The sequence below is a fragment of the Rutidosis leptorrhynchoides genome, chromosome 1, assembly GCF_046630445.1.
Source record: "Rutidosis leptorrhynchoides isolate AG116_Rl617_1_P2 chromosome 1, CSIRO_AGI_Rlap_v1, whole genome shotgun sequence".
In the NCBI taxonomy this organism is placed as follows: domain Eukaryota; kingdom Viridiplantae; phylum Streptophyta; class Magnoliopsida; order Asterales; family Asteraceae; genus Rutidosis; species Rutidosis leptorrhynchoides.
In genome coordinates, this window is record NC_092333.1 from 405,765,409 (window position 1) to 405,837,497 (window position 72,089).

Here is a 72,089-nt window from a genome sequence, read left to right on the forward strand (position 1 = left end):
TTTAGCTTAGGCAAGATTATTACATTGCTAGTAATCTTGTCTATGGATGGTTTAGCTTAGACACTTTGGGTGTCTATGTGTATATGTAAGATTGAAATGTGGTTAAAGTAGCTTAGGCATAAGAGTATGCCTATGGTTAGCTTAGACATAATTACTAGGGTTGGCCTAGTAAGTTATGTCTATGGTAAGTGATTAGTCGGATCCGAAAGTAAGTAAGCAACCGTTAGGTTGAAAGACAAGTAATGTGATTGTTATGCCCAATGTACTATGTTATATTATTCGCCTATAACTCACTAAGTGTAAAAGCTTACCCCCGTGTTGTTTATGTTTTTAGGAACAAAAGGTCATCGAGAAGGCAAGGAACCCGTTTGAGGCTAGAGGAGCATTGGCATTAGAGTAAGTGGTAATGCAAGTCTCTTTTTGAATCAAGCTCTATTGGTACCGCTTATCAACGCCGAGTCTTTTGTAATTGTCATTTATGTTGTCGTTAAGCTTTTAGGACCAAATGATGAATTTGAAATGCGAGAACACGTTTTCATGGTTAAAATGATCTTTGTGATGTTCAATGGTGTAAGAAACTGATTTACTAAGTTTGATTATATATTATGATGATATAATGTGTTTGGAGTTGTGAAATTGGTCAAATTTGCAGTTTTGTAATTGTGTTGCAGATTAGTCTTAGTTCACGAGCAACGTCTGACAAATGGTGCCACGCCGCGGCATTGGTCTTGTTTTGGTAACAAAATGACGGTTATGAAGTGTCAGAATTCCTTTTATGTGTCGCGCCGCAACAAAAGGAGCCGCGCCGCGGCATTTGCCTTGTCTGGGCAGACACTTAACTTAAAAAAAAAAAAAAAAATTCTATCGTTTAAATGGCGTTATATATATATATATATATATATATATATATATATATATATATATATATATATATATATATATATATATATATATATATATATATATAGTAGTAGTATTATTATTAAAGGGGGTTTTTACCGTTTAATGACCGGTTTGTCGATTTTATGTCTTAAATCACAATTAAAACCTAATGTAAAATATTAAATATTAAAATAACTTAATTTAAAGCGTAAAGTAAATGACGATAAATAAAAGATAAATAAAAGTACGATAATTAAAAGTGCAATAATTTGAATTACAAAAAATAAAATGACGATAAATAAAAGTGCGATGAGATATAAAATAAAGGAATTATGCTTATTTAAACTTCCGTAATCATGATGTTCGACGTGTTGATTTTAATTTATTACCATGGGTTAATTGTCCTTTGTCCTGGATTATTCGATATGTCCATCTAGTTTTTGTCCATAACAGTCCATCGGTCATAAATATAAAGTGCGAGTGTCCTCGTCAAATTACCCTTATACCCGAAGTCAAATATTCCAACTAATTGGGGACTTAAACTGTAACAAGGTTTTAATACATTGTTAATGATTACACCAGGTTATCGACTGTGTGCAATCCAAAGTTTTAATACTTTATTAACCATTACACCAAGTCTCATTGTATGTAATCCACCCCTGTTTTAATGAGTCCATTGACTATTAATCCATCCCCTTGTCCGGTCAAATGAACATTTATTAGTACTTATAAATATCCCGCCCATCGTGTCCGATCGAGTGTATGTGGTTATTTATAGATACGTCAAATTGTAAATCTCTATATTAACGAACTATCATTCAGTTTAACAAATATAAAGCCCATTAATAGCCCATAGTCCAATTTCCACAAGTGTCGGTCTTTTGTCCAAACCCCAATTATGGTCCAAAGCCCAATAACCCAGTCTTTATAGTTAGTCCAACATCACGATTATTTCGGCTCAAATAAACATAATAATAACTTAGCTACGAGACATTAATTTAAAAAGGTTGAACATAACTTACAATGAGTATTAATTGCGTAGTGTTACACGGACAGAATTTCGACTTACAAACTTAAAACAGTCGCCACTATAACCTTATTATTATTAACTTAATATTAAAATTATAATTAATATATAAATATAAATATATATTGAGAGAATGAGAGAGATCAGTGAATGAAGGTGTGTTTAAAACGTCGAGCAAACTGCCCTTTTATATCACTTATCCATCTCCTGGGTACCATGCGATCGCATGGTTTTTGTTCTTCCAGGCCATGCGATCGCATGGCCAGCTGGATCCAGATATTTTCGTTTAGCAAAACGTGGGCTGCTGGTTTATTTTATTATATAATATAATATATATAATTATATATATATATATATATATTATATTATATTCTTGTGCAAAGTTGACTTGTAATTTCAGGTCCGTTGAGTCGCGCGTTGATAGTTGGTTCAGGTCCCGGTTTCGGATTTTCGAACGTCCTTTCGTACGATTTAATATCTTGTACTTTGTGTTTCACGGCTTGTACTCTTGTAATTTCTAGACGTTTCTCATCAATAATTTGAACCACTTGGATTGTACTTTGTACTTTTTAGCTTTTTGGTCGTTTGCGTCTTTAAATCGTCGAATATATCTTTTGTCTTCACCTTTTATTATTTAAACGAATATCACTTGTAAATAGAACAATTGCAACTAAAAGCTTGTCTTTCTTGAAGGATAATGCTATGAAATATATGATTGTTTTTAGCATTATCAAATATTCCCACACTTTAACGTTCCTTGTCCTCAAGCAATATAGAACTTGAATATAACTTTACTAGAATCACTTCTTTATTCTTCACACTTTGTACATCAGTGATTTTAATACGGCGGTATGAACAACGATAGTAACGATGTGGTTTACAGTCCCACATGACTATAAAAATTTAGATCCTTTAGGAAATCGGATCTTTATGAAAACATTTGATCTTTTGAAAATTCATTCTAGCTTTTACCCTAGATAAGTTTTCCGAAATAACACTTCACCGGTGTTCGCAAATTGTTTTTGTGGGTTTTGTGGGTTTCAGATTTGAAAATTTTAGCTCAAAACTTGTGGTTTTGTGTCACCCACTTGCTAACCTTGTATTAGGAAAGTAACACGTCCAGTATACTTGCTCCGTATATTGCCTTTCGGTAAACTACCGTCCGGTTGTAAGGGAAAGCGTTGAACAATCAACTGTTAAGGCAATGTCTAATGACATGCTTTTGATTATGGTCTACATCGTGTCGGATGCAATTACTATCCTTTGTAGGAGCAATAGTAAAGATCACCCTATAGTTTTTCGGTTTGGCACAAGGTCCTATCTTCAACCATGCTATGCAACCACCGTTCTTACGGTTGACACCCGATTTGGGTCAGGTGACCTAATGAATTTCGGTGAATTCTTAGAATTTTACATTCAATGATAATGAACGCATTGAAAATAGGTTTTTAGAAAACAAATCGGTTTGTAATTTGATCAAAATATTTTCTCGTTCAAGCTTGAGTTTAGATATCATCGAATTCCATGAGTTTTAATTCTCAATCTTTAAGGTCAATCTCAAGGATTGAGTAATATCAGGCTTAAAAGCTGATTTTTGATCTTTAAGGAGATTATCCTTTCTGGGGATCTGATTCATTAGTCTTATAAGCTAATTTTCACAGTGCCCCCCCATTGTACGAGACAGATCCTCTCATGGATAGGATAAGTCTGACCACTTGGCGACCCTGTTTGATGCCGAGGTCCGTGGATTTCCAGCTGATTTTCGAGAAAACTTTTCAAGGTTTTTCATAGACTCTACAACTGGTCTGGATGACAACTTCCTGACCTAAATCAAGAAGCGCGTGTCTTTTTCTCGGAAGACGTTACTTCCTTTTAAATCAAGTGGCACATTTCTTTCAAATATATTATAAGAAATCGGGTAAAACTGATTAAAATCGCCCAAAACAAAAGTACCTTCAATTATTTGTACAAAAATATGTGATATATGATTTAAATAACTTGGTAAATTTTTCCCACACTTGGCTTTTATATTTCTTTCTTTACCTTTTTATTCTCTTCTATTCCATTTTAAATGAATTCAAGCGTTTTGGGTTGTTTCTCAATTTATGTTCTTTTTGAGGTAACAATAATTTCGGTGTTAATACCTAGTTTTATCGTTCATAAATATGTATAAACATGATTTTGAGTTCCTTTAGTTGAGATTTTTTTTAAAAATTTTACTAGAAGTGGGTAGTCAGTATATAAGACTAGGGCTGTTCTTTATTATCAGAGAGCACTAGATTCTAATACAACTACTTCGTTACTAGTAAAGTTTAACGGTGGCTATTAAACCAAGTGTATAAGTCAATTTTTTTAAACCGAAAGAATTTAATCCCTTCCCACACTTAAGATCTTGCAATGCCCTCATTTGCAAGAAATCAGTAACACTTTAAATTATTGAGGGTGATTAGCGTAGAAAAATGATTAAATTTTACCAAAGTTTCCAAACATATTGTTGTTTGTTTGAATTATAAATGGTGCACATCATTTGTTCATTCCTGCAGTTGTTATTTCGCATATATTTTGCATCTTGTCGTCAAAATTAGTTGATTTTGCTGAACTTAATGCCAGTCTTTGAAAATGCGCTGTTTTACCCTGTTTTGTACATGAGATAAAATACATACAATACAAATATAAACATGCATGGTATTTTGAAATGGGACTTAATATCCCACTTTCAAATTACAAAAATGAAATATTAGTACAAAATAATAAAAATGTTAAACATTACATAAAAGTATCAAAATGTTAAATATTTAACATAAATAGATAAAAATAATAAAAGATAAGAAATCACCAATGGAACACTATTGATTTGGATAGGGATTCCAGTTCATATCATCGCTCGGGTTCTATGGTTGGCGATAGGTGTCCTGGTAGGCTTGATTGGGGTCGTACAGGTCAAAGGGTGGTCGCATGTCGGGCTGATGTGGTGGTTAAAAAGCAGGCCGAGTCGGGATGTAGTTATGTGGTACCTGATATGATAGCTGATTCATGATTTGGTGCTGATGAACTTGCCAGCTATCGTGTTGGCGTCGCCTGGAGTGCTCATACTCATCCGCGGCTCTCCACTGCTCATACTGATGATGCCTAGCCTGGTTATTCATTTCCACCTCATCTATATGCTGGAAGACATCAGTATAACTATCCCTAATGACATCCCTAATGTCATCTGCTTCCTCAATCTCCTCATCAGAACCCCTCTCTACCTGTGGATGGGTGCCCTGATATGGTATTGGCATATTGTGCCTCCGTTTTAGTACCTTTGCACCTTGATAAACCTGCAAGCCTATGCTCTCGGCTTGTTCCTCAATCTCTACCATCGGACCCCCATGCTCTTTATCTACACCTAAGTACTCTCTATTGAGAGTAACAAAAATACCTCCCCCTATAATACTTCCTGCTTGCATACCCTCAACAACTTTAGACAAATAGTGGCCTACACAATAAGGAATGTTAACAAAGCTCCCCGGGTCTCGAATACACTTAAGGTAAAATAAATTGTTTAGGGTCATTTTTTCCTTGTTTCTACCCCGTTGTGTAATCGAGTTCGCTAAGAATCTATGTATTATCCGGAGCTCTGCTCTATCAATATCTAAGTAGGAGTGTCTTCCACCCCGCATAAATTTCCTAAATCTTGACATACGCCTCCATATGGCATTAGCGTCAAAATTCCTATCTAAACTTTCACCTTCAGTAATTAAACTATTACAATCAGGTGTAATAATCTCAGCGGGGGTGTAGATTAATAGAGCTCTAGCCATGTCCAACATGGACATGCTGTACATTGTACCTCCTAAAAGAAATCTAATTAAACTTTTATCTCCTATCATAGTAACTTCATTATTTAACTCTATAGTGCTAAGCAATTCAACACACCATTCTCTATATATAGTTCTACGTGTAGTAAATAAGCAGATCCAATCGTTAAATGCAGAGTTACCATACCTCTGAACTAGTAAATCCCTAACCGGTTCGGCTAGGTTAACCGCTTCCAAAGGCTCCCAATCGATTACCCGAGGCATTTCAATATTTTTGTGGTAAAGAATGTGCATGTTCTTTTGAAATTCGGGTATTCTGTCCAACAACGATCGAATCTTAGGTTGGTATGTATCTTTTGGTCATCGATAAGTGGGTGCATAATCCTCGGGTGAGGCTGAAACTGACGATAATGAACGTAAAACGGTGGTTCCGGCTTATAATATAGCAGGTGTTGATCATAGTGTTGTTGTTGTTCAGGTTGTGGTTCCGGTTGTGGTTCCGGTTGTGATTCTTGATCAGGTTCTTGTTCAGGTTCTTGTTCATGTTGTCTAGACGATGATGCACCGTCCGTATCTGTATTTCTCTGCAAAACACATTAAACATAAAATTTGTGCATCCAAATATGCATTAGTGTTAGCAAAATAACAAATTAAAACAATTACAATAACATGTTTAATCCATATTAAACTTATACTCATTTTCATATTTTTATCAATTCTACAATTTTTCAAATAAGCATATATGAAAAGGTATATAAAGTTCAGAAGTATTCAACTCAAATAACATGTTAAAATAACCATCACTAGCAATTAAACAAGTTTCAAATGGCATTTATATCAAAATAATCAAGTTCATGAATTTTAGACGTAAAAAGTCCACTTTGATGCTCAAAAATCATGTTTATGATCAAAGTTTGGATCATTTAGCTACCTAAACATGTTACACTAATTCATAACAAAAATTGACCATAACCTGTTTATATCAAAAAGCCCCAAATTGCTCAAGAACACAAACCCTAGATTTCTAAAAATTTTGAAGTTTAAGGCTTCAAATCATGTTAAATAGCATCAATCTAGGTTATATAAGCATAATATACTAACAATTTAACTCTAATTGCGCTAGAAATCATCAAAATTAAATTAGGACAATTAATTATAATTATCACAAAATTTAGGAAATTTAAGAGTTTAGGGGTGAAATTTTTACCTTTTTGCTCCCCCATCTGAAGAAAGGCATGATTGGAACGGATTATAGCAAGAATTTTTGAGAGATTTGATGAAAAATTGATGATTTTAGAGGTGTTTTTGGGTGTTTGCTCGTGAATATGTGTGTGTAAAAGTGGGGAACAGAGAGCAGCTCGTGCCCTTTTTGATTCTGAACTGTCCAGGGTGCCCATGCGATCGCATGGGTTCCCAGTGCAAACCTCATGCGATCGCATGGGGTGTAGTTTTTTTTTTTTTTATATAAAACCTTTCACTTATAAAACAATTAATTAATTAATTTAAAATTTTGTTTCTTTTTAGATTGAGGTCGTTTCGGTACGTTTACCTAGTTCGTCCCTCTACAAAATTTTAAAATTTGTCATTTTGAAGCATTGTTTTAAAAGAAAATATTTTTGAGTTTTTTTTAATGTTTTTAGCATACTTTAAATCAATAAGATTATAATAATGATAACAAAATTTCTAGTCCCGCCCTCGGGTAAAGCAATTTCGGTTTAACGACCTAGTCTTCAACTCACGACGAATTTTAGAAATCAATTTTTAACTTAATGAAATAAAGTAAATTTTTGTTTTTAAATTCACACCAAACTTAAATTTAAAATGCATATTAATAAAATTTCATATAAATATTAATAATATTTATATACATTAATTTTACAATCTTACATTTAAAATAATATAGTTATATATTAATTTTAAAAACAAGGTAAAATTAAAAATAAAATTTTTTTTAGTCTTTTATCCCACTTTAATCAATTAAATATTAAAAAAATATACGTCCATCTTTTGGGTAAAGTAATTTCGGCTATTTTACCTAGTTTTACTCCTGACGAATTTTTGAAATATTTTGAATTGATTGATTAAAGATATTTATACCTTATGAATAAACGGTAAATTTCGCAGTGATGCATTAAATTTTTGTATGATATCAATAATTTCGGTTTCGCATACCTAATTTTATTGAATATCAATTTAATACTTTATAGCGAATGATTCAGCGTTTATTATCAAAAGGTTAAAAGCAATAAATAAAAACTGTACATACTTACCTGTGAGAAAGAATTCTCAGAGACCTGCTTTAGTCGACTCATAGGAGAGTCGTTCGATTTGGTTTTCCATTGCTACATAAGCGTAACCTCGATTTTTCAATAATTTTTCTTCTAAACATATGAACGGTCCTTCTCTGCATAAAGTAACGAACTCGGTATTAGAATGTGTTTGATTGTTCAAACATTTCCCTTCGTGTGACCATTTTCCGCATTTATGACATCTTTCAAGGTGTCGTGCTCTTCTTTTTATTGCGGATTTTGATTTTCCTTTACCAAATTGTATCTTATTATGATTCTTCCTGAGTTCTTTCCTTACTTCGTCCATTTTACCTCTTATGAATGATACCAGCTCACTCGGGAAGATGTTATTATTATGTTTAGTAATCATAGCGTGTAGTAGTAGACCATGGTTCAAATTAAAGGAATTCTTCATCTCGTAAAACCTATAAACAAAAAAATTCAGAATGGAGGGAGAAGACTAGTTCTTTAGGGTCTGCTAGGGAAAGACCATTCGGATTCCATTTTTGAGAACTACACGAAAACAGAACATCTAACTCTAACAGAAATATAGGATCTTAAAACATTCGAATCTTCCCACACTTAGTTAGTTGTGGTGTCGAAATTGTGATTAACTTCATCTTCAATTTCCATTGGACTATCTATGTAATGTTTAACTCTGTGACCATTAACTTTAAATTCAATCCCGTTTGAATTTATTAACTCTATTATTCCGTATGGGAAAACTCTTTTGACTATGAATGGTCCAGACCATCTTGATTTCAATTTTCCAGGAAATAGCTTGAATCGTGAATTGAAAAGAAGAACTCTGTCTCCTTCCTTAAATTCTTTTGAACTTCTGATTCTTTTATCATGCCATTTCTTCGTTCTTTCCTTATAGATTAATGAATATTCATATGCATCATGTCTGAATTCTTCTAATTCGTTTAGTTGACTTAATCGTAAACGTCCGGCTTCATGCACATCAAGATTACATGTCTTCAAAGCCCAAAATGCTTTGTGCTCAATTTCTACTGGAAGGTGACATGCTTTTCCGTAAACAAGTTTAAAAGGTGTGGTTCCAATTGGAGTTTTGTAGGCTGTTCTAAAAGCCCAGAGTGCATCCTCCAATTTCATGGTCCATTCCTTCGGATTTGATCCTACGGTTTTCTCTAGAATACGTTTTAAAGCTCAGTTGGTATTTTCAACTTGTCCACTTGTTTATGGATGATAAGCGGTTGAGATCTTATGAGTTACTCCATATCTTTTAAGAACTTTCTCAAGTTGATTATTACAGAAATGAGTACCCCGATCACTTATTAATGCTTTCGATGTTTCGAACCTTGCAAAAAGACATTTTAAAAAGTTGACTACAACTCGTGCATCGTTAGTTGGGAGAGCTTGTGCTTCTGCCCATTTAGATACATAATCAATGGCAACGAGAATGTAGAGATTATTATGAGATTTTGGAAATGGACCCATAAATTCAATACCCCAAACGTCAAATACTTCACATACTTGGATGACATTTTGTGGCATTTCATCACGTTGACTTATTTTTCCGGCCCTTTGACAAGCATCACAGGATTTACAAAGAAGGTGTGCGGCTTTGAAAATTGTAGGCCAATAGAATCCAGCGTCGTAGACTTTTCTTGCTGTGAGTTGAGGCCCATAATGCCCTCCTGTTGGTCATGTGTGATAATGGTTTAAGATTTGACTAGCTTCATCTCCAAATACGCATCGGCGTATTATTCCATCGGGACAACTTTTGAATAAATGTGGATCTTCTCAAAAATAGTGTTTTATATCACTAAAGAATTTCTTTCGTTTTTGGTACGACAACCCTTTTTCAAGGAATCCACATACTAAGTAATTTGCATAGTCTGCAAACCATGGAATTTCATTATAATCGATCTTCAAGAGATATTCATCAGGAAAGTTATCTTGTATGGCCGATTCATTTAGAACTTCTAATTCAGGGTTTTCAAGGCGAGAAAGATGATCAGCTGCGAGATTTTCTGCTCCCTTTTTGTCTCGGATTTCAATATTGAACTCTTGTAAGAGTAAGATCCAACGGATTAATCGTGGTTTGGCATCTTGTTTTGAAAATAGGTATCTAAGAGCAGAATGATCAGTATAGACCACCGTTTTAGCTAGAACGAGATATGAACGAAATTTGTCAAAAGCAAAGACAATAGTAAGGAGTTCTTTTTCAGTAGTTATGTAATTCGTTTGTGCTCCTTGTAATGTCTTACTAGCGTAATAGATAGGTTGAAAGCGTTTTTCAATTCTTTGACCTAAAACGGCTCTCATTGCAAAATCACTTGCATCGCACATGAGTTTAAATGGTAGATTCCAATTTGGAGTTATCATGATCGGCGCATTAGTGAGTTTTTCTTTAAGAATATTAAAAGATTTGATGCATTCATCCGAAAAGATGAATGGAGCATCTTTTTCTAGGAGTTTATTCATAGGAGTGACAATTTTTGAAAAGTCTTTTATGAAACGTCGGTAAAAACTGGCATGCCCTAGAAAACTCCTAACTCCTCTAACATTGGTGGGATGTGGAAGTTTAGCAATTACATCTACTTTAGCTCTATCCACTTCAATTCCTTTCTTTGAAATTTTATGACCAAGAACGATGCCTTCTTTAACCATGAAATGACATTTCTCCCAATTAAGTACTAGATTTGATTGTTCGCATCTAATAAGCATTCGTTCAAGATTAACTAGACATATTTCAAAAGTATCACCGAAGACTAAAAAGTCATCCATGAAAACTTCCATGCATTCTTCTATCATATCGTGAAAAATCGCCATTATGCACCTTTGAAAGGTTGCAGGGGCGTTGCAAAGTCCAAATGGCATGCATTTGTAAGCAAAAGTATCCGGAGAAACCGTCAAGAAAACAATAGTAACTATTTCCAGCTAACCTTTCCAACATTTGATCAATGAAAGGTAAGGGAAAGTGATCTTTTATGGTGGCGTCATTTAATTTTCTATAATCAATACAGACACGCCATCCTGTTACAGTCCTAGTAGGAATAAGCTCATCTTTTTCATTTGTGATGACAGTCATGCCACCCTTCTTAGGCACACATTGAACTGGGCTTACCCATGGACTATCAAAAATTGGATAAATTAAACCTGCATCGAGCAGTTTAATAATTTCTTTCTTAATAACATCTTGCGTATTAGGATTTAGTCTTCGTTGGCGTTGCACATATGTTTTATGACCTTCTTCCATAAGGATTTTACGTGTGCAATACGAAGGACTTATGTCTTTAATGTCATGAATCTTCCATGCAATAGCTAGTTTATGAGCTTTTAGCACAGAAATGAGTCGAGATTTTTCATTTTCAGTAAGAGAAGACGATATTATTACAGGTAATTCAGATTCACCATGTAAATAAGCATATTCCAAATGGTTTGAAAGTGGCTTTAACTCTAATATCGGTGGTTCTTCTATCGATGATTTTTATCGATATCTGTCTTCCTCTTTCAGCATTTGAAGTTCTTCTGTTGTTGGTTCGTATTCATTAGCCATGAGTGCAGCTAACATTTCAGCTTCATCAATTGCTTCAGTTCCTTCTCGTAAAGAACATTCTCCTGTTCCTTGTAATTCAGAAAATTCTTGTAACAATTCTGCATGTGAATCTATAGTTTGAATATAATAACAGGTATCATCTGCAGATTTCGGTTGTTCCATGGCTCTGTCATCAGAAAAGGTAACACACTCGTCCTCTATACTTAGGGTCAGTTTCTTACCAAACATGTCTATTATTTCTTTAGCCGTGTTTAAGAATGGTCTTCCTAATATAAGAGGAACTCGAGAATCTTCTTCCATGTCCAGAATAACAAAATCTACTGGAAATACTAAAGTACCAACTTTAACTAGCATGTTCTCCATTATCCCTCTAGGATATGTTATTGATCGATCTGCTAGTTATATACTTATTCTTATTGGTTTCAATTCTCCAAGGTCTAGTTTAGCGTATAATGAATACGACATTAAATTTATACTAGCACCTAAGTCTGCCAATGCTTCTATTGAACTAAGACTACCCAGAAAACATGAAATTATGAAACTTCCTGGATCTGATAATTTTTCTGGTAGTTTATTCAACAGCACTGCAGAACAATTAGCATTCATAGTAACAGCCGAAAGTTCTTCCATTTTCCTTCTATTTGTGATTAGATCTTTCTGGAATTTAGCGTATCTTAGCATTCCTGAAATCACATCAATGAAAGGAAGATTGACATTTATTTGTTTAAACATATCCAAGAATTTAGATTGCTCGGCTTCAAGTCTTTCTTTTCTCATTTTACTCGGGTAAGGAAGCGGTGGTTGGTATGGTTTAACATAAGGCTTTTCCTTTACTGTGTTATCTTCATTAACATTTTCAACTACCGGTTCTGATTCTTTCTCTTGCTCAGGCTGTGGTGCATGTGTATTAGGAATAGTGTCATCAAAAATTACAGGTATTTCAGGTGGTTTAAGTGTAATACCACTTCTCGTGGTAATGGCTTTAGGTGTTTCATTTCGGAGGTTAGCATTTGTATCGCTAGGTAGACTCCCCGGTTTTCTTTCACCTATCAACCTTTCTAGGTTACTTACTTCTTATTCCAGATTTTGAATAGAAGCTTGTTGATTTCTAAATGCTTGAGCATTTTGTTCATTAATTTGTTTCTGAGATGTGAAAAATTGCGTTTGAGATTCAACTAGCTTTGACATCATATCTTCTAAATTTGGCTTTTTATCATCGGTTTGTGGTGGTTTATTTGGAAAAATAGGTCTTTGCTGGTTGTAAGTATTATTATATACTTGTTGATTGCTAGGACCTTGTTGGTTGTTGTATGGAACATTTCGATTATAATTCTGATTTTGATTGTAGTTTGGTCTTGGCGGTTGATAATTATTTTGATAATTATTTCCAGGCCTTTGATTCATGTATGAAACATTCTCTCTTTGTTCCATTGTTTGTTCAATACTGAGACAATCTTTTGTCAAATGTGGTCCTCCACACTGCTCACAACTAATTCGTATTGCGTGAATATCTTTAGTCATCTTTTCCATTCGTCTCTCGAAAGCATCTAACTTTGCAAAAATGGAATCAAAGTCATGGCTAGAATCGGCTCTAGCCGCTTTAGATGAACGAGGAATATCTTTTTCCTGATGCCACTCATGTGAGTGGGAGGCTGTGTTATCAATAATTTTGTAAGCTTCAGTTGCGGTTTTCTTCATAATGGAATCACCAGCTACTATGTCGATGTCTTTTCGTGTAGTAATGTCGCATCCTTGGTAGAATATTTGTACTATTTGATAAGTGTCTAAACCATGTTGAGGACATCCTCTCAACAACTTTCCAAATCTTGTCCACACCTCATATAGAGTTTCATTTGGCTTTTGCGTGAACGTAACAATTTCTCCTTGAAGTCTCATGACTTTAGATGCCGGAAAGAATCTTTTAAGAAACTTTTCAACTAAAACATCCCATGTATCAATCGCCACTTCAGGTAACGATTCTAACCAATCTTTGGCTTCTCCCTTTAAAGTCCTGGGAAATAACATGAGACAGATCTGTTCATCCTCAACTTCTCTGATTTTGAATAGAGTACAGATCCTATTAAAGGTACGAAGATGTTTGTTTGGATCTTCCTTTGGCGTACCACTAAATTGACACTGATTAGTTACCATGTGTAGGATTTGTCCTTTGATTTCATAATCTGGCGCATTAATATCTGGTTGAGTAATGGCATGACCTTGGCCAGTGCGTGTAGCTCTCATTCGATCTTCCATACTTAGAGGTTCCTGATTTTCCATGATTGAATTTGTTGAATCTGAATCACTAGAGGATTCTGATTTAATGGTTTCTTCCTCGAAAATCTTTGGTTGAATGATTTGTGATTCAGGAGGAATGATTAGTGGTTCAGGATCTTTGAATTGTCCTTGAATATCCTCCGGGTTCTCAATTGTGAGGTCGGGTTCAAAAAATGAATTATCAAAAATTTGAATTGGAGTACTTGGTCGACTAGATGACGATTCTAAAGAAAAATCAACGGCGACAATATTGGCTAGATGTCTTGATCTAGTTACAGGAGGTGAACGTATGAAAGGTGGTGAACGTTTTGCTCGGTGCATTCACTGAATATCCTATTAGTTATAAAAATAAAAAATTATATAAGTTATCAAATTAATAGACTTTTCTGATTTTGCCCACGTTTCGAATAGCCAATAGATGCAGCAGGTAGCCAGGACCCTTTAAATCGGAAGCCCACAACTCGCCACTAACAAATCCAACTATTACTACGAACCAGAAAATTTTGGATGTCTATCAATTTAACCGCTTAAAATAATTTTTTTTTTCGAAATTTTGAAGAAGATATAGAAAATTCTATGTCCTAAAAACTAGAGCGTAGAAATGAGAAAGAAGAAGAGTGCGTCGAAAAACGTCGAAAAAAATAAAAGGTCAAAAAATAAAAATAAGAAAATAAAGCGTCGAAACTTAGAATTTTAAAAACTTAAGACTAAAAGTTGCGTCTAAAGGTATTAAAGCTTAAAGGAATTCTATATCCAAAACAGTAATAACTTAATTAGCCACTAAAATCTAAAGAAAATGCACTTAAGGAATTTTACGGCAAAGCCTAAGAGTCTAGAAATATAAAATAACTACGGCAAATGTTAAGTTTAAAACTAGTTACGAATGAAAAATATACAAATTACGAATTAAACGTTTAAAATATACAATTTATAAAAAATGATAAAATTACTTATTTTTTATAAAAATATTATTTTTATATTATTATTTTATAAAAGTATTAATTTATAATTAATTAAAACTAAATTAAACTTAAAATTACAAATTAAATAAAACTAATACTAATACTAATTATTATTAAACTATAACCCTAAATCTAATTAATTAATAATAATAATTATTAACACAAACCCTAATCGTACGTCTGAGGTTTCAGATTTGTCACCTCACTCCATGCGATCGCATGGAGTGTAGGTTGTTCTGCCATGAGGTCGCATGGCCCATAATTCCAGATCAGATGTTGGCCTGCTACAGTTGGTGGCCCGAATAGTTTTCTATTTTTTCCTGATTTTTAATTTATAAAAATAAAATAATTTAAATAAAACTTATAAATAAATAAAATAATTTAATTATTAGTTTTTATAACTTTTAACAATAAAAATATAAACTTTTTTTTTAATTTAACTAAACTTTAAAAGTATAGATATATATATTTTTTATTTTTCTTATTTTTATATTTTTGTTTTTAATATTTAAAACTTATGTAAATATATTTTTACAAAAATAGCTTAAAAACTAAAAACAATTTATAGCGTTCTGCTTTCGGCGTTCCCCGGTAGCGGTGCCAAAAATACTTGATGTGTGCGAGGTGTAGTACGAAATAGATTATATTTTACTACGAAATACTATTTAATACAATACAATTTTACACAAGTTATTTATTTATTTATAGAATGGATACACCTAAACGTTGCTATAACACTTATAGGCAGTGTACCTAATCGTAGAGTAGTGTAGTTTTTAGTAAGTCCGGTTCATTCCACAGGGAGTCAGCTAAGTTTAACGCTATATTTATTTTAAACTATACTTGTATATATATATATATATATATATATATATATATATATATATATATATATATATATAGATATATATATATATATATATAAGTAGTAGTATTATTATTATTAAAGGGGGTTTTTACCGTTTAATGACCGGTTTGTCGATTTTATGTCTTAAGTCACAATTAAAACCTAATGGAAAATATTAAATATAAAAATAACTTAATTTAAAGCGTAAAGTAAATGATGATAAATAAAAGATAAATAAAAGTACGATAATTAAAAGTGCAATAATTTGAAGTACGAAAAATAAAATGACGATAAATAAAAGTGCGATGAGATATAAAATAAAGGAATTATGCTTATTTAAACTTCCGTAATCATGATGTTTGACGTGTTGATTTTAATTTATTACCATGGGTTAATTGTCCTTTGTCCTGGATTATTCAATATGTCCATCTGGTTTTTGTCCATAACAGTCCAGCGGTCATAAATATAAAGTACGAGTGTCCTCGTCAAATTACCCTTATACCCGAAGTCAAATATTTCAACTAATTAGGGACTTAAACTGTAACAAGGTTTTAATACATTGTTAATGATTACACCAGGTTATCGACTGTATGTAATCCAAGGTTTTAATACTTTATTAACAATTACACCAAGTGTCCTTGTATGTAATCCACCCCTGTTTTAATGAGTCCATTGACTATTAATCCATCCCCGTGTTCGATCAAATGAACAATTATTAGTACTTATAAATATCCCGCCCATCGTGTCCGATCGAGTGTATGTGGTTATTTATAGATACGTCAAATTGTAAATCTCTATATTAAATTAACGAACTATCATTCAGTTAAACAAATATAAAGCCCATTAATAGCCCATAGTCCAATTTCCACAAGTGTGGGTCTTTTGTCCAAACCCCAATTATGGTCTAAAGCCCAATAACCCGGTCTTTATAGTTAGTCCAACATCACGATTACTTCAGCTTACATAAACATAATAATAACTTAGCTACGAGACATTAATTTAAAAAGGTTGAATATAACTTACAATGAGTATTAATCGTGTAGTATTACATGGACAGAATTTCGACTTACAAACTTAAAACATTCGCCACTATAACCTTATTATTATTAACTTAATATTAATATTATAATTAAAATATAAATATAAATATATATTGAGAGAATGAGAGAGATCAGTCAATGAAGATGTGTTTAAAACGTCGAGCAAACTGCCTTTTTATAGCACTTGGCCATCTCCTGGGTGCCATGCGATCGCATGGTTTTTGTTCTTCCAGGCCATGCGATTGCATGTCCAGCTGGATCCAGATATTTTTGTTTAGCAAAACGTGGGCTGCTGGTTTATTTTATTATATAATATAATATATATAATTATATATTTATTATATTATATTCTTGTGCAAAGTTGATTTGTAATTTCAGGTCCGTTGAATCACGCGTTGATAGTTGGTTCAGGTCCCGGTTCCGGATTTTAGAACGTCCTTTCGTACGATTTAATATCTTGTACTTTGCGTTTCACGGCCTGTACTCTTGTAATTTCTAGATGTTTCTCATCAATAATTTGAACCACTTGGATTGTACTTTGTACTTTTTAGCTTTTTGGTCGTTTGCGTCTTCAAATCGTCGAATCTGTCTTTTGTCTTCACCTTTTATTATTTAAATGAATATCACTTGTAAATAGAACAATTGCAACTAAAAGCTTGTCTTTCTTGAAGGATAATGCTATGAAATATATGATCGTTTTTAGCATTATCAGTTACCTATACCAATTCTTACAATATACACAATATCGACCCACATTGCGTTTGACCAAGTTTGACTTATGCCTCAAAAGCACCAATTAACACATAAACCAATTATTTATGTATTTGATTCGTCGACACATGTTAAAACATCATTTAACACTTAACACAAGTGCTTAAACACTCATTTGACCCAAACTAGTGTCATTAACAAATTCGACCCAATCAACTTAGCCATTTTGACACAAGTCACAAAAGCACCCATAATCACTTAACGACTAGTGATTATGTTTCCAAAACACCATTTAACACATGAATCAAGCATTTACATACTTGATTCATCAAATCATGACTCAAAACTTAGATTGTCAACAAATCAAGGTCAACACCCATATTGACTAACAACATGCTCTTAAGAACATCAAAATCACTAACACACTTCTAATCTAGTGATTTAACACCCAAACCATGATAAATACTTCTAAATTCATCATCTAACCCTAAACCCACCATAATTAGGTCTACACACACTAACCATACTCAAAACCCCCAAATTTCACAATAAGTGGGGTTTCTAACCCTAACTAGCACAAACCCTAAACTCAAACAAGAATCTTAAACAATGAAATTCGGATTCGAGGCTTACCACTACAACCAAAACGTAGCTAGGAATGAGGTGAACAACTTTAACACTTGGGCTTTGTCGAAAATCGAGCTTCTTCTTCACGATTCCAAGCTTTCTCACTCTAGATATGGTTTTCTCTCTCAAGAAGGTTGAGAGTGTTTGAGATGAAGAGGATAAGGTGAAATGAGGATAAGGATGAAAGGGGATCAGTTTTGTGGCCAAAAACCCGGCACCTTGTGAAAAGACCATGTTACTCCTCATTTAAAATAAAAAAAAGCAACTTCCACCAGGTAGTAGTCGCGGCGCGACCCCATAGTGGCGCGGCTCGCCCTCGAGTGTAAATCCGGAACAGCAAGTTCTTCAAAACTAAAAAATCTGAACAAACATCAGTCGCGATGCGCCCATATACCCAGTGGCGCGGCTTAGCTAGCCAATAGATTTATTATTTTAAAGTTCAGGGACTGAGGTTGTCTAATTTTGATTCTGATATAAATTCTGAAAATGCATAAGTATAGGGTAGACTTTTAGTGGTAGTTTCTGATGCATACATTTACTGACACTTTCGAGAACACCATCTGATGCATAAAATTCAGGGTCTTACAAGATTGAATTCAAAGTACATGACGACAGATCAATATCCCCAAATCTCAAGTTCCCTTAACAGCGAATAGCTATTGGAAATACATTAAGGAGTGAAAGTAAAAATCTACTCGGAGAAATTTTCGCAACAAATATAGATGTGTTTGTGTGGCAAGAATCAGATATGACAGGAGTACCAAGAGAGGTAGCGGAGCACAAATTGAATGGTAACTCAAATATACCACCACTATGCCAGAAAACAAGAGGAATGTGTGACGACCCGGAAATTTCCAACCAAATTTAAACTTTAATCTTTACATTATTCTGATATGATAAGCAAAGTTTGTTAAGAATTTTAAACTGTGTTCATACATTTAATTAACCTCGACCAAGTTTTGACGATTCACGAACCAATACATAAATGGATATGATTATATATATATATACATATACATATACATATACATATACATATACATATACATATACATATATATATATATATATATATATATATATATATATATATATATATATATATATATATATATATATATATATATATATATATATATATATATATTATAACTTGAAAATATTAACAAAGTATTAAACGTATAATACTTTACATGAACGTATTTGTTTCAATATATTTATCGACGGAATTAGAAGATAATATCAAATGATTGATTTATCAGATACATTGTATGATTGCGAGTCTCTGTTGAGAGGTCCACTTTGATTTAGAAAACCTTTCTTTTTAACGGTATCCGGAATATTTGGTAAAGTAATTTACATGTAAGAACAAATATGTCAATTGACGAAGGTTAGACAAAAGTTAGTGGGATTCTTGTTCAATGTCCTATATATACGTTAGCTATTTAACTTTCTTATTACTTAATGTGGAAATAAGGTTATGAGATATAAATAACTTAGAAAATAAATATCGACGTTTTATCTTAAAATGATTTCGTACGTTCATTTAACCTTTAAACTTTATCTCCCGCTTCATCAATAATTAGTAATTTAAAAACTCGAAATCTATTATTTTACTTTTCAAAATACGATATAACCATTTCCCTTACTTCAACCTTTTGAAAAAATGATTCCTAAATATATATTAGTTTTAGAAAACAAAAATTAGTATATTTATTTGATTTAGTACTAAAATGTTTTCAATTTAGAAAGAACTTTATTAAAAGGTGTTATAAGATACTTCGTTAATGAATCTTAAAGTACTTAATTAAAACTTTATATTATAAATTACGAATATATATATATATATATATATATATATATATATATATATATATATATATATATAAATATATATATATATATATATTGTGTTTCAAAAACACAAACGTAATATGACATAATATTTTCTATCATTTAAACGATTATAAATGAGTCTTGAAAAATAATTACTTTGAAAAACTAAATATTAAATAAATGTTATAAACTTATATTTTGAGATAAAAATATATATATGTACCTTACAATGTAATGAGATATAATAATAACGTAGTCACAAAACGTTTTGATTTAAAATGATATATTTTGGTGAACAATGAGACATTGAAATATAGAAGCAAATGACCACAACATTCGAATGATTAGGTTACACTGGGAGTGGGTTAGTTATTCATTAACTTAAGTCTATTTATTAATAAAGGTATGTGTCGCGTAACGATTAATAAAAGTTTTCTAAGTGTACGAAAAGCCATTCAAAAAATTGGAACCAAGATATAAGTCGAGTGACAACGTACGAGACTTTGGAACAAAAATTACATTTTTACTATGTACATAAATATAATATAATATATAATTATTTAAATTAAATAAATAAATATAAATTATATATTAGAGTGTCGGCAGCCTCTTGAAAGTGGGATGTGAGCTGGAACTTCCCTTCATGCGGTCGCATGAAATCATTGACGGAACCTCATGCGGTCGCCTGGGGTGTGGTTGGGCAAGAGATGTATAAAGTCGCACGTATCTGTTTTTCTAGTTCACTCTTCCTCTTCTAAATCTCTTGTACTCTCTCTATATTATTTATTTATTATTATTATTATTATTATTATTATTATTATTATTATTATTATTATTATTATTATTATTATTATTATTATTATTAATATTAAGATTATTAATATTAATCTTATTATTATTATTAGTATTATTAGGAGTGATATTATTATGTATTATACATGAAATACTACGATGAGGTTCTGCTCGCATGATTTCAAAATGTGTTTTTCGAGTGGGATAGGGCTAAGGAAATTATGGGTTATAGCTATGGAGGTGATGGGTATGGTTCATGGGTATGCTCGTAAAGTTAATTTAGTGCTTATCATTTTTCGTTACGTCTACGTACTTTTCCTGCAATATTGAATCTCAATATTGATACGTGAGTACTCATAATTTAATTTTTATATATTAATAGTGTATCCCTGACTAGTGCTCGAGTATTTAGGATTATGCATCTTTGTACTTTTGATATTGCCATTAGATAGGTTATGTTGAATCCTGAATTAGTTACATATGTGGTTGAGATAAGGTATAAGATATGCATGTCATTGGAAAGCTAGCGAAAAATTAAGAACTTTTCATTTAGATATCGAATGGTTTCGATGAACGGATTAGAAGTTATAGTCAATTGAATTTTTGTATTATTATTAAAAATGATTATTATTATCGTTGTTATTATCGTCGTTCTACATTTTTTGTATTATTATTAAAAATGATTTTTATTATTATTATTATTAATATTATCATTTTTAATATACGTATAATTATTAAAAGAATTTTTATTGTTGTTATTATTATTATTATTATCATTATTAATATTATCATTATTATTATTATTTTTATTATTATTATCATTAAAATGGTTATTAGTATTATAATTAATGTTATTATAATAATTATTATTATTAGTATTATTATCATTAAAAATTGATATTAGTATTATCTAACTATTATGACTAATATTATTATCATTATTATGAATGCGATATAAAAGACGACTAAAAGATATTAAACAAATCAACTAGGAAATAATGAGTATGAGCATCATGATGAAATTAAAATATTGTAAGATATTGAATTAGATAAAATTATCGTTCTTATTATTTTTATCATTGTATTATTATTAAAAGTATTATTAATATTAAAACTATCATTTTTACTAAACTTATCATTTTTAATAGAAATATCATTGTTATTATAAAATATCATTATTATTATCAGCTTAGTACTATTATTAATAAAAATTATCATTTTAATATCTTTTTTAGTAAATATAAATATAGATATTTTATTAGCAGAATAATAATAACTATTATTACAAAATAATACAACTTCTAATTATTATTGTTATTATCGATATTATTTTATCAAATAAATATGTAATACAAAGATATTTTATTACACGTAATATATTTACATTAATAATACCTATCATTATATTAAATGAACTTTATAAATTTTATTACTTAAGATATATAAAAGTATATTTTTATCATATATAAATTTTAAATATAAATTTTTATTAACAAATGACTTTTATTATTTACTTTCATTGAACCTGTTAAAAATAATAAAAATATATAAAATGACGATATTTATGTTATATGATAATCTTGTATAAATTTTGGAAATCATTTTGAGTCAAATTGATTTTTGTTGACCTTTGCATATTAGTCTCGAGCATTAGGATTGTGGTATACTATGACTTGACCTAAATTGTTAGACAAATATTGACCAACCTATATATATATATATATATATATATATATATATATATATATATATATATATATATATATATATATATATATATATATATATATATATATATATATATAATAAATTTAGGTTCGTGAATCCGAGGCCAACCTTGCACTTGTTCAATGACGTTATATGTATTTTTACTACGAAATACAGTATGGTGAGTTTCATTTGCCTTTTTACCCTTTATATTTTTAGGCTGAGAATACATGCGAAATTTTTATATAAATGTTTTACGAAATAGACACAAGTAATCGAATCTACATTATATGGTTGAATGATCGAATCCGAATATGCCCCTTTTGCTTGGTAGCCTAAGAATTAGGGAACATCGCTAATTTCGAGAATTAGTGCACCCCAAATTGACGCAAATTCTAAAGATAGATCTATTGGGCCCAATAAACCCCATCCGTTGTAGCGGATGCTTTAGTACTTCGAGTTTTTATATCATGTCTGATGAATGTCCCGGAATGATGGGGATATTCTTATATGCATCTTGTTAATTTCGGTTACCAGGTGTTCAATCCATATGAATGATTTTTGTCTCTATGCATGGGACGTATATTTATGAGAAATGGAAATGAAATTTTTATGGTCTATTAAAATGATGGAAATGAATTATTATGATAAACTAATGAACTCACCAACCTTTTGATTGACACTTTAAAGCATGTTTATTCTCAGGTATGAAAGAAATCTTCCGCTGTGCATTTGTTCATTTTAAGGATATTACTTGAAGTCATTCATGGCATATTTCGAAGAACGTTGCATTCGAGTCATTGAGTTCATCAAAGATTATTATTAAGTCAATTTATCATTGGATAGTAGATATTATGAAATGGTATGCATGTCTGTCAATTGTCGATGTAAAGAAAGTTTGTCTTTTAAAAACGAATGCAATGTTTGTAAAATGTATCATATAGAGGTCAAATACCTCGCGATGTAATCAACTATTGTGAATCGTTTATATTGTATATGAACGGGTCCCTTCAGAATGGCTCCAGAAAGACACAAATGTTTAAAAGAAGAAGTATAGAAATTAGTAAAAGTGGGAATAATGAGAAAGGTAAAGTATCAGATATGGGTAGTAATGATGCGCATAGCTGCACATTTATTGCGCAATATCAGAATGGCCCCCTCGTACCCTTTTTATAATCGCGCAGATCATGTCTATGTGCTTACTCATGCACCATCTGGTTATGCCTTTAATAATATGCCCGCAATATTGGTCGCACAGTTTAAACATGGCGCCATGTAAATGGCATGAACAAAGCTAGATATGTACTATAGCGACGCTAAAGTAGAAAGGACACTCGTGGCAGGATGGTACGATCCTGACATTGCATAACGGCTAGAAAAGGACAGCAGGGTATAAAGGTTACAGCACTAAAATAATTTTAGCACTTTTACAGCTTTTTGGAGTAAAAGGACAAAGATAAAATGACGTGGCATTAACATGTCCTTTTGTCCCCCTACGTGGCACTAAGGGACAAAAGCTCCCATGTATAAATAGATGCAACTTGAGCTATCAACACAACAATCGGAGGAATCATCTCCACTTCACCAAGAATCACTCATAATCACATTTATCACTCTAGCTAACCTGCGCGACCAGAATAGCTTTTCCATACACTTTGCAATTTTAGGTAACGTTTGTGCAACATAAATCCTAACATCGCCCTTGAGCTATCAATTCCTGCTAACCCGAATGATGGTGGGTCATGTTTAACCACCCTTTCTGAGATCATCATCTCGTATGAGGGTTATTCACGGTACTCCAGACCAGAGAGTTAAACTCAAGGAACCCTTAAATCCCCCTTTATTGTTGATCTTGCATGAATAGAACCCTTTGGACCATTTTATGCTTGATCAAATGGCACCATTAGTGGGACTCTAAGTTAAAAGATTTTCCTAAAATCTTTTTTCCTTAAAGTTCTTTACCTTCAAACATTTCTTTTTGTGTGTGTATTTCAGTCCCAGGTAATTCAAATCATAGCGCGAGGAAATGACAAGTCAACTGGAGGTTTCAAAGGCAGTTCCAGCGCGACCGCAAGCACCGCGAGTGTCCAAGCCAACAGGTACACAGGCGAGTAGTGGCACGAGTGCACTGCCAACAAGAACTACCCTTCCTCCTTCACCAGAGACTCCGGTACAAGGTTTCAAAACCCTTGAGACTACGCGACCAATACCGTGGGCGACGAATACCACATATGTGGGAACCATTCCCATCTACATTAATGCATATGGGTTGACTGCACATGGTACTAATTCAGAGTTTTCAAGTATCGAATCACGCACACCCACTACGATGGCTAGCGCGATAGAAGCTTTGCAAAAAATGAGTTTTGACACGCAAGAGTTGAACAATCAAAGCACTTAGCTGAGCTGATTGTGTGTGCGTTACAATACATATTTTTACCCTCCAAATTTATATTTGACTTAAACACTACAATTAAGCACACACAACTAACGAGCATTTAAAACCCGGTTATTATAGCACTTTAATGTAAGTATTCTTATCAAGTTCGTCCCAAGGGAACTAGTAATTGTCCTAGGGTTTGTTTGATTGGGGAGGGGGGGGAGGGAGGGGGGGGGGGGGTTAATTGATAATAACTAATTACTAAAACTTGTGCAATTAAACAAACCTAATTTAACAAGTAAACAAGAAGCGAGAAACAAGTAGTAAAGTATGTAGGAATCAAATCAATTAACTAAAAAGTGTTCACTTATCTAATCCTCTCTATGCTTGGCTTGCCCCGCTTTGCCTATTTTGTTATCTCATAAGTTGTTGAACTATTAAATGTTAGAATCACTTCTAAACCTCAATTCAAATGATACTCCAAGAATTCACATAAGCTTTGTATCCTAAGATCGAGCTAAGCATGATTTGGTCATTAAGATTGAGCTTGAGTTAAAATCACTTAAAACTCCCAACTATCAAAATCACTTAAGATAATCGGCACTACTTTGTTGACTAAAGACCAATTGAAAACCAACTTAGATCAAGAACACAATCACTTGTAATTCCCTAACTAGTTGTCTAGATCACCTAAGGTGTTGAAGCACACATTGATTCACTTCTCAAATCACTAAGAGAGCTGCTCAACATATGTAATCAAAGTCAAGCCTAAAACAAACTCATAGCAATGGTTCTTTAGTCAATCTCAACAACACATGATCATGTAATTCATTCAAACAACAATATTCAATTGATTTGGGGCAAACACTAGCATTAGAGATTCATAGATAAGCAAACACAAGAGATTTAGCCAATCATGGCTAAAACCAAACTAATAATAAGCATAGAAATGTAAATCATCATCAAATTCAAGCTATTACAAGTAATCAAAGCAAGTATTAAGATTAAATAATGATTACAACTAAATATTACAAAGTAATTAAAGCAAAGTAAAGATTACAACCCAAATGGTAAAGAAGATGAAGATCTAAGCTAAGTGATGATGAATCTTGAACAATCTCCCTTGAATCCTCCCTTAATCTCCAATGGATGATGAAATTAGGGTTTTGTGAGTGAAATTCGGACCCTAGGTAGCTGCTCCAAAAGATGCATATATGAAAAATGACCTAAACTCGTTCCTTTTATAGTGCTAAAAATCTGGGCTGAAACAATGACAGGAGCGCCGCTTTTGCTTCAGGAGCGACGCTTTGGCTAACTTCAGAAGCGGCGCTTTTGGTGAAGAGCAGCGCTTTTGACTCTGATCAGGAATGGTGCTTTTAGCTTGAAGAACGGCGCTTTTGCTCACTGATAAGAAATGGAGATAAATCATGCATAATAGCGGCGCTTTTAGATCAGGAACGGCACTTTCGATCCTATAGGAGCGGCGCTTTTAAGTAGAAGCGGCGCTTTTGGAGCTGTTCCCTGCACTTGTCATTTTCTAAGCCAATTTTGCCCAAGATTTGGTCAATTTTACACCAAATCAACTCCTTAGCCCAATATTTACTAAATAGCTCAATAACACACTAAATAGGCCCCGAGATAGTCGAAAATCGAGCAAAATGAGGTAGATATCGCGAGATAAACATATATAAATTGAGCGATATCAAACCCCCTACATTTAAACTTTACTTGTCCTCAAGCAAACAATCACAAAACAAGCTTTGGAGGTAGAGAGCGAATAAGTGAACAATGCCAAAGCGTGAAAAAGTTTAGGCTCAAAGCGACACCTTTCATGAATAAGCACTTGATGGCTAGAGTGTTCTCCAAAAACTTGCACTTGCTAGGACCAAGCATAATCATCCTCTTCTTCCACTACACAAAAGACTACTCAAGATCCAATTAATCTCTCCAATATCTTAGTTTCACATCTTCAATCCTCAAACAAAATCATGAACATAATTCAAGCCTAAGTCTACCCGAACCATTCATGCCCCCGGTCAAAGTCAACTTCATCTACGAGGAGGCCATCAACTAACTTCATCTATGTAGGATTCACGGGATAGCCATAAACTCATCAAACAAATCAATCTCAATCTAACATCAACTAACTCAAAAAAGCTCAAAATGTACTCAAAAATGTAAAATGCACCCCGAAAATGAACAAGGGCCATGAAAATCGTACACATCACCACTAGTCATGAAATAATGCATCATGTAGAGAATAGGCTTCCCGAAAAGAATGCTCACCTCATCAAACCGTGTTGGCTATCCCTCTTTCACCTCCATGCACCCAAAACGCCTATTTTCGTCAATTCCAAGAATGATCGTCAATTCCAAATATAAACCGTTAATTCCAAGAATAGGGTTAAGGTGGGTGTGCCAAAGGTAATGGAATGGTTACCCCACCTTTATTGGTTAACCCGGGCTCGGAACAACCGGCACTCATCAAGCTTTCTATCACAACTCTATGGTTTCTCTCATAGTAGGGCGAAAGCATTGACGGAGGTTCGTGGAATTAGGGCCCTACGTGGCTAAATAAGAGAGTCCGACAATTCTAAGTTTTTGAAGCATTAGGAGGAATTTAAACTCCTTTCAAGTGGTTGAACTTGACTTGGGAGACTTTACTCCCAAGTTTGGAACACACGCGACTTGAAAGACTTTACTACCAAGTTGGAAGACTTTACTTCCAAAATGAGACAATGGGAGGGCTTGAGTCTCCCAGAAGTGTCAAAGCTCGAAGCTTTTATTCACTCTTCTACTTCACACATAACAAGCTTTTATGCTTATTTTAAGAAAAGGTAGGAAGTAGGCACTACCTTTCCGTTAGTTGAAAGATCAACAGGGTGCCATAGCTTTTGGCTATGGGTTGTATTGTCTAGCAACACTAGCACGAAGCCATTGCTCTTCATCAAGAAGATAGCACACGTTGAAGCTCGATGGCTCCTCTTCCCTCGGTATGATACATCGGTTGAAACATCGTGAAATGATGAGACAACAAATGTCAATATAAAATGGTGTGGATTAGGAAGTGTCCCACATCAAGTAGTACGACATTCGAGAGACTTGACTCCCTTCAATGGATGGACTCGACTCACCCGGAAGTATTAAAGCATAGAGCTTTAAACACTTGGTTTTGGTGCAAGTTCATTGAAAGACTTTAACTTTCAAGCACAAACTTGATTTTTCTCAACAACAAAAAAAAAAAAAAAAAAAAATTTCATTTAAGCTCAAAATCATATGGAAAGTGGAAGACTTTACTTTCACTTGGTGGAATACAAGCATGAAACAAGGAAAAGACTTTACTTTTCCAAAAAGTTTAAAAAAATTTCAAGTTTTAACCATTTTTAGATGTTTATGATATGAATTAGTGTAATGGTTAAAAAACTTGTTTCAAAAATTAATCGACATTGCAAGCTTCAAACTTTGTAGCATATGTGATATATATACCTGAAAAATTTAAATATGGCCCTAGATTTTAACTCTCTCCCCCTACATTTAGTGTATGCAATGTCCTCATTGCATTAAAGCGATAGAGTAAGTGAAAATGAGGGACATTTTGAAATCAAAAAGTGATTAGGGAAAAGAAAATAAAAAAAGTGAAAATGAGGGACATTTTGAAATCAAAAAGTGATTAGGGAAAAGAAAATAAAAACCGGCCAAGATCAAACGATCTTTGTAGTCACCATTCGAGTAATATGTAGTCACCAAAATCGCTTGTGTAACGACCCGCACTTTTTCGATCGTTCTATACTTATAAGATTAATATTTACATAAATTAAACCTTACCAACATGATAAGCAATCCAAATTGTTGAGACTTATGTTTTCGAAAAGAGTTTTACACAACGTTTGACCGTCTAGTTTGACCGATGATATCACGAACTATACAATATATGATAATTATACGTTTGTGTATATATATGTATATATACATATTTAACATGATCTAAGAATGTTTTAATATCTCATTTTGTATTAATAACAATAAGTTATAAGTATATTTTGAAACTACTAACTTAAGTTTTCAAAACGATAACCATACGTAACGTTATTTGACTTAAATACTTATAACCTATAATGTTTATACATATATCGTATAAGTAATGTATTTAATCACTTTTAAAGGGCTTACATACATAAAATAATATAAGTATATTTACAAAAGATAGCTATATTTGAATCCTCGTTCCGTTTTCTCAAAGATTTCTATACGTATACCTAGGGTATATGTACCCGTATCATACGCAGCTTCTAGATGTATTTACTATTGGTATATACCAATAAAAATCTGCTCCTTAGCAGCCTTAAATGATTAAGAAACATGTGGAACCAACCATTTGTCAAGTAGCATGAATTATTTAGCAAGAAAACAAAGTTAGGTATCTTTTTTTTCCTTTATAACCTAAAAACGTTTTTATGCATGCACACCATTTCTTCACCCCATTTTCTCATACTTACACTTCCATTTCTCTCTCAAAATACTCTTAACTTCATACTTGATCATCTCCAAGCATTTTCCCCATCATTTAGCTTCAAAAACAACACTTAAACCTCATAAGAAAACCTTACAAAAACACTTCAAGAAATCCTTCCAAGAACACCAACTTACTTCCAATCTTTCATCCACTTCCATCACCCTTTTGGTTCTAGGTTCTTACTCCTCTTTTACAGCAACCTTGTCCAAGGAACTTGAGGTAGAATCTATGTTCATAACCTTATTCGATTCATATATATATAGCTATCTTATTTTGTGGTATAAAAGTTTAACAACAAGAACATAGTTTGAAAGTTTTCAAACTTGTTTGCAAACTAAATAGATCCTTCTAACTTAACTTTTAAAATACTTCAAGACCTGTAATATATCTTAAATATATGCTAATTTAACAAGGTATAACTTGGTTTTTCAAAGAACACCTTAAAAACTGAATTTACGACATCGGAGTGCAACCGGGGGCTGTTTTGGGTTGGATAATTAAAAACCATCTTAAACTTTGAATTGGAGGTTTATTTTCTGGAAAAATGATTTTTACTATAAATATGATAACACATAAAAATTTCATGATTTAACTCAAAGTATAAGTATTTTTAGAAAAATAATCATTTAAGGTTGTTTACATGATGGAAAATGATTAACTTCATAAGTTTCACTAAAGTTTGACTTATGACCTGTGATTTCGAATACAAACTAAGGTATTTACAGTTCATAGTCTTAAAGAGGGACTCGATCCAAGGAAGTGGCAAGTTGAATCAACGAAAACGGAGTTGTAACGAAGAAACTATGACCAAAACGAGATCGGATATCTAAGACTAGTTTAGCTACGAAAATAATTGGAGAAAATTAAATAAATCACATCTTTTTAAAATAACATGATATTTTATATATATGTACTCATAATTTAATTTTATATGGTTCAGGATCACCCGTAAACAATACGAGAAGATTAATCATAAGATCCCATGATTGTACGCAACATGTCATTTGACAACACCGGTACTTTATGTACGCAACACGTCATTTGACAACACCGGTACCATGGGTCAAGATTAATCTCGACCAATACATATACGATGGGGTTTTATTTATTTCGTTGGGGGTTTTATTTATTTCATTGCGGGTATATTAAACATCTAAAAATGAACCATTAAAATTGAATTACTAACAACGAACTGCTAACTACGGACTAAGGAATTATTAAAAGTATTAAAAGTATAACAAGTATATATATGTGACGTTTGTTTAAAAAGAAAAGGTATTGATATATTATATATGGATAGGTTCGTGATATCAACCGGAGACCAAGTCAAATTATATATATCTTCAAGACGAAAGTGAGTATATAGTCCCACTTTTAAACTCTAAATATTTCGGGATGAGAATACATGTATTTTATGTTTTACGTTATGGACACAAGTAACTAAAAATATATTCTACGTTGAGTTGTACCACTGGCATACTTCCCTGTAGCTTGGTAACTAATATTTACAGCGGTATTGTAAACGCGAATCCTGTTGATAGATCTATCGGGCCTGACAACCCCAACCGGACTGGACGACCAGTATTCAACGGTTGCACAGTACTTCGTTTTGTGACTACACTTGGTACGGTGTAGTAAGATTTCATATTAAAGGGAATATGCGACGTGATTAAATGTTAAGTATGGTTACCAAGTGCTCAACCACTTAGAATATTTTTATGAAAATGTTTATATATGAAATCTTGTGGTCTATATATATATATATTGCTGCCGGCACTAAACCTATATCTCACCAACTTTATGTTGACGTTTTAAACATGTTTATTCTCAGGTGATAATTAGAAGCTTCCGCTGCATTATGTTGAATTTGAGCAGGATCTTGCGTACGCATATTTGTGTCAAAAATAAAACTGCATATCCAAGAACTTGTGTTGTAAAATATGCTAGAAATCGTGTTGTTATCATCATTTGTAAAGTTTGTAAGTCGAAGATTATCGCTAAACGATAATCATCTTTATTTCGTCCAAAGCTTGTATCAAAAATAAAAATCATGGTTTGTAATGTATAATATATGCAGTTTTTCTTTTAAAAATGTCGCATATAGAGGTCAATACCTCGCAATGAAATCATACGTTATCTAACACGTTCTTACGGTTAAGGACGGGTTATGACATGTGGTATCAGAGCGGTGGTCTTAGCGAACCAGGTTTGCATTAGTGTGTCTAACTGATAAGTCGTTAGGATACATTAGTAAGTCTGGACTTTGACCGGGTCTTATTTAAAAACCATTGCTTATCATCGTTGGTTAAAATTTATATGTAAATATTATGTAGTACTAATGGGTTAGTTGTTGTGTGATAGATGTCGGGCTCAAAACTTGTTATCACATTCAGCGACTCCGAACCAGAATCTTCAGATGATGTTCCAGTCATTAACCTATCCGATGACGAAAATAATATCTTTGGGGAAGACTCACAAATTCCGGATGAACCGACTATAGAGAACCCGGAAAGTGAACCCGAGGAGGAAAGTGAACCCGAGGAGGAAAGTGAACCCGAGGAAGAAATACAGGAAATTACAAAAGAAGAGTTCGAACTAGGAAAGAAACGAAAGGCTAATGAATTAGAAAATTCAAATCCTGAGTTTAATACGGATGATGTGGCACCAACTCCACTAGACACTACCACCCCTATTCCCGCTATTCCTATTCGTTCTATCCCGGCATCCAGTTCTTCAGCCCCACAGCCAAAATATAGGCAGACAGCCAGGATAAGCGTTAAGCGATTCTTTGAACCTAAACGTCCTAGAAAATAGACCAAACGATGCGCTGCCGTATTAAACCATGGGATCATATAATGTTTTGTATAATATTATTAGTGTGGTTTGTTTAATGTTCGATGTAAGATAAGCATATGTAAAATAGTGAAGTGTGAAATGCAATAATTTTCCATGGTTAAGTATTATTTAGATGGTAGTAATTGATTCTGTACTAAGCTATTAAGTATGGACATTAACGGGTAGGTACTACCCTAGATATAATTATAAAACGCTAATAAGAAGAAAAGGCTTTTATAATAATACCTGGTTCGTATTATTAATAAGCTATAATGTACTGTAAATGTACACTACATCTATAATATTCCATGTGAATAATTATTTTCTTTTCATTCTTATAGAAGAATATGGCGCGATTGAACCGAATGACGGAACAAGAAATCCAGGAACTCATCAATCAGCGAGTGAACGACAGAATGTTATGGGTCGAGGCTGCAAGAGGTGCTGCAGTTAACCCAAATCCTCGTGTGGGGTGCACTTACAAAACTTTTCAAGCTTGCAAGCCCTCATCATTCAGTGGAACAGAAGGACCGATCGGTTTAACCCGGTAGATAGAAAAGATGGAGACTGTGTTTAAAATAAGTGGTTGTGTTGAAAAGGACATGACCAAGTATGCATCGTGCACTTTACAAGATAGTGCACTCACGTGGTGGAAAAATTATGTGAAGGCTGTAGGAGGAGATGTAGCTTATGATACTCCATGGGAAGAATTCAAAACAATGTTAATCAACGAATATTGTCCAAGGAACGAGGTTAGGAATTTGGAAGATGAATTACGAAGTCTGAAGGTTATTGGTACTGAAATCACCAACTACAATCAGCGATTCATGGAATTAGTTTTGCTATGTCCTGAATTGGTTCCAACCGAAGAACGGAAAATTGAAATGTACAAAGATGGGTTGCCCAAAAAGGTCAAGGCAAATGTTACAGCATCGAAACCTAAGACAATTCATGAAGCTATAACCATGGCAAACGAGCTAATGGATCAGGTCATCATGGATAAGAAAGTATCCAATACTGATGTGAAGGTATCAGGTAACAAAAGAAAGTGGAATGGAAATTATGATCGAGGTAACCAACAACAATCTTTTAAGAAACAAGAAAACACGCAAGGTGCGGGTAGTGGTTTAAGCTTTGGTTATAAAGGACAAAATCCTTTATGCAACCGATGCCACAAACATCACTCTGGTTACTGTAATGTGGTATGCAACAAATGTAATCGAAAGGGTCATCTTGCTGAAGATTGTAGGGCTCTCGTTACAAATGGTACCAAGACCCCTCCCACCAATGCAAATAGAACTGCTTTGGCTACCATTACTTGTTTTGGGTGTGGAAAACAAGGTCACTATAAGAGCCAGTGCCCGAATCCAGAGAAGAATATCGGACCTGCACGTGGGAGAGCATTTGTTATTAATGCTAGAGAGGCATGTGAAGACCCGGAGCTTGTTACGGGTACGTTTACCATTAATAACTTATCCGCATCTATTATATTTGATACTGGTGCTGATAGAAGTTACGTGTGTAGAGACTTTCACGCTAAATTGAATTGTTCATCATTACCTCTAGATGCTAAGTACATGATTGAGTTAGCTAATGGTAAACTAATTAAAGCCGATAAAATTTGCCGTGATTGTAAAATAAATTTAGCCGGAGAAACATTTAAAATTGACTTAATACCCGTAGAATTAGGAAGTTTTGATGTAATAGTCGGCATGGACTGGATGTCCAAAATAGGAGCTGAAGTTGTGTGCGCCAAGAAGGCAATTCGCATTCCTCGTAAGAATAAAACGCCAGTAATGATTTATGGAGAGAAGGGTAACTCAAAGCTAAAACTCATTAGTTATTTGAAAGCTCAAAAGTGCTTGAAGAAAGGGTGCTATGCTATCTTAGCACATGTTAATAAAGTCGAAAAGAAAGAAAAAGAGAAGTGCATCAATGACGTGCCTGTGGCAAGAGATTTTCCTGAAGTATTTCCGGAAGAGTTGCCGGGATTACCTCCATTTAGATCTGTAGAATTTCAAATAGATTTAGTACCAGGAGCTGCACCAGTGGCTCGTGCTCCATATAGACTTGCACCGTCCGAGTTAAAAGAACTTCAAAGTCAGTTAAAAGAATTACTAGACCGTGGATTCATACGACCAAGCACTTCACCGTGGGGAGCTCCAATTTTATTCGTCAAGAAGAAAGACGGATCTTTCCGAATGTGTATAGATTATCGTGAATTAAATAAGTTAACTATCAAGAATCGGTATCCACTACCGAGAATTGACGACTTATTTGATCAACTCCAAGGATCATGTGTGTACTCGAAAATTGACCTAAGATCGGGTTATCATCAATTACGTGTCAAAGAAGAAGATATACCGAAAACTGCTTTTCGGACACGCTACGGTCATTACGAATTTTTGGTCATGCCGTTTGGATTGACGAATGCGCCAGCTGTATTTATGGACCTCATGAATCGAGTTTGTAGTCCATATTTAGATAAGTTTGTTATTGTTTTCATTGATGATATTCTTATCTATTCCAAGAGTGAGCAAGAGCATGAACAGCATTTAAGGTTGATATTAGAGTTATTGAGAAAAGAACAGCTATATGCTAAATTTTCTAAATGTGCTTTCTGGTTGAAAGAAGTGCAATTTCTTGGCCACGTTGTTGGTAGCAAAGGAATTCAGGTTGATCCAGCAAAAATTGAAGCCATTGAAAAATGGGAGACTCCTAAGACACCAATGTAGATACGCCAATTTTTGGGTTTAGCCGGTTATTATAGAAGGTTTATTCAAGATTTTTCCCGAATAGCTAAGCCGTTGACAGCGTTAACGCAAAAAGGGAAGAAATATGAATGGACTTCCGAGCAGGAGAGTGCATTTCAATTACTGAAAAAGAAGTTGACTACGGCGCCTATTTTATCATTACCAGAAGGGAACGATGATTTTGAAATATATTGTGACGCTTCGCGACAAGGTTTTGGTTGCGTTCTTATGCAACGGAAGAAAGTTATTGCATACGCATCCCGACAATTAAAGATTCACGAGCGGAATTATACGACGCATGATCTAGAACTGGGAGCAGTCATGTTTGCATTAAAGATATGGAGACACTACTTGTATGGGGTTAAATGCACTGTGTTTACTGATCATAAAAGCCTTCAACATATTTTCGATCAAAAACAGCTGAACATGAGGCAACGTAGGTGGGTCGAGTTAATAAACGACTATGATTGTGAAATTCGTTATCATCCCGGGAAAGCGAATGTGGTGGCTGACGCTTTAAGCAGAAAGGAACGAGAACCAATTCGAGTACGAGCAATGAACATAAAAATTCGCATGAATCTCAACTCACAAATCAAAGAGGCTCAACGAGAAGCTCTTACAAAAGAAAACATAGGAAATGAAATAATGAAGAAGTATGGGAAACAACTCATTATGCGGGAAGATGGAATTCGATATTTTGCAAACCGTATTTGGGTACCAAAGTTGGGTGGATTACGGAAGTTAATATTGAATGAGGCACATAAGACAAGATACTCGATACATCCTGGAGTTGGAAAGATGTATCAAGATCTTAAGACGCATTATTGGTGGCCTAATTTGAAGACAAACGTTGCAACATATGTTGGGGAATGTTTAACTTGTTCCAAAGTCAAAGCAGAACACCAGAAGCCGTCAGGATTACTTCAACAACCAGAAATCCCAGAATGGAAATGGGACGGTATTACCATGGATTTCATCACGAAGTTACCAAAGACTGCCTGGGGATACGACACCATTTGGGTGATTGTTGATCGTCTCACCAAGTCTGCACATTTCCTGCCTATAAAGGAAACGGATAGAATGGAGAAACTATTACGATTGTATATAAAGGAAATTGTTTCAAGACATGGAATACCTATTTCCATTATATCCGATCGTGATAGTAGATTTACCTCAAAGTTCTGGCAATCACTACAGGAGGCACTAGGAACTCGTTTGGATATGAGTACCGCATATCATCCGCAAACCGACGGGCAGAGTGAAAGAACGATTCAGACTCTTGAAGACATGCTCAGGGCATGTGTGATCGATTTTGGAAACGGATGGGATAAATATCTACCATTAGCAGAATTCTCGTATAATAATAGTTATCATGCGAGCATTAAAGCTGCACCATTCGAAGCATTGTATGGAAGGAAGTGTAGATCTCCTATCTGTTGGAATGAAGTAGGAGATCGACAATTAACTGGTCCCGAGATCATACACGAAACGACTGAGAAGATAGTACAAATCAAGGAGAGATTGAAAACAGCTCGTAGTCGCCAAAAGAGCTACGCCGATGTCCGAAGGAAACCATTAGAGTTTCAGATCGGGGACATGGTTATGCTAAAGGTGTCACCTTGGAAAGGTGTAATACGCTTCGGAAAAAGGGGTAAACTGAACCCAAGATATGTAGGCCCGTTCAAGATCATCGAACGCATTGGACCGGTAGCTTATCGACTCGAGTTACCGCAACAACTCGCCGGAGTACATAATACCTTTCACGTCTCAAACCTTAAGAAGTGTCTTGCAAAGGAAGATCTCACCATTCCTCTTGAAGAAATCCATGTCGACGAGAAACTACAATTCATCGAAGAACCAATCGAAATCATGGATCGTGAAGTTAAACAGCTCAAGCAGAGCAACATACCGATAGTTAAGGTTCGTTGGAATGCTAGAAGAGGTCTCGAGTTTACGTGGGAACGAGAGGATCAGATGAAACAAAAGTATCCACACTTGTTTCTCGATGACGCAAAATAGGTACAATTTTAAAATTTCGGGACGAAATTTATTTAACGGGGAGGTAATGTAACGACCCGCACTTTTTCGATCGTTCTATACTTATAAGATTAATATTTACATAAATTAAACCTTACCAACATGATAAGCAATCCAAATTGTTGAGACTTATGTTTTCGAAAAGAGTTTTACACAACGTTTGACCGTCTAGTTTGACCGATGATATCACGAACTATACAATATATGATAATTATACGTTTGTGTATATATATGTATATATACATATTTAACATGATCTAAGAATGTTTTAATATCTCATTTTGTATTAATAACAATAAGTTATAAGTATATTTTGAAACTACTAACTTAAGTTTTCAAAACGATAACCATACGTAACGTTATTTGACTTAAATACTTATAACCTATAATGTTTATACATATATCGTATAAGTAATGTATTTAATCACTTTTAAAGGGCTTACATACATAAAACAATATAAGTATATTTACAAAAGATAGCTATATTTGAATCCTCGTTCCGTTTTCTCAAAGATTTCTATACGTATACCTAGGGTATATGTACCCGTATCATACGCAGCTTCTAGATGTATTTACTATTGGTATATACCAATAAAAATCTGCTCCTTAGCAGCCTTAAATGATTAAGAAACATGTGGAACCAACCATTTGTCAAGTAGCATGAATTATTTAGCAAGAAAACAAAGTTAGGTATCTTTTTTTTCCTTTATAACCTAAAAACGTTTTTATGCATGCACACCATTTCTTCACCCCATTTTCTCATACTTACACTTCCATTTCTCTCTCAAAATACTCTTAACTTCATACTTGATCATCTCCAAGCATTTTCCCCATCATTTAGCTTCAAAAACAACACTTAAACCTCATAAGAAAACCTTACAAAAACACTTCAAGAAATCCTTCCAAGAACACCAACTTACTTCCAATCTTTCATCCACTTCCATCACCCTTTTGGTTCTAGGTTCTTACTCCTCTTTTACAGCAACCTTGTCCAAGGAACTTGAGGTAGAATCTATGTTCATAACCTTATTCGATTCATATATATATAGCTATCTTATTTTGTGGTATAAAAGTTTAACAACAAGAACATAGTTTGAAAGTTTTCAAACTTGTTTGCAAACTAAATAGATCCTTCTAACTTAACTTTTAAAATACTTCAAGACCTGTAATATATCTTAAATATATGCTAATTTAACAAGGTATAACTTGGTTTTTCAAAGAACACCTTAAAAACTGAATTTACGACATCGGAGTGCAACCGGGGGCTGTTTTGGGTTGGATAATTAAAAACCATATTAACTTTGAATTGGAGGTTTATTTTCTGGAAAAATGATTTTTACTATAAATATGATAACACATAAAAATTTCATGATTTAACTCAAAGTATAAGTATTTTTAGAAAAATAATCATTTAAGGTTGTTTACATGATGGAAAATGATTAACTTCATAAGTTTCACTAAAGTTTGACTTATGACCTGTGATTTCGAATACAAACTAAGGTATTTACAGTTCATAGTCTTAAAGAGGGACTCGATCCAAGGAAGTGGCAAGTTGAATCAACGAAAACGGAGTTGTAACGAAGAAACTATGACCAAAACGAGATCGGATATCTAAGACTAGTTTAGCTACGAAAATAATTGGAGAAAATTAAATAAATCACATCTTTTTAAAATAACATGATATTTTATATATATGTACTCATAATTTAATTTTATATGGTTCAGGATCACCCGTAAACAATACGAGAAGATTAATCACAAGATCCCATGATTGTACGCAACATGTCATTTGACAACACCGGTACTTTATGTACGCAACACGTCATTTGACAACACCGGTACCATGGGTCAAGATTAATCTCGACCAATACATATACGATGGGGTTTTATTTATTTCGTTGGGGGTTTTATTTATTTCATTGCGGGTATATTAAACATCTAAAAATGAACCATTAAAATTGAATTACTAACAACGAACTGCTAACTACGGACTAAGGAATTATTAAAAGTATTAAAAGTATAACAAGTATATATATGTGACGTTTGTTTAAAAAGAAAAGGTATTGATATATTATATATGGATAGGTTCGTGATATCAACCGGAGACCAAGTCAAATTATATATATCTTCAAGACGAAAGTGAGTATATAGTCCCACTTTTAAACTCTAAATATTTCGGGATGAGAATACATGTATTTTATGTTTTACGTTATGGACACAAGTAACTGAAAATATATTCTACGTTGAGTTGTACCACTGGCATACTTCCCTGTAGCTTGGTAACTAATATTTACAGCGGTATTGTAAACGCGAATCCTGTTGATAGATCTATCGGGCCTGACAACCCCAACCGGACTGGACGACCAGTATTCAACGGTTGCACAGTACTTCGTTTTGTGACTACACTTGGTACGGTGTAGTAATATTTCATATTAAAGGGAATATGCGACGTGATTAAATGTTAAGTATGGTTACCAAGTGCTCAACCACTTAGAATATTTTTATGAAAATGTTTATATATGAAATCTTGTGGTCTATATATATATATATTGCTGCCGGCACTAAACCTATATCTCACCAACTTTATGTTGACGTTTTAAACATGTTTATTCTCAGGTGATAATTAGAAGCTTCCGCTGCATTATGTTGAATTTGAGCAGGATCTTGCGTACGCATATTTGTGTCAAAAATAAAACTGCATATCCAAGAACTTGTGTTGTAAAATATGCTAGAAATCGTGTTGTTATCATCATTTGTAAAGTTTGTAAGTCGAAGATTATCGCTAAACGATAATCATCTTTATTTCGTCCAAAGCTTGTATCAAAAATAAAAATCATGGTTTGTAATGTATAATATATGCAGTTTTTCTTTTAAAAATGTCGCATATAGAGGTCAATACCTCGCAATGAAATCATACGTTATCTAACACGTTCTTACGGTTAAGGACGGGTTATGACAGCTTGCATGTCATTGTACCACTTGATGAGCCAAAAGAAGGGGCCAAAAGCATATGGCGTTCCCTACAATTGAAGTATGCTCACAAGGTAAAAATGTGCGGGGCCATACTTGGGAGAGTATGTGCGCCCACAATAAAGTCATAACGCGCCAAAAATATCAACCAATTCATACAAACATTCGTCAACATGATAAGACATTCAACCAAATTACTCATCTAACAAGATCACAAACAAGATAGTATCCCATGATTCAACCAAACAAGCATAATCTAATCAACTATCAACCTCACACATGCAATATCCAATGAATTCATCAACCAATAAACAAATCAATATTAAACACACAATCAACATTAATAAAAACATCATGATCCTAAATTGTTCTTACGTCATTACATGCCATCAACCAAATTCAAATTGTTTTTAATCCGGGAACTACAAACCTTCCGGATTTAGCCATCAAAACACAAGCACAAACTAAATTGTTCCAATCACACAAACGATGTTACCAAATTGTTCAAACTCCCTAAACCAACAGCCCTTAAGTGTTACATGCCAACAAATTCAAATAAAATGTTCCACAAATCAACCATAATAAAATTAACTAGACCTTTAGCATGAGAGAGTGAGAATGTAACCATAGGAATCACCACCAATTGTACCCTCCATAATATGAGCTCGCGCTCCCGTATGATTGGTCTTGATCGGGGTATTGGTCATAATTGGGTGGACTATTCCACGCGTTTGACTCCTGTGGTTGTTGGTTCCTCAAATTTTCAAAGTACGTAAACTCCTCGAATCTCCTATTAGCTTCATTTGCATCGTAGTCAATCAAAGGTTGGGTTCTAGGGTGCGTGTAATCATATGGGTTAAAGGTGGGATCAAATGGCCTCGTGGAAGTTGGGTCCACATGATGAAGTTGGCTACAATGAGCTTCCCATTGAGAATGTGCTCGTAGACCCGAGAAGTTGTAGCGCGCTTCGTACTCTTGGTTTACTTGGTTGTTGTTAATTTGATTAAATCGAGTTTCAACCCAAGCTTGATCATAACCACTCGGCGCACCACTACTACCACCTCCCGCATCTTGTGCTCCTACATTACCCGATTCAAATTCGTGCATCACCCTCTCTTCTTCCTCTCTCTCAGCGTTTACCGGCTCATACCACCTCCTCATGCGGTTGTTGTGATATCTCTTAAGAATTTTTCCACCCCTAAAATCAGCATACCCAAATTTGGCCATTTCCACGGGCCTGAACCTCGAAAGATCAATTCTCAAATAGTTTTCTATCCTTGTCACAAACATACCACCTACAGTACCTCTCTTCCCTTTAGTCCCAATCTTGTCAAAAAGATAGTCGGGAATAAGATGAGGGACATGGATATTCACATGATTGTTAATTTGATCAGTAAGCCAAATGTCCAAGTAGGACATCTTCTCATTGCTGTAGAAATGGTAGTTGACCGTGTTTGTAATGAACCGTGCTATTATCCTAAGTTCAGGTGTCCTAAGGGTGTTGGCCATGGTTTTACCAGGGCAAAAAACCCCAGTGCTCATGTCATGCCAAGCGGCTGGAAAGTTAAAAGCTTCAGTGTTGGTGGTGGGGATTCGGCAAGTCAAGAGATAATCCCATAGGGCATCAGTGTTGTTCCTAAACTCTGTGTAGATACCCAAGGCTCTTATAAACTGAAGCATGCTCATTTTTCTTTGTTGGCCACCCAGGTTAAAGATCATGTATTCTGGGTCAGTAATTTTTTCTACCCTGAAATTGATGACAAGGGTCGAGGTGAACTCTAAGTTTGGGATAACATAAATCAGTTCATTATACCTAAAGATTGAGACCCAAGGGTTGATTTGCCTATTCTCATATGGAGCATTAAAAAGGCCCTCAACCTCCACAGTTATACCAACCTCCTCAAGAAGAGACCATTCAATGCTTTTCCCCGGATAAAAACTGTCCGTGAGCCTAAGCTCTAAACCATCCCTAAAACATTGGTTCAGTAAGATCTCTTGTAACCACGGGTCTGACGAAAGTCTTTGGATGTCCTCTGGGATTTGCGGCATTTCTTTCTCCTCAACCTCAACCTCATCTTCAGCAACACGTTTTTACCCTTTACTCCAATACTTTTCTGGCGTTTTGAACTACTGGAGGGGCCACCATGCGACTTTGTAGGTTGGTTAGTCTACAAAACAAGACAACAAGAGACAAACATTGTGGAGAGATAAAAGTTAGCACATAAACAATTTGATTCAAACTCCAATCATAACTTCCAAGTTGATTTCAAAAGTCCACAATAAGTTTCATCATGCAATTCATGTCAACGTTTAGCATACATGACTAAAACAATTGTGATTAAAGCATTATAAAGCATGAAATCAAACAAGGTAAACAACTTGGCGAAATTTCAAATTTATAAAAGGTTGCAACATTTAGCTCATGCAATTAATTGTCAATCCTATGTAGTATCATAAGCTAAACATGCATTGTATTAAACTATTAATCTCATCTTGGTCAAACATGGTCAACATGAATCAATTGTAAAAAGTCAACCTAGTCAAAGCTTAATTTGTGAAAATTTCGGCTAAGACAAGAGTGATCATCAAATCATATCAATCCTTCATGTTATAACATAAATATACCGCAAACAAGCACATTATCACTAATCACATTCTCAAATTGGTCAAACCAAGTCAAATCCCTAGCTTATGAACCCTAATTTTCAATTTCAATTCATACAAGCATGAAAGACGGATTAAAAGCAAGATAATCATGGTAGACTAACAATTAAGCATAAACAACATCAATTAACACTCCAATTTGGCTCAAAATCAAAAACCCCCAAATTGGATGAACCCTAGAATTCCAAAGTTGTAATCGATGTAACTAATCATGCAAATCATGTTAATAATCAACAATGTAGTCTAGATTCATCAACAATTAGACCAATAACATCATATATCAAGCAAAATCTACTAATTAAGCTTAAATAGAAAAAGAGTAAAAATCATCCAAATCATGTTAAAGAACAAATTAAAATGATAGATTCTTACTTTTTCCATGTTATATGCTGAAGATTTGCAAGAAAGTTGATGAAATTTGAAGTTTTGGGTCGATCTAGGTCGATTAGGGTGATGGATGCGCCGCTATTAGAGAGAAAATTGAAGTTGGATGTGAAAAAGTGAGGTTTGGGTCGTGCAGAATTGTTTAAGTAGCAGACGCAAAAGCGCCGCTTTTCAACAAGAAGTGCCGCTTTTGACAAGATAAAAAGTGTCACTTTTGAAGGAAAAGCGTCGCTCTTGGCGATTTAAAAAGCGTCGCTTTTGTATAAAAGCGTCGCTCTTGGCTACTGACCAAAATTTGTTCCAAAACACAGGTTAAAGCGCCGCACTTAAGACAGGAGCGTCGCTCTTGCTGAGCGAAAAGCACCGCTCCTAGGACAAAAGCGCCGCTTTTGTACCTGATTGCAGTTTTCTCATTTTAAAGTTCATTTTGACCAAGTAACAAACTATTTTTGGTATTTTTTCAGTTTTACCCATATGCATGCAATACAAAAACATAAAAATGCAACTAAGAAAAGGAATATCAAACAATTTTAACAAAATGCAACTAAAAGAAATTATCTACACAATTGTGGAAAGATTGTAACGAGTCTATCACCCGACTCTCATCCCCTTGAGATTTCAACTAATCCCGGGGTGGTAAACTTCCCTTCCCTTTGAACTTAGGGAAACATTTTCATTACCACCATCATTCAACATTGACATTAACCAATCATTCATTACCTTGATTTCGTTGATTAACTCTTTAAGTTTGACTTTCTCATGTCTTGACAAGTTTGATACTAGGCGTTTTCTCAAGTGTTCATCCTTTTTGGATGAAGCCCTATACACCCGCCCAAATAACTTTCGCATGGACTTGTCAACTATGTCGTTTTGATCCTTGGATTTACCTTAAATTCCCTTGGTCAAACCCCCACTACCTTTTGTTGGTGAACCAACTTGTCTTGTGCTTGTGATGCATTGCATACTAGCAACAACTTGTGGCGTAGTCAATGGTATTGATGGTGTCTTAACACGTTTTATTTTTATGCTCATGCATTTTCCTTTATCCTGAAGGGTCAATTTCCCAGTTCTAAAGTCAAAGAAAGAACCCGCAGTTGCTAAGAATGGTCTTCCCAAAACAAGTGGTACAACCGGGTCTTCCTTTATGTCAATAATAACAAAGTCAATAGGGAATTCCATGTCCCCTACCTCAACAATTAAGTCCTCGACAATACCCACACTGGAGTTAATTGATTGATCAATTAGTTTAACTCCCATTGTGGTGGGTGAAAGATCACCTAGGCCTAACCTTTTGTAAACGGAGTAGGGCATGAAATTAATACTTGCCCCCGAGTCGGATAAAGATGTAAGCATCTCCGACCCGTTCACATTGCATGGAATAAGAAAAGGTCCGGGATCACCCATTTTTGGTGGTAGGTTACATTTCTTTAAAATACCATCACACTCCTTTTTCAAGAAAGCGGTGGATGCTTGCTCAACATCTCCCTTTTTGGCCATGAGTGTCTTTAAAAATTTCCCATAGTTGGGGCATATCCGCCAAAGGGAGTTTAACATAAATATTTTCATTTTCGTTTAAAGTTGACTTACAATCCACATCATTTAGATGTGTAGGAGGCGATGATTGAAGATTTGAGACCGATCTCTCATTTTTCTCCTTGGTTGATGTAGCAAGAACCTCGACTTCGTTCGTTTGCTCCTTTTTATTAAATAAAGTTTCAATCTTTTGCTCTTTCTCAACCTTTCCCAACTTAATTTGCCCAAATTCATCTCTTAACTCCTCATATGTCAACTCGGTAGCCTCCATGGACATTACACTTCTAACTTGATAGGGAATGAATGTTGCATCGTTCGAATCTTCCGAAAACTTGAATACCCCATAATCGATAGTATCAATCTCCAGCGCGTCATCAAAATCAAACTCATCTTCTTCAACGTCGAGCTTGAAAACTTGAGGATATTTGGGTTTATCTTCTATGATTGAATCAATTGAGTTCACTTGAGCATAAGTATTGGTATGATTCGATGAACTTGCTTGACTTTGGTTTGGATTAGTAATGTTGCTCTCGATAGGAATAACTCTCGTGTTAGTTTGGTGATTTTGTTGGTTGTGTTGGTTGTTTCGGTTATTGTTGTAATTATTCGGGTTAACATGGGTGTTTGAAGGTAAAGTTCCTTGTGGTCTTTCGGCAACTTGATTTGAGATTCTTCCAACGGTGCTCTCAAGGTTTTGGAATGAGGCTTGTTGGTTTCAGAGTTGTTGCTTCAAGAGCTCATTTTATTTCATTAGGAAATCTTCGGCCGATTCTACCTTCTTGATGTAGTTTTGCATTATTTCTTCTAAGCCTTTTGAAGGTTGGGATTGTTGAATGTTTTGTTGAGGTTGTTGATTGTAACCTTGGTTATTTTGATAATTTGAATTGCTTTGGTTGTTATAAGGTTGGTTGTTGTAAGGTTGTTGGTTTTGGTATTGGGAATTGTTGTTTCGGTTTTGGTTGTAGTTGTTGTTATAACTTTGGTTTCGGTTTTGGTTTGTAAATCTGGGTGGTGTATTGGTTTGGTTGTTGAATGACACTTGTTTTTAGCTAGGATTGTAGTAGCTTTGATTAGATGACCCTCCCTGTTGGTAGTTTTGATTACTCACATAGTTCACATGAGTATTCGAATTCATGGGAATGTCATCTAGATCAACATGATTGCATTGAGTAATTTGAGGACAATTCTTTGTGAGATGTGGACCCTCGCATCTTTGACAACCAACTTACATTGCAACTACTGTTTGTTGAATCTTTTTCAACTCCTTCCCGAATGTTTGAAATTGATTGTTCAAGCTTGCAAGCGTCACTTGTCCATTTTCACTCTCGACTTGTGCTACATTCGTCCTTGCTAAATCTCGTGGTGAAGGTACCCATTCATATGTTTTGACCGAGATATCTTCTAACATAACTTCGGCAGCATTTGGTTATTTGTACGTAAATACCCCACCGGATGAAGAATAAAGATGCCGCTTTGTTGGCATGTTACAACCGCGATAAAATGTATTAAGGTATTCCTTCTTTGTCATATCATGCAGTGGACAAGCTCTTAGTAACTTCTTGAATCTAACCCATGCATCATATAAACTCTCATCACCCCATTGGGTGAACCCATTAATCTCCATTCTTAATCGCTCTACTTTGGACGGTGGAAAGAAATGATTGATAAACTCGTTTGTTAGCTCTTGAAAAGTTCTTATGGAATCGGATGGTAAATTTTGCATCCAAGCTTCTGCGTCTCCTTAAAGTGTAAAGGGGAATGCCCTTAACTTGAAAGCGTCATCGGTGACGTCTTTGGTTTTGTAAATATCACAAAGCTAATTAAAGTGTTGAATATACTCGAACGTATTTTCATCTGTCAACCCATGAAAATAAGTATCCTTGATCAACGTGAAAAAGTTACCCTCCATCTTCCAATTGTCCGCTTCAATTGGTGGTTTGGTAATAGCCGGTGCTATCAATGTTGGTGCAACCAATCTAGCGTTCCACATTGGAGTATCGTTTGGATCGTTCAATGCTTCTTGATTAATCGGAGGACCATTAGGATCGCCCTCTTCATTAACAATTGGATTACCATTTGGATCCATTTCTTCTAAACAAAATGGCAAAGCTTCAAAGTTTTTCCTTAATACCCTTGCTTCTCTACGATAATAAACCCCGTACACGTATTGTTTCGAATCGGAGAATGGATGTGTGAACTCTTGATCCTTGTGAGATCTTGTTTTCATACACCAAAGGCACCTATCCTTCAGTCACAACACAAACACAACGATTTTTCCAAATAAAAATAATATATAAAATGCGAAAAGTAACTTCCGCAAGGGCCTTACGAAAGGATCGAACAATTAAAAGTTTAAACCAAATAACCCACTAGGCTAACCGCTTCCCTGGTAGAGGCGCTAAGAAAGTGATTGTACGTGCGTTACAATACATCGTTTTACCCTCTAAATTTATATTTGACTTAAACACAACAATCAAGCACACACATATAACAAGCACTTAAAACCCAGTTATTATAGCACTTTAATGTAAGTATTCTTATCAAGTTCATCCCAAGGGAAGCGGTGTAAGTTGATTATTTGAACTAGTAATTGTCCTAGGGTTTGTTTAATTGGGGGGGGGGGGGGGGGGTTGATTGATAATAACTAACAACTAAAACTTGTGCAATTAAACAAAACTAATTTAACAAGTAAACAAGAAGCGAGAAACAAGTAGTAAAGTATGTAGGAATCAAATCAATTAACTAAAACGTGTTCACTTATCTAATCCTCTCTATGCTTGGCTTGCCCCGTTTTGCCTAGTTATCTCATAAGTTGTTGAACTATAAAATGTTAGAATCACTTCTAAACCTCACTTCAAATGATACTCCACGAATTCACAAAAGCTTTATATCCTAAGATTGAGCTAAGCATGATTTGGTCATTAAGATTGAGCTTGAGTTAAAATTACTTAAAACTCCCAACTATCGAAATCACTTAAGATAATCGGCACTACTATGTTGACTAAAGGCTAATTGAAAACCAACTTAGATCAAGAACACAATCACTTGTAATACCTTAGCTAGTTGTCTAGATCACCTAAGGTATTGAAGCACACATTGATTCACTTCTCAAATCACTAAGAGAGCTACTCAACATATGTAATCAAAGTCAAGCCTAAAACAAACTCATAGCAATGGTTCTTTAGTCAATCTCAACAACACATGATCATGTAATTCATTCAAACAACAATATTCAATTGATTTGGGGCAAACACTAGCATTAGAGATTCATAGATAAGAAAACACAAGAGATTTAGCCAATCATGGCTAAAACCAAACTAATAATAAGTATAGAAATGTAAATCATCATCAAATTCAAGCTATTACAAGTAATCAAAGCAAGTATTAAGATTAAAGTAATGATTACAACTAAATATTGCAAAGTAATTAAAGCAAAGTAAAGATTCATATGAAAAATGACCTAATCTCGTTCCTTTTATATTGCTGAAAATCTGGGCCAAAACAGCGATAGGGGCGCCACTTTTGCTTCAGGAGCGGCGCTTTTGGCTAACTTCGGGAGCGGCGCTTTTGGTGAAGAGCGGCGCTTTTGACTCTGATCAGGAACGACGCTTTTAGCTTGAAGAATGGCGCTTTTTGAAACGACCCGTCCATATTACTATAAACACGGTACGTTATTCATTGGTTCCATAGCGAGGTATTTGACCTCTATATGATATATTTTAGAAAATATTGCATTCGTTTCTAAAAAAAACACACCATTATTATACACAATGCATGTTTTAAACAAGTGGGCGATTATTTAAGAAATATTCCCCAAAATACATCGATTTCCAAATACTACACACGTGACATAACAGTCGAATATAATACATGATTAAGGTTTTATTGAATGAAACACTTTATTTAAACCAAAGCATGAGACTCCATCGCTCAGATAATGCAACAGCGAAAGACTTTCTTAAGGACCTGAGAATACACATGCTTAAACAGTCAACACAAAGGTTGGTGAGATATATAGGTTTAGCATCGATATAAATATAGACCACAAGATTTCATAGTTATAAATATATGTACACTCGTAAGTGTATAAAAGTATTCTATAAGTTGTTGAGCGCTTCGGTAACCATACTTAACCATTAATGTGGCATATTCCCTTTATTATGAAATCTCCCTACACTGTACCAAGTGTTGTAAAAACGAAGTACTATGCAACCGTTTATTATACTTGAGCGACTAGCCCGGTTGGGGTTGTCAAACCCGATAGATCTATCAATAAGATTCGCGCTTACATGTTCTTACAACATGTAAATATTAGTTACCAAGCTATTAGGGAAGATATGCAATATGGTACAACTCAACGTAGAATATATTTTAAGTACTTGTGTCCATGGCGTAAAATATAAAATGCATGTATTCTCATCCCAAAATATTTTTAGAGTTTAAAAATGGGACTATATACTCACAGTAGTAAAAGTATATTAATAATAAGTTTTCAACTTATTAAAAATATGACCGTCGTCCTTGGATTCACGAACCTATAACAATAATAACGATTCAGATAATAATACGACATATGAATAAAGTAAAGCAAGTTCATAGAATACTTATATAATAATTTTTAACATTTTATGTTAGTAGTCCATTGTTAGTAGTCCTTTGTTAGTAGTCCAAATTAGTCCGAAAAGTCCAACAGTCCAATAATCGGTATATATATATATAATCTTAGAATTACCCCACGACGTATTGTATACGTATTGTCTTTACATCAACTCAGAGACGTATTGTAGACGTATTGTCTTAGAATTAGCTAAGACATATTGTGTACGTATTTTCTTAGGATTTATCAAAACATATTGTATACTTATTGTGTTAGGACGTACCAAGAATATTATTATACATATATACAATCACAGAATTAACCAAGATTATAATATTTTGTTATACTACTGATAACATGTCCAAATATATATAGGATATAGGAAAAGTTAACAAGGATATGGTTAATATAGTTTTTATAATATAAATTTCGTCCATACAATGTTAATTTTAGCAGATTTTGTTTTGCTCGCCAAATATTCATTACAACTCCGTTTAAAGTGAATCAAATTGCTATGGATTCATTAAGAAGTAAATTTTACAAGACCAATTCGAAAAGTTCATCCCAAATAGTAATTTTTAGAGCTTTACCCTCTTTTTGTGTCGGTGGACAGATTTGGAAAAATCCCGGCATCCACCCAATATATGATTTTTGATAAAATACTTTCACTTTGTCTAAAATCATGAAAAAATACTGGAAGTCTTATTTACATATATTAACATATTTCAAAAGTCTTAGCCTCGAACTCAAAGTCTAAGATAGGTTTTTAATTCCCAACCCAAAACAGCCCGCTTTTTACCGAATAGAGATTAAAGGATATATGTTAAGTTTCAAGGTGTTCTTCATATGTACAATTTATAAGTTCTTATATTAACTTAATATAACATCATAATACATATAAATAAGTGTTATTAGAGTTATGTTAGAAAGATTAGATTAGTTTTTCAAACAAGCTTGGTGTTCACCAAAACAAGTTCTAGTTTTTACAAGTTTTATAAGTATAATAAGATAGCAACTATACAAGGAATTGAACAAGGATTTTGAGAAGTATTTTACCTTGATTATGAAGTGAAAAGTTGCTGAGATTAAAGTATGATATGAGAGCATTCAAGTGTGTGTTTTTAGTTTAAGAAAATGTGGAGTAAAAATGAGTTAAAATGGTCCTTATTTATAAGCTTATAATTTTGGCTTTTAGTGAAAATATCTAAGATAAGTTAAATTGTATTAAGTCATACATTGTATATTAAATTGATTAGGTCATGGATGATATATTACACAAATAATTGCAGATTTCTATTGGTATATACCAATAGTAAATACTTCTAGAAGCTGTGTATAATAGGGTAAAAATACCGTGTGAATGCGAGTAGAATTCTTGAGGAAATTGAACGAAAATACGAGTATAGCTATCCTTTATATGTACTGGTATATTATAAAGTGTATTCAATACTTGTAAGGGTGTATTTACACTCGTAATACATTATATGTAAATACATTTTAACATAATTTAATTACGTCATTTAAATAGTAATATATATATTATTTGAAAACTCTTTAAATTAGTAGTATGAAAATATATATATAATATTTTGTTAATATACTTAATGAGATATTTAATTATCATATTTTCAAGTTAAATATATATAAATCCATATATATACACAATAATCAAACAATTAAACAATTAAATCAAGTTATGACGTTCGTGAATCGTCAGAATAAAAGGGTGACCAAAAGCTTGTGTAAAACTCTTTCCGGAGGTTCAAGATTTATTAAAATTCATTGCTTATCAAGTCGAAATTATATAAAAATTAAGTTTAAATTTGGTCGGAAATTTCCGGGTCGTCACAGTACCTACCCGTTAAAGAAATTTCGTCCCGAAATTTGATCGAGGTCATCATGGCTAACAATAAGAATGTTATTATGACGAATATAAGTTGATTCATAGGGTTTTATGATTGAGCTAGAAATATGGATAAAATAATTCGATTACTCGAAGCGTATGAGTGAAGCTATCGTAAAAGAGTGAAATGAGAAAAGTAAAGATTCGTCTTAACTTTTGACGTCATCACGGTTGATTTTCGGATTAAAGAAAATCTTTGTAATCTTAATAAGATTTGATTCTTTGGTAATTAAGGAAATTAGAATTTTCTTCAATTAGGTGCGTAATCTGCCTCGATTGCTATGTCTGATATATCGCTATAAATTAACACCCCATTCGTTTCCTTATTTCCACATCTCTCATCTTCTATACTTTCTTCCTTAATTCATACTTCCAAAACATTTGTCAATATGCTCCATCCGGTTCTAATCCTTGATATACTCCTAACTTTTATATCCGTCATTCTTCTTTTTCATCTGCCGTCGGAAGAATCTTTTCACTTCTACTATACTCTTGGTTTTATAGTGTTTTTAGTTCTCTCGTGTCTTTATATTTCTATACGCATCGATATACACAGTTTGTAATTTATGCGTTGTCTTCGTGCTTATATTTTTCCTTATATTTTGGAGTTTCATGCTTCCGTCTTCTTTTCCCGACTTCAAGTCAAGCGAATAATGGTCTAGAATTCATAGATATGAAATTTGGAAGGAACATAGCTAATGTTCTAAGAGAGAAATTGTAATAGCACAATTTGACTTGTGGAATTACCAGAATCCAAAGGAAAAGATAGAACTATCAATAGGATATGTTCTTTATATGTTTAGAGATTAGATTGAATGTAAGAGTCATGTAACATGGCACATGATGACGTTATGGTCTGTGAATCATTACGTTCCATTTAGAAACTCAGCATGACTTACCGTAATATATAATCACGTTGATCAAGTGTCATTATATTATGCTAACTCATGCTTCAGTTTCCAACATTACTTCAAAAACATTCATACTTTACACTCAGAGGTTTCAGATATTTAGAAACTAAAACAGTTTTCTTTATGATGTGACACAGATAACGCGAAGGAATAAATGATTTCAGATAAGAATGGTTATGAAAATATCTTCAGAAATATGAAGGATATTTATAATGGAAGATACGATGATATCTTAGAATATTTAAGATAAGAGGATGATGAAGAATATTGTCCGCAAGGGTTTTAGAGTAAGGAGCATGGTATTTGCTAAGGATTTTAACAGACACCGAATCATTTGGATTCTTTGAAGGTAGATTTTGTTCTTGTGATTTGTCCACAGCCTCCTTCAGGGTTTGCTCAATCCATTTTCCAGTTCCAAACCTTCTCTTTTTCTGTGCTTTGCTAACACAATATTCTTTATCATCAACTTTTGACTGTTACGGTTGTCTACAGTTTCTGCTGCTTCATTCAGCTTTTTCAAAACTTCATAGTACTGATTCGTAGGCTGAAGTGCTATTCCGGATTTCAGAATTATAATTCCAGGAAATAACGTTATATGTATATGCAGAAATGATGTGAGATTCAAGAATAATTATTGATGCTTCCTGGGGTTTGGTGTGATAATTATTGTTACAAGATGTAGATGGGTACATGACAAGGTTTTATAGTTATCTTTCAGAGAGATTTAAGTTAAAGAGCAATAAAGTTGCTGGAAAGCTTACTACTAATGTGGTGGAATATAAAAGGTTCCCCAGTAACGATGGCGAAAAGACAACGTATATATCAAGGTTATAATAAGGCTACTCCGGATGAAAAGTCGAAGTTGTCTTTTTAGAACTGTGATAAAATTCGCTATTTTGAAAAGGGATTGTAAAGTTATTTTGGGTAATAATAATGCTAAAGGATCTGACACGGATACGTGTTGAACCTTTGCTTAGGTTCAAGTGTCCTCCGAATGCATATCTATATGCATATATTCTTCGTATGTATCGTGTGATTGGTTCATTCTCTCGATTGTTCCTTAGTTGAGATGTTTTCAAGAATTTTGAAGGGTTTAGACGCAGATTGTCATCGTCAATATCCGTATAATGAATTCGTCGTGAATCTTGAATGATACGAATATCTTTATGAGTTCTGTGAATGAAAGTGATGTTCTAGTATAGTTTGAATTTAAAGTATGATTTTGAAGGATGTAGGAATTTAAGATTGATGGCACTTCTTAAATCTTGACTTGGATTTTGATCTGTCAAAATCAGAATATGTAATTGAATTGGTATGGAAAATGGTTGTCTTGAATTTTGTGAAATGATGTATATTGCTATGAAAGGAGAGATTATAATTAACGATTGTCGAAACATCATTGAAAATGTACAGTGTAACATATTAATGTGAACTTAAGTATTTCTCGGGTATTACCTACCCGTTATAATAAAATTTCACAAGTAATATTTTGTACAAAAGAATTTTTATTACAGTATTTATGAAAATATATGTATGTATATTTTCTTCAGATGTAATATGGATTTAATGAGTTAATATTATATTAATCTCATTTGGTTTACGGTTGGAACTAGAAATGAATAATCCCTAAAACTTTAGAGATTACATAATCGCCGCGAAATATTTCTTCAACGTAAATGAAATAATGAATTAATACTTCATCACTCATTATTATTGGTATCCCTCAGTGCCTGCGGTGCATATGATGTTGATACTCGTAATGCGGCTTGCGATGTTGAGGCTTGTGATGTTGTTGGTAATGCTGCTGCTGGTGCTGGTAGTCATTTGATGTGAGTATAGATGATGAGAATTTGTTTTGTTTTGTATTGTGAAAGAAGATGTTTAAAGTTTCTTGAATAAAAAGAGAGGTCAAGAGCTTTATAAAGGGAATGAAATGATGTAGGATGCACTTGCTAATGAAGTTTTATTTTTCATGAGAGTAATTTTTTTTTTTACTAAATAATTCACCATGCAAGATACGGAGTAAAGGTCGGATAGCCTCAATAATATTAGTAATATTATACTTATTGCGGCATATCCTGGAAAGGAGAGAGAAAATGGTGTTACGAACGGGTTCGCCGGTAAGTGCCTCATGTTTTTCACCAAGAGGGCAATGTGGTGGATGGAAGGGATCACCTTCTTCTTGTCTCCAATGATTAAGTAGATTACGAACCCATCTCCAATTCATCCAAAAAAAAGTGATGACTAATTGGTTGGTTCATTCCGGTTAAACTGCTCTCGGAGCTCAAATGAAATTCCATATCGGAATAGCTTTTAGAATCCGATAAACTCGAGCTTTGTGAAGGATCCGCCTTACACGATCAGAGAAATGATTGTTGATATTAAAAAAAAAAAAATTGGACTTAGATTGATATTTTTAATACATAATTTACATATGTATATTTAATACCAAAATCCCATAAGTTACGAAGGAATTTACGAAAGATGTCAGGCAGAGGCTACCGTGATAGATATGATCAGATATGAATATGTCTATACACTATCTATGCAATAATTATAGTAAAACGTGTCAAGATTAAAAATTGATTGGCAGGTAATTTTTGACAAAAATGATAAGCAAAATTTATAATATGCAGATACGGTCGAAGTCCAGACTCACTAATGCATCTAACAACTACTGGTTAGACACACTAATGCAAATTCTGGTTCGCTAAGACCAACGCTCTGATGCCAACTGAAACGACCCATCCATATTACTATAAACGCGGTACGTTATTCATTGGTCCCATAGCAAGGTATTTGACCTCTATATGATACGTTTTAGAAAATATTGCATTCGTTTCTAAAAAAACACACCATTATTATACATAATGCATATTTTAAACAAGTGGGCGATTATTTAAGAAATATTCCCCAAAATACATCGGTTTCCAAATACTACACACGTGACATAACAGTCGAATATAATACATGACAAAGGTTTTATTGAATGCAACACTTTATTTAAACCAAAGCATGAGACTCCATGCACAGCTTGCTCAGATAATGCAACAGCGGAAGACTTTCTTAAGGACCTGAGAATACACATGCTTAAACAGTCAACACAAAGGTTGGTGAGATATATAGGTTTAGCATCGATATAAATATAGACCACAAGATTTCATAGTTATAAATATATGTACACTCGCAAGTGTATAAAAGTATTCTATAAGTTGTTGAGCGCTTCGGTAACCATACTTAACCATTAATGTGACATATTCCCTTTATTATGAAATCTCCCTACACTGTACCAAATGTAGTAAAAATGAAGTACTATGCAACCGTTTATGATACTTGAGCGACTAGTTCGGGTGGGGTTGTCAAACCCGATAGATCTATCAATAGGATTCGCGCTTACATGTTCTTACAACATGTAAATATTAGTTACCAAGCTATTAGGGAAGATATGCAATATGGTACAACTCAACGTAGAATATATTTTAAGTACTTGTGTCCATGGCGTAAAACATAAAATGAATGTATTCTCATCCCAAAATATTTTTAGAGTTTAAAAATGGGACTATATACTCACAGTAGTAAAAGTATATTAATAATAAGTTTTCAACTTATTAAAAATATGACCGTCGTCCTTGGATTCACGAACCTATAACAATAATAACGATTCAGATAATAATACGACATATGAATAAAGTAAAGCAAGTTCATAGAATACTTATATAATAATTTTTAACATTTTATGTTAGTAGTCCTTTGTTAGTAGTCCAAATTAGTCCGAAAAGTCCAACAGTCCAATAATCGGTATATATATATATAATCTTAGAATTACCCCATGACGTATTGTATACGTATTATCTTTACATCAACCCAGAGACGTATTGTATACGTATTGTCTTAGAATTAACTAAGACATATTGTGTACGTATTGTCTTAGGATTTATCAAAACGTATTGTATACTTATTGTGTTAGGACATACCAAGAATATTATTATACATATATACAATCACAGAATTAACCAAGATTATAATATTTTGTTATACTACTGATAACATGTCCAAATATATATAGGATATAGGAAAATTTAACAAGGATATGGTTAATATAGTTTTTATAATATAAATTTCGTCCATATAACGTTAATTTTAGCAGATTTTGTTTTGCTCACCAAATATTCATTACAACTCCGTTTAAAGTGAATCAAATTTCTATGCATTCATTAAGAAGTAAATTTTACAAAATCAATTCGAAATGTTCATCCCAAGTAGTAATGTTTAGAGATTTACCCTCTTTTTGTATCGGTGGACAGATTTGGAAAAATCCCGGCATCCACCCAATATATGATTTTTGATAAAATACTTTCACTTTGTCTAAAATCATGAAAAAATACTGGAAGTCTTATTTACATATATTAACATATTTCCAAAGTCTTAGCCTCGAACTCAAAGTCTAAGATAGGTTTTTAATTCCCAACCCAAAACAGCCCGCTTTTTACCGAATAGAGATTAAAGGATATATGTTAAGTTTCAAGGTGTTCTTCATATGTACAAGTTATAAGTTCTTATATTAACTTAATATAATATCATAATACATATAAATAAGTGTTATTAGAGTTATGTTAAAAATATTAGATTAGTTTTTCAAACAAGCTTGGTGTTCACCAAAACAAGTTCAAGTTTTTACAAGTTTTATAAGTATAATAAGATAGCAACTATACAAGGAATTGAACAAGGATTTTGAGAAGTATTTTACCTTGATTATGAAGAGAAAAGTTGCTGAGATTAAAGTATGATATGAGAGCATTTAAGTATGTGTTTTTAGTTTAAGAAAATGTAGAGTAAAAATGAGTTAAAATGGTCCTTATTTATAAGCTTATAATTTTGGCTTTTAGTGAAAATATCTAAGATAAGTTAAATTGTATTAAGTCATGCATGACATATTAAATTGATTAGGTCATGGATAACATATTACACAAATAATTGCAGATTTCTATTGGTATATACCAATAGTAAATACTTCTGGAAGCTGTGTATAATACGTGTAAAAATACCGTGTGAATGCGAGTAGAATTCTTGAGGAAATTGAATGGAAATACGAGTATAGCTATCCTTTATATGTACTGGTATATTATAAAGTGTATTCAATACTTGTAAGGGTGTATTTACACTCGTAATACATTATATGTAAATACATTTTAACATAATTTAATTACGTCGTTTAAATAGTAATATATATATATTGTTTGAAAACTCTTTAAATTAGTAGTATGAAAAAATATATATAATACTTTGTTAATATACTTAATGAGATATTTAATTATCATATTTTCAAGTTAAATATATATAAATCCATATATATACACAATAATCAAACAATTAAACAATTAAATCAAGTTATGACGTTCGTGAATCGTCGGAATAAAAGGGTGACCAAAAGCTTGTGTAAAACTCTTTTCGGAGGTTCAAGATTTATTAAAATTCATTTCTTATCAAGTCGGAATTATATAAAGATTAAGTTTAAATTTGGTCGGAAATTTCCGGGTCGTCACACTTTTGCTCACCGATAAGAAATGGAGACAAATCGTGCATAATAGCGGCACTTTTAGATCAGGAACGGCACTTTTGATCCTGTAGGAGCGGCGCTTTTAAGTAGAAGCGACGCTTTTGGAGCTGTTCCCTGCACTTGTCATTTTCTAAGCCAATTTTGCCCAAGATTTGGTCAATTTTGCACCAAATCAACTCCTTAGCCCAATATTTACCAAATAGCTCAATAACATACTAAATAGGCCCCGATATAGTCGAAAACCGAGCAAAGTGAGGTAGATATCGCGAGATAAACATATATAAATTGAGAGATATCATGAGCTCGGGGCTGTATTAGATGGCGCTGCCAACAAGACCGCACCCAACCCCAACAGTTTATGTATCTCAGCAGACACCTCATAATGTAGTGTCAAATTCTGCGCCAAGCACTCAAACACTTGAAGAGCGCGCATAAAACCAAGCTAACTTAATTTATTCGCTAATGAAGGTTGCACCAGATGATATGGTTAAAGAATTTGAGCAACCTAGGAAGGCTGAGCTGATGATTAGGAACCTATTCACGGGTATGAAGGGAGTCAGTGTTAAGCCAAACTTTGAGATTGCACCTACCTCTGAAAATTCGCGTCTCACATACTTAACTACATTGCCCCTACCTTACCTGTAATCCCACTTACGTTAGGGTACTATGATGGACTTTATGATCCTGATGACTTCTTGCAAAAATATGAAGGCATTGCTCGCAATCAAAGGTTGGCAGATGAAACCAAATGCGGCGAATTCCATCCTCTTCTCGAGGGAATAGCGCGTCAATGGTTCAATAACCTACCTGCGCCACTCATCATCTCATACCATGATTTGAGGGAACGCTTCTTGCTCAACTTTCACAACATGAGAGCATCCAGGAGGACTCATGTCGAGTGTTACGACATCAAACAAGGATGTGGGGAGTTTATGGGACATTTATTGATAGGTACAGTCGAGAAGTCGCGCACATCCCCAATTTGGCATAATCGCAGAAGGTTTCAGGATTCATTCACGGAATCTGTAGAGAGCGCCAGTTACAGTTATGGCAAAGGCTACGAAAGAGGCCACCAGAGACACTGGCCGAAACTATCAGAGAAGCGCACGAACATTTGCGCAAAGCTGAAGACACCATATGAAATTCAGGATATGGAAACAGTCATGGTCGTCGCGATGACCATGACTCACCTAGGGGAGGGCGCAATTCACACAACTCTCACATAGGGTACCAAGATAATGGTCCTTATCAGCATAGTAATGACAACAGGTGTGGACACACCCATGGACATCACGGTAGCAACAATCAACGAAACAGGAACCGGGAACACAATCAAATGCTCATCAAAAACTTAGCGAAGAGTCTTAAAGAAATTCTTGCAATAGAACCGATATCACAGACTTTTGGCAAACCTGTGCGCATGTTGGAATATGCAAGGCATGACAAGTCCAAGTTCTGTGACTTTCATGATGACTGTGGGCATGAGACTAACAGATGAAAAGCATTGACAGATAAGGTGGTAGCTTCCTTGAAGTGAGGTGAGCTTCAGCACTTGAAAGAGCCTAAGGAACGATCACGCAAAGAAGAGTATGATGAAGACAAGGAAAAGGGACGAGATAAGGTGATCCATGTTGTCACAAAAGAACGTGCTGCTATAAAGTCAAGACCTGCTGATAATGCTAAAAATGAACATGTTTTTCATAGCATTATCCTTCAAGAAAGACAAGCTTTTGGTTGCAATTGTTCTATTTACAAGTGATATTCGTTTAAATAATAAAAGGTGAAGACAAAAGACAGATTCGACGATTTGAAGACGCAAACAACCAAAAAGCTAAAAAGTACAAAGTACAATCAAAGTGGTTCAATTTATTGATAAGAAACGTCTCAAAATTACAAGAGTACAAACCGCAAAACACAAAGTACAAGATATTAAATTGTACGCAAGGACGTTCAAAAATCCGGAACTGGGACATGAACCAACTATCAACGCGCTACGCAACGGGCCTAAAATTACGAGTCAACAATGCACAAGAATATAATATAATATATATATATAATTATTTAAAAATATATATAATATATTATAATTAATTTATTAATCGAGCAGCCCACGTTTTTGGAAGGATATGTGTCCAGTGAAAGGCGGCCATGCGACCGCATGGCCAGGAAGCACAAACTCCATGCGGTCGCATGGAGTACTGTAGCAGCTGAGGTTCTATAAATGAAATGTTTTCTGGCCGAAAATATACACAATATTCAATCTCTCTCACTCTCTACGATATATATATATATATATATATATATATATATATATATATATATATATATATATATATATATATATATATATATATATATATATATATATATATATATATATATATATATATATATATATATATATATATATATATATATTTATTTATTTTATAATTTTAATTTTAATTTAATATTAATAATAATAAGGTTATAGTGGCGAATGTTTTAAGTTTGTAAGTCGAAATTCTGTCCGTGTAACACTACGCGATTAATACTCATTGTAAGTTATGTTCAACCTTTTTAAATTAATGTCTCATAGCTAAGTTATTATTATGCTTATTTAAATCGAAGTAATCGTGATGTTGGGCTAAATATTAAAGATTGGGTAATTGGGCTTTGTACCATAATTGAGGTTTGGACAAAAGATCGACACTTGTAGAAATTGGACTATGGACTATTAATGGGCTTTATATTTGTTTAACTAAATGATAGTTCGTTAATTTAATATAGAGATTTACAATTTGACATATCTATAAATAACCATATACACTCGATCGGACACGATGGGCGGGATATTTATAAATACTAATAATCGTTCATTTAACCGGACACGGGAATGGATTAATAGTTAATGGACTCATTAAAACAGGGGTGAATTATGTACAAGGACACTTGGTGTAATTATTAAAAAAGTATTAAAACCTTGGGTTACACGCAGTCGATATCCTGGTGTAATTATTAAACAAAGTATTAAGACCTTGTTACAGTTTAAGTTCCCAATTAGTTGGAATATTTGGCTTCGGATATAAGGATAATTTGACGAGGACACTCGCAGTTTATATTTATAACTGATGGACTGTTATGGACAAAATCCAGATGGACATATGGAATAATCCAGGACAAAGGACAATTAACCCATGGTAATAAATTAAAATCAGCACGTCAAACATCATGATTACGGAAGTTTAAATAAGCATAATTCCTTTATTTCATATCTTATCGTACTTTTATTTATCGTCATTTTATTTATCGTACTTTTAATTTATCGTCATTTTATTTATCGCACTTTAATTTATTGCACTTTTATTATCGTTATTTACTTTACGCTTTAAATTAAGTTATATTTATTTTTAATATTTTACATTAGGTTTTAACTGCGACTTAAGACATAAAATCGACAAACCGGTCATTAAACGGTAAAAACGCCTTTTATAATAATACATCTTATATATATATATATATATATATATATATATATATATATATATATATATATATATATATATATATATATATATATATATGTATATATATATATGTATATATATATATATGTATATATATATATGTATATATATACATATATATATACATATATATATGTATATATATATATATATATGTATATATATATATACATATATGTATATATATACATATATATATATACATATATATAGTTTAAAAAAATATAGCTTTAAACTTGGCTAGCTCCCTGCGAAACGAACCGGACTTACTAAAAACTACACTACTGTACGATTAGGTACACTGCCTATAAGTGTTGTAGCAAGGTTTAGGTATATCCACTCTATAAATAAATAAATAACCTGTGTAAAATTGTATCGTATTTAATAGTATTTCGCAATAAAAATATAACTATTTCGTATACACCTCGCATAACATCAAGTATTTTTGACGCCGCTGCCGGGGACCCGAAAGCGAAATGCTATAAAAAAATAAAAATTTATTAAGTTTTAATTTCTTTTTGTAAAAATATGTTTTAAATATTAAAAATACAAAAATATAAAAAGAAAAACAAAATATATATATATATATATTTAAGAGTTTGTTTAAAATATATAAAATTATAAAGTATTTTTATTTTAATTTTTAAATATAAGTTTTATTTAATTTATATAAATATTTTATTAAATTAAAAACAGAAAACAAAGTAAAAAAGTAAAAAATAAAAATAAAATATAATCTGAGCCTGCACGATTTTGGGCTGCCTCCGAACTGAACCTGAAGCTCATGCGATCGCATGAGCCCAGGCCTTAAAACCCATGCGACCGCATGGTACATTCTGACACGCCAGGTTTGACCTGGTACTGCATTAATTACGGAGTATTAATAATTATTATTATTAGTAACCCTAATTAGGGTTTATTTAATTAATTAGTTGTTAATATTAGTTTTAGTTTTATTATTTAATTTTTAATATTAAGTTTTAATTAGTTTTATTATTTTTAAAATTAATACTTTTCTAAAATAAATAATATAAAAATAATATTTTTATAAAAATTGTATTTTTTAAAAACTTTAAGTTTTATTTTTATATTTTGTATCTTTTTAGTCGTAATTTGTATATTTATCGTTCGTAATTAGTTTTAAGATTAGTTTTAGCCGTAGTTATTTTTATTTCTAAATTTTTAGACTTTGCCGTAAAATCCCTTAAGTGCTTTTTCTTTAGACTAAGACTTAGACGCTTTAGAATTTTATGACACCGTTTTAAGATTTTAGTGCCTTTTAAGTTATTGCTGTTTTGGATATAGAATTCTTTTAAGCTTTAATACCTTTAGACGTAAGTTTTAATTTTTAGTTTTTAGACTTTTAAGTTTCAACGCTGCATTTTTCTATTTTATTATTTTTCGACTTTTATTTTTCGACGCTTATTTTTCGACGTTTTTCGACGCACTCTTTTTCTTTCTTATTTCTCGACACTCTAGTTTTTAGGACATAGAATTTTCTATTTCTTCTCTAAAATTTTAAAACGAAAAATTATTTTAAGCGGTTAAATTGATAGACATCCAAAATTTTCTGGTTCGTAGTAATAGTTTGATTTGTTAGTGGCAAGTTGTGGGCTTCCGATTTAAAGGGTCCTGACTACCTGCTGCATCTATTGGCTATTCGAAACGTGGGCAAAATCAGAAAAGTCTATTAATTTGATAACTTATATAATTTTTATCTTTTATAACTAATAGGATATTCAGTGAATGCACCGAGCAAAACGTTCACCACCTTTCATACGTTCACCACCTGTAACTCGATCAAGACATCTAGCCAACATTATCGCCATTGATTTTTCTTTAGAATTGTCATCTAGTCGACTAAGTACTCCAATTCAAATTTTCGATAATCCATTTTTTGAACCCGACCTCACAATTGAAAATCCGGAGGATATTCAGGGACAATTCAGAGATCCTGAACCACTAATCATTCCTCCTGAACCACAAATCACTCATCCAGAGATTGTCGAGGAAGAAACCATTAAGTCAGAATCCTCTAGTGATTCAGATTCAACAAACTCAATCATGGAAATTCTGGAACCTCTAAGTATGGAAGACCGAATGAGGGCTAAACGTACTGGCCAAGGTCATGCAATTACTCAACCAGACATTAATGCACCAGATTATGAAATCAAAGGACAAATCCTACACATGGTAACTAATCAATGCCAATTTAGTGGTGCGCTGAAGGAAGATCCAAACGAACATCTTCGTACCTTTAATAGGATTTGTACTTTATTCAAAATCAAAGAAGTGGAGAATGAACAGGTCTATCTCATGTTATTTGTAGTGACCCGAACTTTTCCATGTTTATATATATTAATTGAGATTGATATTTACATGATTAAATATTTCCAACATGTTAAGCAATCAAACTTGTTAAGACTTGATTAATTGAAATATGTTTCATATAGACAATTGACCACCCAAGTTGACCGGTGATTCACAAACGTTAAAACTTGTAAAAACTATACGATGACATATATATGGTTATATATATAGTTAACATGATTTTATTATAAGTATGTATCTCATTAGGTATTTTAACAATGAGTTATATACATAAAAATGAGACTATTAATTTAAGAAACTCGAAAACGATATATATAACGATTATCGTTATAACAACGTCTTACTAGGTACATATGAATCATATTAAGATATTGATACACTTGGTTAATTATGTTAAATGATAAGTGAATATATTATTAAGTGTATTAACAATGAAATACATATGTAAAAATAAGACTACTAACTTAATGATTTCGAAACGAGACATATATGTAACGATTATCGTTGTAACGACATTTAACTGTATATACATCATACTAAGATATAATATATATCATAATATCATGATAATATAATAATTTAACATCTCATTTATTATAATAAACAATGGGTTAATAACATTCAACAAGATCGTTAACCTAAAGGTTTCAAAACAACATTTACATGTAACGACTAACGATGACTTAACGACTCAGTTAAAATGTATATACATGTAGTGTTTTAATATGTATTTATACACTTTTGAAAGACTTCAATACACTTATCAAAATACTTCTACTTAACAAAAATGCTTACAATTACATCCTCGTTCAGTTTCATCAACAATTCTACTCGTATGCACCCGTATTCGTACTCGTACAATACACAGCTTTTAGATGTATGTACTATTGGTATACACACTCCAATGATCAGCTCTTAGCAGCCCATGTGAGTCACCTAACACATGTGGGAACCATCATTTGGCAACTAGCATGAAATATCTCATAAAATTACAAAAATATGAGTAATCATTCATGACTTATTTACATGAAAACAAAATTACATATCCTTTATATCTAATCCATACACCAACGACCAAAAACACCTACAAACACTTTCATTCTTCAATTTTCTTCATCTAATTGATCTCTCTCTCAAGTTCTATCTTCAAGTTCTAAGTGTTCTTCATATATTCTACAAGTTCTAGTTACATAAAATCAAGAATACTTTCAAGTTTGCTAGCTCACTTCCAATCTTGTAAGGTGATCATCCAACCTCAAGAAATCTTTGTTTCTTACAGTAGGTTATCATTCTAATACAAGGTAATAATCATATTCAAACTTTGGTTCAATTTCTATAACTATAACAATCTTATTTCAAGTGATGATCTTACTTGAACTTGTTTTCGTGTCATGATTCTGCTTCAAGAACTTTGAGCCATCCAAGGATCCGTTGAAGCTAGATCCATTTTTCTCTTTTCCAGTAGGTTTATCCAAGGAACTTAAGGTAGTAATTATGTTCATAACATCATTCGATTCATACATATAAAGCTATCTTATTCGAAGGTTTAAACTTGTAATCACTAGAACATAGTTTAGTTAATTCTAAACTTGTTCGCAAACAAAAGTTAATCCTTCTAACTTGACTTTTAAAATCAACTAAACACATGTTCTATATCTATATGATATGCTAACTTAATGATTTAAAACCTGGAAACACGAAAAACACCGTAAAACCGGATTTACGCCGTCGTAGTAACACCGCGGGCTGTTTTGGGTTAGTTAATTAAAAACTATGATAAACTTTGATTTAAAAGTTGTTATTCTAAGAAAATGATTTTTATTATGAACATGAAACTATATCCAAAAATTATGGTTAAACTCAAAGTGGAAGTATGTTTTCTAAAATGGTCATCTAGACGTCGTTCTTTCGACTGAAATGACTACCTTTACAAAAACGACTTGTAACTTATTTTTCCGACTATAAACAAATACTTTTTCTGTTTAGATTCATAAAATAGAGTTCAATATGAAACCATAGCAATTTGATTCACTCAAAACGGATTTAAAATGAAGAAGTTATGGGTAAAACAAGATTGGATAATTTTTCTCATTTTAGCTACGTGAAAATTGGTAACAAATCTATTCCAACCATAACTTAATCAACTTGTATTGTATATTATGTAATCTTGAGATACCATAGACACGTATACAATGTTTCAACCTATCATGTCGACACATCTATATATATTTCGGAACAACCATAGACACTCTATATGTGAATGTTGGAGTTAGCTATACAGGGTTGAGGTTGATTCCAAAATATATATAGTTTGAGTTGTGATCAATACTGAGATACGTATACACTGGGTCGTGGATTGATTCAAGATAATATTTATTGATTTATTTATGTACATCTAACTGTGGACAACTAGTTGTAGGTTACTAATGAGGACAGCTGACTTAATAAACTTAAAACATCAAAATATATTAAAAGTGTTGTAAATATATTTTGAACATACTTTGATATATATGTATATATTGTTATAGGTTCGTGAATCAACCAGTGGCCAAGTCTTACTTTCCGACGAAGTAAAAATCTGTGAAAGTGAGTTATAGTCCCACTTTTAAAATCTAATATTTTTGGGATGAGAATACATGCAGGTTTTATAAATGATTTACAAAATAGACACAAGTACGTGAAACTACATTCTATGGTTGAATTATCGAAATCGAATATGCCCCTTTTTATTAAGTCTGGTAATCTAAGAATTAGGGAACAGACACCCTAATTGATGCGAATCCTAAAGATAGATCTATCGGGCCCAACAAGCCTCATCCAAAGTACCAGATGCTTTAGTACTTCGAAATTTATATCATATCCGAAGGGTGTCCCGGAATGATGGGGATATTCTTATATATGCATCTTGTTAATGTCGGTTACCAGGTGTTCACCATATGAATGATTTTTATCTCTATGTATATGATGTGTATTGAAATATGAAATCTTGTGGTCTATTATTATGATTTGATATATATAGGTTAAACCTATAACTCACCAACATTTTTGTTGACGTTTTAAGCATGTTTATTCTCAGGTGATTATTAAGAGCTTCCGCTGTCGCATACTTAAATAAGGACGAGATTTGGAGTCCATGCTTGTATGATATTGTGTAAAAACTGCATTCAAGAAACTTATTTTGTTGTAACATATTTGTATTGTAAACCATTATGTAATGGTCGTGTGTAAACAGGATATTTTAGATTATCATTATTTGATAATCTACGTAAAGCTTTTTAAACCTTTATTGATGAAATAAAGGTTATGGTTTGTTTTAAAATGAATGCAGTCTTTGAAAAACGTCTCATATAGAGGTCAAAACCTCGCAACGAAATCAATTAATATGGAACGTTTTTAATCAATAAGAACGGGACATTTCAGTTGGTATCAGAGCGTTGGTCTTAGAGAACCAGAATTTTGCATTAGTGTGTCTTATCTAGTTTGTTAGGATGCATTAGTGAGTCTGGACTTAAACCGTGTTTACTTGGAAAAATGATTGCTTAACAAATTTTGTTGGAAACTATATATTTTTCACATGTGAATATTATGTGATATATTAATCTCTTAACGCGTTTGATATTATGTGATAGATGTCTACCTCTAGAACAAGTCCCATTGACTCACCTAATAATAATGAAGAGTCAAATGTAAATTGGAATGATTCGTGGACTGATTCATAAGTTCCCGAAGAGGAACCGGAAGAAGAGTCAGAACCGGAAGAAGAGTCGGAACCGGAAGAAGAATCGGAACCGGAAGAAGAATCGGAACCGGATGAAGAATTAGAACCGGTGGGGGAAATAATAAAACGGTTAAGTAAAAGAAAATTCTCAACCAACCGACCAAGGTTAATTATGGTCAATGGTGTTTCCGCCAAGGAAGCAAAATATTGGGAGGATTACCAATTCTCCGATGAATCGGATTCCGACGAGAATTCTGATGATGTTATAGAAATTACCCCAACTGAATTTAAAAAGGCAAAAGAAATTAATAAGGGAAAGGGCATAAAAATAGAGAAATCTAATTTCAACCCCGATGAACTTTATATGTATCGTCAACCCCCGAAGTCCTTAAGTTGTAACAATGACCCGGGAACCTCTAAACCACCAGGTTTTTCTAAACCAATGTGGATAACGACGGCTCGTATTAGGGGAACATCATATATCCCTAGAAACTTGGCAAAACGAACCAAAACCGTAGAAGAAGAAACAAGCGAGTCGGAATAAGATAGTTGTATTCGTGTGGTGTAATATAAGTAATATAGTGTGCTTATGCTTTATGATATATGTAAAAATTGCTTGTATTAATAAGTATTTTTTTATGAATCTAACTCTTGTCTATTTTACAGTATAAAAACACAAAATGGATAGACAACCCAATATTTTAAGAGACCTACCCGGAGACATGATTGATGAAATCTTGTCTAGAGTCGGTCAGAATTCTTCGGCACAACTATTTAAGGCGAGATCAGTTTGTAAGACATTCGAAGAACGTTCCAAGAATGCCTTGGTTTATAAAAGGATTTCGTTCGAAAGATGGGGGATATCACATTGGGAAATCCATAAGTTACGATGTGTTTACTTTGACGCATATATTGCGGGGAACCCAAATGCTATTTTACGCAATGGGTTAAGAAATTATTTTGACTCAATATATCCGAATATTGGACTTCGTGATTTAGAAAAAGCGGCTAACATGCAACATAAAGAAGCATGTTATGCTTACGGATTAGTAATGTCCGCTTCTCACCAAAGTGAGAACAAGAACATCGGCCTACAACTATTAAACAAAATGTTCCCACAAGTGACGGAGTCGGTAATTGGGGTAAGAAATGAGGTTTTTAGATTGTTACGGGACTGTTGGACATTACGTAACCCTCGTCCCTTTGACGACGTTACAACACGCTGTCTTATCAACGGCCATAACAGTTATGTTCCACAAGACCAAGGATGGGAAGTAGTCCTAGTAAAACCAGAATGCATGACTTTTTTCTGGACGTATGAATTACGTGTCTTTATTGCCTTTGCTGAACGACTTGTGTACTAGCTAGAATTATCTTCACAACTATCTTGTATCAAAGTTATTGTGTGCTATATTTCATGCTTTATGTAAAATAAGCGGTATTGTAAGTTAGTAAAATATTGTATAAAAGTTTGAACGCGAAATATTATTATAATCAGTTTTTCATATAGAATTGTAGTAGTTGAATTGTATATTAGCTACTAAGTATGAACTTAACGGGCAGGTACTACCCAAATTTAAACTTATAAAACGCTAATATGAAGAAAAAGCTTTTATAAATAAGTTCATATTATGCTACGAAATACTATTAACTACTCTTAATATTCTGTATGATTAACTTGTTCCATTTGACTATTTTGAAGGAAATGGCACCGACTACTCGACACACCGTGAATATGAATGAAGAGGAATTCCGTACTTTTCTAGCTTCAAACATAGCCGCAGTACAGGCTGCGCTACATACCAACAATAATCTTGGATCTAGCAGTACAGGAAATCGTGTAGGATGCACCTACAAAGAATTCACTCCCTGCAAACCTTTGGAATTTGATGGAACCGAAGGACCGATCGGATTGAAACGGTGCACCGAGAAGGTCGAATCGGTGTTTGCCATAAGTAAGTGTACTGAAGAGGACAAAGTGAAGTACGCTACGCATACCTTCACAGGTTCTGCATTAACATGGTGGAATACCTATCTAGAGCAAGTGGGACAAGACGATGCGTACGCACTACCGTGGTCAGCATTCAAGCACTTGATGAACGAGAAGTACAGTCCCAGAACCGAGGTCAATAAGCTCAAGACAGAACTTAGAGGGTTACGAACCCAAGGATTTGATATTACCACGTACGAAAGACGATTCACAGAATTGTGCCTATTGTGTCCGGGAGCATTCGAAGATGAGGAAGAGAAGATCGACGCGTTTGTGAAAGGATTACCGGAAAGAATCCAAGAAGATATAAGTTCACACGAGCCCGCCTCCATACAATAGGCATGTAGAATGGCTCACAAACTAGTGAACCAGATTGATGAAAGAATTAAAGAACAGACTGCTGAAGAGGCCAATGTGAAGCAAGTCAAAAGAAAGTGGGAGGAAAACGGTGATAAGAATCACCAATACAACAACAACAGCAATTACAACAATAATCGCAACAATTATCCCAACAATCACAACATCAATCGCAACTACAACAAACGGCCCAACAACAACAACAGCAGCAACTACAACAATCATCCCAACAACAATAATAACCGCAACAACAACAACAATCAGAAGCAGCTATGCCAAAGGTGCGAAAAGTATCACTCGGGGTTCTGCACTAAATTTTGCAACAAGTGTAAAATAAATGGTCATAGCGCGGCGAAGTGTGAGGTCTACGGACCAGGGGTTAATAGAACGAAAGGAACAAATGGTGTCGGAACGAGTAATGGCGGAGCAAGTAGTGTCGGAGCAAGTTATGCCAATGTAGTTTGTTATAAATGTGGAAAACCGGGCCACATTATTAGAAATTGCCCGAACCAGGAGAACACGAATGGACAAGGCCGCGGAAGAGTTTTCAATATTAATGCGGCAGAGGCACAGGAAGACCCGGAGCTTGTTACGGGTACGTTTCTTATTGACAATAAATCTGCTTACGTTTTATTTGATTCGGGTGCGGATAGAAGCTATATGAGTAGAGATTTTTGTGCTAAATTAAGTTGTCCATTGACGCCTTTGGATAGTAAATTTTTACTCGAATTAGCAAATGGTAAATTAATTTCAGCAGATAATATATGTCGGAATCGAGAAATTAAACTGGTTAGCGAAACATTTAAGATTGATTTGATACCAGTAGAGTTAGGGAGTTTTGATGTGATAATCGGTATGGACTGGTTGAAAGAAGTGAAAGCAGAGATCGTTTGTTACAAAAATGCAATTCGCATTATACGAGAAAAAGGAAAACCCTTAATGGTGTACGGAGAAAAGGGCAACACGAAGCTACATCTTATTAGTAATTTGAAGGCACAAAAACTAATAAGAAAAGGTTGCTATGCTGTTCTAGCACACGTCGAGAAAGTACAAACTGAAGAAAAGAGCATCAATGATGTTCCCATTGCAAAAGAATTTCCCGATGTATTTCCAAAAGAATTACCGGGATTACCCCCACATCGATCCATTGAATTTCAAATAGATCTTGTACCAGGAGCTGCACCAATAGCTCGTGCTCCTTACAGACTCGCACCCAGCGAGATGAAAGAACTGCAAAGCCAATTACAAGAACTTTTAGAGCGTGGTTTCATTCGACCAAGCACATCACCGTAGGGAGCTCCTGTTTTGTTTGTCAAGAAGAAAGATGGTACATTCAGGTTGTGTATCGACTACCGAGAGTTGAACAAACTTACCATCAAGAACCGCTACCCACTACCGAGAATAGACGACTTATTTGATCAACTACAAGGCTCGTCTGTTTATTCAAAGATTGACTTACGTTCCGGGTATCATCAAATGCGGGTGAAAGAAGATGATATTCCAAAGACTGCTTTCAGAACACGTTACGGTCATTACGAGTTTATGGTCATGCCGTTTGGTTTAACTAATGCACCAGCTGTGTTCATGGACCTTATGAACCGAGTGTGTAGACCATACCTTGACAAGTTTGTCATTGTTTTCATTGATGACATACTTATTTACTCAAAGAATGACCAAGAACACGGTGAACATTTGAGAAAGGTGTTAGAAGTATTGAGGAAGGAAGAATTGTACGCTAAGTTTTCAAAGTATGCATTTTGGTTGGAAGAAGTTCAATTCCTCGGTCACATAGTGAACAAAGAAGGTATTAAGGTGGATCCGACAAAGATAGAAACTGTTGAAAAGTGGGAAACCCCGAAAACTCCGAAACACATACGCCAGTTTTTAGGGCTAGCTGGTTACTACAGAAGGTTCATCCAAGACTTTTCCAGAATAGCAAAACCCTTGACTGCATTAACGCATAAAGGGAAGAAATTTGAATGGAATAATGAACAAGAGAAAGCGTTTCAGTTATTGAAGAAAAAGCTAACTACGGCACCTATATTGTCATTGCCTGAAGGGAATGATGATTTTGTGATTTATTGTGATGCATCAAAGCAAGGTCTCGGTTGTGTATTAATGCAACGAACGAAGGTGATTGCTTATGCGTCTAGACAATTGAAGATTCACGAGCAAAATTATACGACGCATGATTTGGAATTAGGCGCGGTTGTTTTTGCATTAAAGACTTGGAGGCACTACTTATATGGGGTCAAAAGTATTATATATACCGACCACAAAAGTCTTCAACACATATTTAATCAGAAACAACTGAATATGAGGCAGCGTAGGTGGATTGAATTGTTGAATGATTACGACTTTGAGATTCGTTACCACCCGGGGAAGGCAAATGTGGTAGCCGATGCCTTGAGCAGGAAGGACAGAGAACCCATTCGAGTAAAATCTATGAATATAATGATTCATAATAACCTTACTACTCAAATAAAGGAGGCGCAACAAGGAGTTTTAAAAGAAGGAAATTTAAAGGATGAAATACCCAAAGGATCGGAGCAGCATCTTAATATTCGGGAAGACGGAACCCGGTATAGGGCTGAAAGGATTTGGGTACCAAAATTTGGAGATATGAGAGAAATGGTACTTAGAGAAGCTCATAAAACCAGATACTCAATACATCCTGGAACGGGGAAGATGTACAAGGATCTCAAGAAACATTTTTGGTGGCCGGGTATGAAGGCCGATGTTGCTAAATACGTAGGAGAATGTTTGACGTGTTCTAAGGTCAAAGCTGAGCATCAGAAACCATCAGGTCTACTTCAACAACCCGAAATCCC

The 72,089-nt window shown here is 33.8% G+C and overlaps 1 protein-coding gene and 1 non-coding gene across 2 annotated transcripts; one reads left to right on the forward strand and one right to left on the reverse strand.

Moving 5' to 3' along the window:
• Nucleotides 1-43,743: 43,743 nt before the first annotated feature.
• Nucleotides 43,744-44,259, reverse strand: LOC139901574 (uncharacterized). Its single transcript, XM_071884270.1, has one exon. It carries the CDS (start codon nucleotides 44,257-44,259, stop codon nucleotides 43,744-43,746), a length of 516 nt encoding a protein of 171 aa, XP_071740371.1.
• Nucleotides 44,260-45,914: 1,655 nt separating this feature from the next.
• On the forward strand, nucleotides 45,915-46,021 carry LOC139886775 (small nucleolar RNA R71). The gene has a single exon (XR_011772641.1). It is a non-coding gene; the product is annotated as a small nucleolar RNA R71 (small nucleolar RNA).
• The last annotated feature ends 26,068 nt before the right edge of the window (nucleotides 46,022-72,089 follow it).

Coding starts and splice junctions, on each gene's coding strand:
- LOC139901574 (XM_071884270.1), bottom strand. CDS start 44,259: ATGGGTGATCCCGGACCTTTTCTTATTCCATGCAATGTGAACGGGTCG.